Genomic DNA, 72,089 nt, shown 5'->3' on the forward strand with positions numbered 1-72,089 from the left:
GGCGGACAAGTCCTCTACCTTGGCAAGGTTAGCCTTTCCTCATCTCATTTGTCACCTCTGTTATTCAGTTGGAATTGACATAGAGGGAGACATCCTCATTGATGAGGACAAGCCTATCACTAAGAAAAGGATGGAGCAAACAAGAGATCCCACTCATCATGAAATTCCTGAGATGCCTCAAGGGATGCACTTTCCTCTACAAAACTATTGGGAGCAAATCAACACCTCCCTAGGAGAATTGAGTTCCGACATGGGACAACTAAGGGTGGAGCACCAAGAACATTCCATCCTCCTCCATGAAATTAGAGAAGATCAAAGAATCATGAGAGAGGAGCAACAAAGGCAAGGAAGAGACATTGAGGAGCTCAAGCACTTCATAAGATCTTCAAGAGGAAGAACAAGCCGCCATCACTAAGGTGGACCCGTTCTTTAATTTCCTTGTTCTTTATTTTCCTGTTTTTCGAATTTTCATGCTTATGTTTATCTATGTTTGTGTCTTATGATCATTAGTGTCTTAGTGTCTAAAAGTTATGAATGTCCTATGAATCCATCATCTTTCTTAAATGAAAAATGTTCTTAAATGAAAAAGAGAAGAATTGCATGAATTTTGAATTTTATAACAGATTAATTATTTTGATGTGGAGGCAATACTTTGACTTCTGAATGTATGCTTGAACAGTGCATATGTCTTTTGAATTTGTTGTTCATGAATGTTGGCTCTTGAAAGAATGATGATAAAGGAGACATGTTACTGAGGATCTGAAAAATCATAAAAAAGATTCTTGAAGCAAGAAAAAGTTGTGAATTCAAAAAAAAAAAAGAGAAAAATGAAAAAAAAAGAGAAAAAGAAAAAGAAAAAAATAAAGTTGTGATCTAAGGCAAAAAGAGTGTGCTTAAGAACCCTGGACACCTCTAATTGGGGACTCTAGCAAAGCTGAGTCACAATCTAAAAAGGTTCACCCAGTTATGTGTCTGTGGCATGTATGTATCCGGTGGTAATACTAGAAGACAGAGTGCTTTGGGCCACGACCAAGACTCATAAAGTAGCTGTGTTCAAGAATCATCATACTTAACTAGGAGAATCAATAATATTATCTGGATTATGAGTTTCTATAGAAGCCAATCATTCTGAATTTCAAAGGATAGAGTGAGATGCCAAAACTGTTCAAAGGCAAAAAGCTAAAAGCCCCGCTCATCTAATTAATACTGATCTTCATAGATGTTTTTGGAATTCATTGCATATTCTCTTCTCTTTATCTTATTTGATTTTCAGTTGCTTGGGGACAAGCAACAATTTAAGTTTGGTGTTGTGATGAGCGGGATAATTTATATGCTTTTTGGCATTGTTTTTAGTGTGTTTTTAGTATGTTTTAGTTAGTTTTTATTATATTTTTATTAGTTTTTAGTTAAAATTCACTTTTCTGGACTTTACTATGAGTTTGTGTGTTTTTCTGTGATTTCAGGTATTTTCTGGCTGAAATTGAAGGACCTGAGCAAAAATCTGATTCAGAGGCTGAAAAGGACTGCAGATGCTGTTGGATTCTAACCTCCCTGCACTCGAAGTGGATTTTCTGGAGCTACAGAAGCCCAATTGGTGCGCTCTTAACTGCGTTGGAAAGTAGACATCCTGGGCTTTCCAGCAATATATAATAGTCCATACATTGCTCAATATTTGATGGCCCAAACCGGCGTTCCAAATCAGCTCAAAACTGCCCGGCGTTAAACGCCGGAACTGGTACAAGAATGGGAGTTAAACGCCCAAACTGGCATAAAAGCTGGCGTTTAACTCCAAGAAAAGTCTCTACACATGAAAGCTTCAATACTCAGCCCAAGTACACACCAAGTGGGCCCGGAAGTGGATTTTTATATCATTTACTCATTTCTGTAAACCCTAGGCTACTAGTTCTCTACAAATAGGACCTTTTGCTATTGTATTTTCATCTTTGGATCTTTGGATCATTTTTCGATCTTAGGATCATCTTTGGACGTCTAGTTCTTAGATCATGGGGGCTGGCCTCTCGGCCATGCCTGAACCTTGTTCTTATGTATTTTCAATGGTGGAGTTTCTACACACCATAGATTAAGGTGTGGAGCTCTGCTGTACCTCGAGTATTAATGCAATTACTATTGTTCTTCTATTCAATTCAGCTTATTCTTGTTCTAAGATATCACTTGTTCCTCAACTTGATGAATGTGATGATCCGTGACACTCATCATCATTCTCACCTATGAACGTGTGCCTGACAACCACCTCCGTTCTACCTTAGATTGAGTGGATATCTCTTGGATTCCTTAATCGGAATCTTCGTGGTATAAGCTAGAACTGATGGCGGCATTCAAGAGAATCCGGAAGGTCTAAACCTTGTCTGTGGTATTCTGAGTAAGATTCAATGATTGAATGACTATGACGAGCTTCAAACTCCTGAAGGCAGGGCGTTAGTGACAGACGCAAAAGAATCAATGGATTCTATTCCAACCTGATTGAGAACCGACAGATGATTAGCCGTGCTGTGACAGAGCGCGTTGAACATTTTCACTGAGAGGACGGGACTGTAGCCACTGACAACGGTGATGCCCAATATACAGCTTGCCATGGAAAGGAGTAAGAAGGATTGGATGAAGACAGTAGGAAAGCAGAGAGACGGAAGGGACAAAGCATCTCCATACGCTTATCTGAAATTCTCACCAATGAATTACATAAGTATCTCTATCCTTATTTTATGTTTTATTCATATATCATCCATAACCATTTGAATTTGCCTGACTTAGATTTACATGGTGACCATAGCTTGCTTCATACCAACAATCTCCGTGGGATCGACTCTTACTCGCGTAAGGTTTATTACTTGGACGACCCAGTGCACTTGCTGGTTAGTTGTGCAAAGTTGTGAAATTATGTTTAGACCATGGTATTGAGCACCAAGTTTTTGGAGCCATTACCGGGGACTGTTTGAGTTGTGAAAAGAATGAATCACAATTTCATGCACCAATAACTAATCCTAATAAATTTAAAATCTAATTATCTAAAATAAAAAATAATATCTTTTCCTAAAAATAAGATTTGAATTTAAATCAGAATAATCAGCAGGTCTTCAGTTGATGGGTACGGACCACATGTTTTGTTCATTCTGCAGCTTCTAATCTGTGTTCTCTAGGCTGAAAACTGGGTTAAAACAGCCTATAAATTGCCTCCAGCGTTTTTCTGCATTTTCTGCATATGGCGCATGTCACGCGTACGCGTCAGTCACCCGTACGCGTCCATGGTCCTTTTCGCAAGTCATGTGGACGCGGCGGTCACGCGCACGCGTCATTGAGCAAATTCTCAAATCACGTGTACGGGTCAGTTATGCGCACGCGTCCCCATGGAAAGCTCCAAATCACGCGCACGCGTCAGTCACGCGTACGCATCGCTCCTCGCTTCCATCTCTTTTTGTTCTTGTACTGCAAAAACTCTATCAAATCCAGCCGAATGCTACCTAAAATAAACAGAATTGCAAAAGACTCAAAGTAGCATCCATATTGGCTAAAAGATATTAATTCTTTATTAAACTCAACAAATTAGATGCAAATTCACTAGGAAAAGATAGGAAAGATGCTCACGCATCACAACACCAAACTTGAATTGTTGCTTGTCCTCAAGCAACCAAAATTAATATAGGCTTAGGATGTGAATTTGCATGAGAATGAGAGTTCGATTAAGCCCATGTCTCTTCTTATAGTGGGGTTTACAACTGCAATCCTGAATAGTTTTGGCATCTCACTGTCCTTTGAATCAGAAGAATGTTACTGTCATCTGGAATTAGAATCCGGATAATATTATGAATTCTCTAATCTTTTGTAGCTCAATTTAATCCTTGAACACAGCAATTTTTCTTTGGTGCTTTGCACCTTGAGCCTTGCCGTGACTTTAAATGTTTTTTCTCAAGCTTTACTTGACACAGAAACACCACAAGTACTTAACTGGGGAACTTTCTTTAAGTTCTAAATATTTTCATTATTATTAAAAAAAAATTTCAGTTACTCCCAAACAGTGATGCTCAAAGCCTTTGGCGTACTCTGCAATTGATCTCGACTCTAAATATTTTGTCTCAAGGATTACTTGACACAAGAACACCACAAGCATGTGACTGATAAACCCCAATTTGACGGTTTATCTTGTATTGAATTTAGAGTATTTTGTCGACCTTTTCTCATATTTACCCAATGAATTAGCATGGTTTTGTATATTCTCCTTTAATTGTGCTTAAGAGTGAAAACATATTTTTTAGGTCTTAAAATAAATAAATTTAATTCACCTTGATTCCATTAGATGTCTTGATATGTTTGTTAAGTGATTTAAGGTTTAGGAGGCAAAGATTGGGTCAAGGGAATGAAGAAAGAAAGCATGAAAAGTTGGAGAACTCATGAAGAAATGAAAGAACCGGAAAGCTGTCAAGCCGACCTCTTCGCACTTAAACGACCATAACTTGAGCTACAGAGGTCCAAATGATGCGGTTCTAGTTGGGTTAGAAAGCTAACATCCGGGGCTTCGAAACGATATAAGATTTGCCATAGTTGCATTGCGCATAGGGGCGTGCACGCGCACGGTACGTGAACGCACCTATGGTGGCACATGACCCACTTAATGCAACACGTGGCCAGCGATTTTAGAAGCCTTGTGGGTCCAATCCAACTCATTTCTGATGCTATTTAAGCCAAGGATTGAAGGGGAATCAAGAGACTTTTACATACTTTTCATACTTTTGATCATTAGTCATAGTTGAGTAGTTAGAGTTAGTTTCTAGAGAGAGAAGCTCTCACTTTTCTCTAGGATTAGGATTAGGATTAGGTTTAGTTCTTAGATCTAGATTTTAATTCATCTTCTTCTACTTCTATCTTCTCAATTCCTTGTAGTTACATTCATTCTTCTTCCATTCCTTTGTTGTAATTTCCTTTATGTTGTTCTTATGCTTTGTTGTAGATCTACTATTGTTCCTTCCATTTTCTTTTAATTCAATAAGAGGTAATTCATAATAATTGTTCTTCTTTGCTTTTCTATTGTTGATCTCTTACCTTTGTAGTTAGATATCTCTTTAATTCTTGCAATTTATGTTGTTTACTTTTATTGCCTTTTATGTGTTTGTTGAAATGCCTCTTCTAGATATAGTATAGATTTTGTTCCTCTTGGCCTAGGTAGAGTAATTAGTGATACTTGAGTTATCTAATTCCTTTGTTGATTGGTAATTGGAGAGATTGCTAATTGGTTTGGAGTGCACTAAAGCTAGTCTTTCCTTGGGAGTTGGCTAGGACTTGTGGCTCAAGTCAATTCATCCACTTGACTTTCCTTTGTTTAGTAAGGGTTAACTAAGTGGTAGCAATGAACAATTCTCATCACAATTGAGAAGGATAACTAGGATAGGACTTCTAATTTTCATACCTTGCCAAGAGCCTTTTTTAGTTGTTAGTTTATTTTCATTGCCATATACTTTTCATGCTTTTTATCCAAAACCCCAAAACACATTTCTAACCAATAACAAGACACTTTATTGTAAATCCTAGGGAGAACGACCCAAGGTTTAAATACTTCGGTTTATAGATTTTAGGGGTTTGTACTTGTGACAAACAAATTTTTGTATGAAAGGATTATTGTTGGTTTAGAGACTATGCTTGCAACGAGAATTCATTTGTGAAATTCTAAACCGTCAAAAATCCAATCATCAGTGACTAGGGAAACAACTCTTTGAGCTTTTAATCATGTCTGACCTCCCTAGTCATTGATACTTAGAGCCTTGGACCTTGCTTTTATTTTTCTTTTACTGTTTCTTTTGCTTCAAGGATTAAACTTTCATTAATTTCAGAGAAATCATAATAATTCTCTGAATTCCTGTTCCTTGTACATCAACATTCTTTGATTCAAATTTAAATATGCACTGTTCATGTCATGCATTCAGAATTACAATTAATACCACCACATTTAAGTAAATAAGACTACTCTTAAAATTAACTCAATTTCTCATGCAATACATCACTTCTGTATTTTTTATTTGAATTTAAGCTCAATGAGTAATACATGAGACATCTTTTCAAAATTAAAGCAATTAAGAAAAAACTAAACTAGTCCTAGGATTCTAACTAATAAAGTATCATGCAACAAACAAAGCAAAATAGCAAAAAACCAAAACATAACATAGAAAAAGAGGGGAGGAATAAAAAAAATGAAAGGAACTCAACCACCTTAGTTATCCTAGCGGTCGCTTTATTCTTCAGGTTGTGCTCCTCAGTGAAGATGATTCGCCTCTCTTTTGGTGCCATAGGAATAAACAGAAAACCCTTAAGCGAAGTGTCAACACCAAACTTAAAGGTTTGCTTGTCCTCAAGCAAAGAAGAACTGAAAATAGAAAGAGACAAATATTATGATGAAAGAAAAAGAAAAGGATAAAAGAACAAGAGAGAATTAGGATTGGGAGAGGGGGAAAGAAAATTAAAACTAGGCGGCGAACTAGTTTAATTGTACGGCGTAGGTGATGCGTACGCATATCTACGACGCGTACGTGTGGGTCGCGCAATTTTCTCAATGACGCGTGAGTGTCAAGCACGCGTCCGCGTGGCCTTGGTTTGTGCGGATCGCGCGAAGCCAGCCGTGCGCTAGCACAATTCTCTGTTCGCGTGGCTAGGGAACCAATATTTTCATACGACACGTGCGCGTCATGCACGCGCACGGGTGGATGGCCATCTGTGCAAATGACGCGCACGCGTCAGGGACGCGTACGCGTGGTCAATTTTGTGCGTCTAGCACACTTCTAGCCCCAAACCAGCACAAGTCTCTATCCAAACACTTAATTACATCGATTTTCAAGGTCACACGTACGTGTAACTGACGCGCACGCTTGGAAGGCGAAAAGTGCAAACGACGCGCACACATGGGTTACTGATGAGCAGATAATTTATACGCTTTTTGGCATTGTTTTTAGGTAGTTTTTAGTAGGATCTAGCTACTTTTTGGGATGTTTTTATTAGTTTTTATGAAAAATTCATATTTCTGGACTTTACTATGAGTTTGTGTGTTTTTCTATAATTTCAGGTATTTTCTAGCTAAAATTGAGGGACCTGAGCAAAAATCTGATTCAGAGGCTGACAAAGGACCGCTGATGCTGTTGGATTCTGACCTCCCTGCACTCGAAGTGGATTTTCTAGAGCTATAGAACTCTAAATGGCACGCTCTCAATTGCGTTGGAAAAGTAGACATCGAGAGCTTTCCAGCAATATATAATAGTCCATACTTTGCTCGATTTTTGACGACACAAACTGGCGTTCAAACACCCCTTCTCTGCCCTATTCTGAAGTGAAAATGCCAGAACTGGCATAAAAGCTGGAGTTAAAACGCCCAAACTAGCACCAAAGCAGGCGTTTAACTCCAAGAGAAGCCTCTACACGTGTAAAGCTCAATGCTCAGCCCAAGCGCACACCAAGTGGGCCCGAAAGTGGATTTCTGCATCATTCACTTAATTCTGTAAACCCTAGTAGCTTGTTTCATTATAAATAGGACCTCTTACTATTGTATTTTCATCTTGGGATCTTTTGATCATCTTTTGATCTCTTGATCACGTTTTGGGGAGGCTGACCTCACGGCCATGCCTGAACCTTGTTCTTATGTATTTTCAATGGGGAGTTTTCTACACACCATAGATTAAGGTGTGGAGCTCTGCTGTTCCTCGAGTATTAATGCAATTACTATTGTTCTTCTATTCAATTCAGCTTATTCTTATTCTAAGATATTCGCTGCACTTCAACATGATGAATGTGATGATCCGTGACACTCATCATTATTCTCACCTATGAACGCGTGCCTAACAACCACTTCCGTTCTACCTTAGATCGAGCGTGTATCTCTTAGCCTCCATTCTGAAATATCGGAGTCTTCGTGGTATAAGCTAGAATTATTGGTGGCCATTCCTAAGATCCAGAAAGTCTAAACCTTGTCTGTGGTATTCCGAGTAGGATCTGAGATGGAATAACTGCGACGAGCTTCAAACTCGCAAGTGTTTGGCCTAGTGACAGACACAAAAGAATCACTGGATTCTATTCCAACATGATCGAGAACGTACAGATGATTAGCCGTGTGGTGACAGTGCATTTGGACCATTTTCACTGAGGACGGGAGGTAGCCATTGACGCCGATGAAACCCGAACATACAGCTTGCCATGGAAAGAAGTATGAAGGATTGGATGAAGGCAGTAGAAAAGCAGAGATTCAAAAGGAGCAAAGCATCTTCATACACTTATCTGAAATTCTCACCAATGAATTACATAAGTATCTCTATCTTTACTTTATGCTTTATTTATCTTTTAATTATGAAAACTCTATCACCCATTTGAATCCGCTTGACTGAGATTCACAAGGTGACCATAGCTTGCTTCAAGCCGACAATCTCCGTGGGATCGACCCTTACTCATGTAAGGTATTACTTGGATGACCCAGTGCACTTGCTGGTTAGTTGTGCAGAATTGTGATGAAGTGTGATTCACGTCTAAGAGCACCAAGTCTATTGGCGCCATTGTGATGATCACAATTTTGTGCACCAATTACGCGTACGCGTGATGCGGCTTATGCTTCCAGCATGCTTCCAGCGCTACTCCCGCTCAACTCTCTGTCAAATTTTATTTTTCACGCACATGCATATGACGCGTATGCGTCAGCGATGCTTGCGTGTCATGTGCTCCTCTTCTTTTTTTTATTATCCGGTTCCTGTTCTAAAATAGCTGCATGATCAGAAAATTAGTAAGAACTCAATAAAAATCAAATAAGTAAGAAAACTACTACTACGAAAAACAACTAAGAATGAAAAGGAACGATCATACCACGGTGGGTTGTCTCCCACCATGCACTTTTAGTTAAAGTCCTTAAGTTGGACATGTGGTGAGCTCCTTGTCATGGTGGCTTGTGCTTATACTGATCCAGGAATCTCTACCAATGTTTGTAATTCCAATGGCCTCTGGGATTCCAAGCTAGGCGCATAACGCCTTTGAGCAAGTTGAAGCAAGTGATAAAGCCCCAAGAGTGTTGATTGTGGGAATGAATCCCAGGGTCCCAAACCCTGCTTTTACATCCGTCTTCTTTTGGATCACCATTGTTCCCACCAGGTGGCAAGCAATCTGAATTCTCACAGAGACATCCAAACAACCTTCTAGACCCATTCAATTGAGCTCTACACCAATCCTTGCACTTTAATTTGGAGCATACAACCATATTGAACCTTGCTTGATAACTCTTGCCACTAACCATCTTCCTCTTACTCTTAATGCCACAAATAGCTCTAAGTTGACCATCCGTCTCCAGTAGCCCATATTCAAGTGGGAACTTAAAGGTTAAGGATAGGAATTTTACCCACTTGAATGTCGTATTAGATGGTGATGACTTTGGAAGAGGTCTTGGAAGCTCCACTCCCTTGTCTTTTTCTTTGAATTTTTCTACCTCTTTGCAAGCTTCCTCAATTTCAACCTCTTCCTCTTGGTGCTTTCTTCTAATTCAATCTCTTCTTCATTACTTACCAAGGGCATGGGAGGTTGTGCATCTTCCTATTCTTCCATATGTGAGGGTGGAAAGTTCTCGAATTCACTGGAGTATAAACTCTTTTGATGGATTTCCTCACTTTCTTCCATAGGATCTTGCATTGTATCTTTTGGGAAGGAATTTGCTTGTTCCTCTTCCTGGTTCTTGATTAGCGACTGCACATGTTTCTCTATATTTTTTACACTTGTCTTTATATCATGTAGGAATTCTTTCATGAGAAGCTCAAGATCTGATGATATTTGAGATGAATAAGGAGATGGTGACTCTTGATATGCATAAGAAGGAGATGATGGTTCTTGATAAGTGTAAAAGATGATGGTTCTTGGTATGAATAGGGAAATGGTGGCTCTTGATATGGGTAAAAAGATGATGGTTCTTGATATGGATAGAGAGGTGGTGGTTCTTGGTATGAATATGGAGATGGTGGTTCTTGATAGTTGGAACATGGAGCATTGAAATTTCTTTGGTTTTGACTTTGCCAACCAAAATTTGGATAGTTCCTCCATCCACCATAATATGAATCACTACTTAGGTGTGAGTAGTAACCCATGTAATCTCTCTCCATTATTTTTTTTTAGCACAAAACACCAAAAAGGATTAAACGCACCATGTGGTAAACAGGAAAGCAAAGAAGAAAGAACAGAATTCTAAGAATAAAAATAAAACTAACTAGGAAACACCAAACTTAATTTTAGAAATTAAGAAAATTATTGGTGCTATTTATTTATTTAAATTTTTTTCGAAAATTTTTAAAAATAGATTTTAATAAAATTAAAAATAAAACGCCTAATCTAAGCAATCAAACAACTAATAGTTGTTAATCACTATCAATCCCCGGCAACGGCGCCAAAAACTTGGTGCGGTGATTTAACAATCACAGACTAACCAGCAAGTGCACCGGGTCGTACTAAGTAATACCTCAGGTGAGTGAGGGTCGATCCCATGAGGATTGATGGATCAAGCAACAATGATTGAGTGATTGGCTTAGTTAGGCAAGCAGAAAATGGTTTTGAGATGTTCAAAAGGTTTAAGTTGACAACATCAGAAGGCAGGCACGCAAGTAAATAAGTTGAAAATAAAATATTGGAGAGAAAACAGTTAAGGCTTCAGAGTTATCTATTTTCTGGATTGACTTTTCTTGCTAACTATTTTAATTATGCTAGATTTAATTCATGGCAAACTATATGTGGCTAGACCCTAATTCCTTAGACCTTCCTAGTCTCCTCTAAAATTCATTAACTGCCAATTCCTTGGTCAATTAAATCCAATTAGAAGCTGCATGATCAAATTCCAGTTTATATGCCACAAAAATCCTAATTATCCAAAAATAAGGGGATTATATGTCACGTATCCCGTTAAATACAAACAATTAGAAATTTAGGATAATATATTTTCAAGCTGTTGTTCAAGTAAAGAGCTTTTCCAAGTTATACAAGAACTCAATTAGAACATGGGTCTTTTTTGCAAGTCACGCGGACGCGTCGATCACGCGCACGCGTCGCTGAGCAAATTCTCAAATCACGCATTCGCGTCAGTCACGCGCACGCGTTGCCATGGAATGCTCCAAATCACGTGCACGCGTCAGTCACGTCTACGCGTCGCTCCTCGCTGCCATCTCCTTTTGTTCTTGTGCTACAAAAACTCCATCAAATCCATCCGAATGCTACCTAAAATAAACAGAATTGCAAAAGACTCAAAGTAGGATCCATATTGGCTAAAAGATAATTAATTCTTTATTAAATTCAAAAAATTAGATGCAAATTCTTTATTAAAAGTAACACTGAGAGTCGATAAGGATGAGTTCACATTCAATGCAGTCAAGGCCATCCAACATCCTTACCCCCCAGAGGAGTGCATGAAGATTGATGTCATAAAACCCCTGGTTGAAGAAGTACATGAGATTGAAAGGCTTGAGGAAGACCTGGAGAAAATCCTTGAAGATGCCATACCTGACGTGCATGCACCAGAAGAACAAGAGGAGGCACTGACCATTCCTATGGTGGAAGATAGACCCCCCAAACAGGAGCTTAAGCCACTGCTACCATCCTTGAAATACGTATTCTTAGGAGAGGGTGGCATATATCCGATTATCATAAGCTCTGCCTTAAAGCAGTAGCAAGAAGTGTCACTGCTTCAGGTGCTCAAGACCCACAAGACAGCTATCGGATGGACTACAAGTGACCTAAAGGGATCAATCCAACTTGATGTATGCACAAAATCAGACTGGAAGATAATGCTAAACCTGTGGTCCAACCATAGAGGTGGCCAAATCCAGCTATAAAGGAAGTGGTACAAAAGGAGGTTACAAAGTTGTAGGAGGTTGGAATCATATATCCTATTTTTGATAGCCCTTGGGTGAGCCCTGTACAAGTGGTATCCAATAAGGGCGGAATGACAGTACTCCACAATGAAAGGAATGAGCTGATCTCCACAAGAACTATCACAGGTTGGTGCATGTGCATCGACTATAGGAGACTCAACAATGCCACCAGAAAGGACCACTTTCCCTTACCTTTCATAGACCAGATGCTGGAGAGGCTGGTGGCCATGTATTCTACTGCTTCTTAGATGGCTACTCTGGCTACAGTCAGATTGTAGTAGATCTTCAGTACCAAAAAAAGACAGCGTTCACATGCCCATATGGAGTGTTCGCCTGTAGGAGGATGTCTTTTGGCCTCTGCAACGCACCAGTAACCTTTCAAAGGTGTATGCTTTCCATTTTCTCAAATATGGTGGAAAAGTTCTTTGAGGTATTCATGGATGATTGGTGCACGAAATTGTAAATCACACTTTCCACAACTCGTACAACTAACCAGCAAGTGCACTGGGTCATCCAAGTAATACCTTACGTGAGTAAGGGTCGATCCCACGGAGATTGCCGGCTTGAAGCAAGCTATGGTTATCTTATTATTCTTAGTCAGGATATCAAAAATGGTTCTTAGTTTTAATTGCAAAAAATAAAAGAACATGAAATACTTGTTATGCAGTAATGGATAATGGGTTGGAGTTTTGGAGATGCTCTGTCTTCTGAATCTCTGCTTTCCTACTGTCTTCTTCTTCACGCACGCAAGGCTCCTTCCATGGCAAGCTGTATGTTGGTGGATCACCATTGTCAATGGATACCATCCGTCCTTTCAGTGAAAAAGGTCCATATACATGGCTAATCATCTGTCGGTTCTCACTTGTGCTGGAATAGGATCCAGTGATCCTTTTGCGTCTGTCACTACGCCCAACATTCGTGAGTTTGAAGCTCTTCACAGCCATCCCATCCCAGATCCTACTCGGAATACCACAGACAAAGTTTAGACTTTTCAGATCTCAAGAATACTGCAATTGATTTTAGCTTATACCACGAAGACTCTGGTCTCACGGATTGAACGCTCTATTTTCAGGAGATGTAGTCAAACTCGTGAACCAGGAACCCAACACTCAATCTAAGATAGAACGGAAGTGGTTGTCAGGCATGCGTGCATAGGTTAAGAATGGTGATGAGTGTCACGGATTATCATATTCATCATGTTTAAGTGCGAGTGAATATCTTAGAATAGAATCAAGCGTGATTGAATAGAAAACAGAAGTAATTGTATTAATCCATCGAGACACAGCTCCTCACCCCCAACCATGGGGTTTAGAGATTCATCCTATAGAAGATATAAATTCAAATGTAAAATGTCATGAGGTACTGAATGAATCTCTAAAAGTAGTTTTTATACTCAACTAGTAACCTAGGTTTACAGAAAATGAGTAAACTAAGATAGATAGTGCAGAAATCAACTTCCGGGGCCCACTTGGTGTGTGTTTGGGCTGAGCATTAAAGCTTCCATGTGTAGAGACTATTCATGGTGTTTTACTCCAGCTTTTGTGCCAGTTTGGGCGTTTAACTCCAGCTTTTAGCCCAATTTTGGCGTTTAACGCCAGAATAGGGTAAAAAGTTGGCGTTAAACGCCAGTTTGCGTCATCAAAACTCAGGCAAAGTATAGACTATTATATATTGCTGGAAAGCCCAGGATGTCTAGTTTTCAACGCAATCGAGAGCGCATCAATTGGGCTTCTGTAGCTCAAGAAAATCCATTTCAAGTGTAGGGAGGTCAGAATCCAACAGCATCTGCAGTCCTTTTTCAGCCTCTGAATCAGATTTTTGCTCAGGTCCGTCAATTTCAGCCAGAAAATACCTGAAATCATAGAAAAACACACAAACTCATAGTAAAGTCCAGAAATGTGATTTTTGCATAAAAGCTAGTAAAAGTATAATAAAAAGTAGCTAGATCATACTAAAAACTATATGAAAATACCCCCAAAAAGCGTATAAAATATCCGCTCATCACAACACCAAACTTAAACTGTTGCTTGTCCTCAAGCAACTAGATAAATAAAATAGGATAGAAAGAAAATCAAGAGGCAATAACATCTCAGAGTTTTATATGAAGCTCAAATTCTAATTAGATGAGCGGGACTAGTAGCTTTTTGCTTCTGAATAGTTTTGGCATCTCCATTTATCCTTTGAAGTTCTGAATGACTGGCATCTATAGGAACTCTGAATTCAAATAGTATTATTGATTCTCCTAGTTTAGCGTGTTGATTCTTGAACACAACTGCTTTATGAGTCTTGGCTGTGGCCTTAAGCATTATGTTTTCCAGTATTACCACCGGATACATAAATGCCACAGACACATAACTGAGTGAACCTTTTCAGATTGTGACTCAGCTTTGCTAAAGTCCCCAGTCAGAGGTGCCCAGAGTTCTTAAGCACACTCTTTTTGTGTTGGATCATGACTTTAACCACTCAGTCTCAAGTTTTTCACTTGGACCTGCATGCCACAAGCACATGGTTAGAGACAGCTTGATTCAGCTGCTTAGGCCAAGATTTTATGCTTGTAGGCCCTCCTATCCATTAATGCTCAAAGCCTTGGATCCTCTTCACCCTTGCCTTTTGGTTTAAAGGGTTATTGGCTTTTTCTGCTTGCTTTCTTCTTTTTTTTATTTGTTCTTCACTGCTTGCTCTTGCTTCAAGAATCAATTCTATGATTTTTCATATTATCAACAACATTTCTCTTTTTTCATCATTCTTTCAAGAGCCAATAATTTTAACATTCAGAAACTTCACTATCAAACTTTATGCACTGTTCAAGCATTCATTCAGAGAACAAAGAGTATTGTTTGAATTTTTCTTATTAAGAACTCAAAAATAAAATTGCTTCCTTATTCTAAAAATATGCTATTTTATTCATGTTTAATGATGATGAGAAAAATAAATTATAACTTACTTGGGGATAAAATTAAAAAAACGAAAAATAAGGACACTAATTACTACTATTCCTATGACTCTAAAAATAGATTTCTAATAGCAGAGTTATCACAAAGTTAAGATTAGGACTCAACAACCTTTATTTTGGAAGGTGGATGCTCTTTCATTCTATGGGGTGTCTGGCCCTTCAAGAGGTAGCTTCTGGCGCTTCAGCTCCTGCAGTTCACGCCCTTGCTTCTCCTGTTCCTTAAGCAGCTTGCATAGCATGCTATTTTGATTTTGCTGTTCTTCTTTCATTTGATCCATAGCTTCTTGCAGCTTGGTAATAGATCCTTCTAAGCGGTTCCAGTAGTCAATCTGTGGGATTTCTGGGAGGAACTCTTGCGCCCTCCTTTTGATGGGAATGTCTTGCACTTGTTGCCCTTCTATTGACTTTTTTTTTATTGGGAGATCAACTGAGATATACTCATCTACTCCCATTCTTACTCCAGCATTTTTATATAGCAGAAAAATCAAGCTTGGGTAGGCCAATTTGGCTTTAGTGGAGTTCTTGTTTGCAATTGTATAAAGCTCACAAGCAATCAGATGATGAACTTCCACTTGGTTTCCCATCATAATGCAATGGATCATCACTACTCTTTTAATAGTGACCTCAGAGCGGTTGCTGGTGGGTAGTATAGAACGCCCAATAAAATCCAGCCAGCCTCTAGCAACTGGTTTGAGATCCCCTCTCTTGAGTTGAATTGGGACATTCTTTGTGTTGGTTACCCACTTAGCTCCAGGGATGCATATGTCCTCTAGAATTTGGTCCAAGTGCTTATCTTGATTCACAATTCTCCTGTTAAAGGATTCTGAGTCATCTTGTAGTTGAGGCAGCTTGAAAATCTCTCTTATATTGTCATGGTGGAAGTAGATAATCCTCCCTCTGACCATAGTTCGAAAGGTATAGAAGGCGGTTCCAGACATTCTATGTTTATCTGTTTGCCACAGATTTGAGTAGAATTCCTGAACCATGTTTCTTCCCACCTTTGTCTCAGGATTAGCTAGGATTTTTCAGCCTCTGTTTCGAATTTGCTCTTGGATCTCCAGATATTCATCTTCTTTTAGATCAAATTTAACTTATGGGATCACTAACCTCAGATCCATTATTTTATAATAATGGTCTGCATATTCTTTGGTTAAGAACCTCTCTTTCTTCCAAAGTGGTTTTGGAATATTCTCTTTCTTGCCTCTTGAGGTGGTTTGTTTTTCCTTGGGGGCCATGTTCTTGGTGAGTCTTGGCTCAGTGATCATGAAAAGCACACTAAACTTAGAGGTTTTCTTGTCCTCAAGCAAAAGAAAGGAAAGGAGAGGAAGAGAGGGAGAGACAATTTCGAATGGGGGAGGAAAGGGAATGGCCGAATGGGAATTTAAAGGGGAGAAGGGTGGGTTTGAAAATTTTGAAAAAGATATGATAGAAGATATGATTTGTAAAAAAGATAGTTATGATATGCAAAAGATGTATTTTTAAAATTGAAAAGATAAGAAAGAAATTTGAAAAAGATAAATCTAATTTTGAAAAGATAGTGTGATGGGTTGAAAAAGATTTGGAGCAAATTTAAAAAGATATATGCGTTTTTGGAAAAGATTTGAAAAGAAATTAAAAAGATATATGAGTTTTGACAAAGATTTTGAAAGAAATAGAAAAAGATTTTTAGGATTAAGAAATTTTTGAAATTGAAATTGAAAGATGAGAATTTGTAACATGTTCATGCAAGAAATGTGGAAAGAAATATTAAAATTTGAAAAAAAATCTGAGTTGGGAATAAGAACCTCCTCCCCTCCATGTTCCTGGCATTAAACGCCCAGGAGTAGCATGTTTTGGGCGTTTAACGCCCAATTGCTGCCTATTTTGGGTGTTTAAACGCCTAGCCAGGTACCCTGGCTGGCGTTTAAACGCCAGTTTTCCTTTGTCACTGGGCATTTTTCTAAACGCCCAGGATGCTGCAAGTTTGGCGTTAAACGCTCAGAATGGCACTCATTCTGGCGTTTAACGCCCAAAAATGCTCCTTACTGGCATTTTTCTGCTAGTGAGCATCTTTTCTCTATTTTCTGCTCTGAATTCTTCTGTAACTCTGTGAACTCCTGTAATGGAAGATAAATTTTGTATCAAACTCTTGTAATTACTAAAAAAATAGATATGCTTAACCAATGGATGGGTTGCCTCCTAGCAAACGCTTCTTTATTGTCTTTAGCTGGACCTCACTGAATGTTATTCTAGTCTCAGTTTTGAGCACTCTTGCTCAATATTGCTTTCAAGATAGTGTTTGACTCTTTGTCCATTAACAATGAATCTTTTATCAGAGTTAGTATCTTGAAGCTCCACATATCCATATGGTGACACACTTGTAATCACATATGGTCCCCTCCACCGGAATTTTAATTTCCCAGGGAATAATCTGAGTCTAGAGTTAAATAGCAGGACCTTTTGTCCTGGTTCAAAGACTCTGGATGACAATTTCTTGTCATGCCATCTTTTTGCTTTCTCCTTGTAAATTTTTGCATTTTCGAAAGCATTGAGTCTGAACTCCTCTAGCTAATTCAACTGGAGCAATCTTTTCTCTCCAGCTAATTTAGCATCAAGGTTTATGAATCTGGTTGCCCAGTAGGCCTTGTGTTCCAATTCCACTGGCAAATGACAGGCCTTACCATACACAAGTTGGTAAGGAGAAGTTCCTATAGGAGTCTTGAATGCTGTTATGTATGCCCACAGAGCATCATCCAAGCTTTTTGCCCAATCCTTCTACAGGCCATTACGGTCCATTCCAGGATCCTCTTTAGTTCTTTATTAGAGACCTCAGCTTGCCCATTTATCTGTGGATGATACGGAGTTGCCACCTTGTGGCTAATTCCATACCGGACCATGGCAGAGTAAAGCTGTTTATTGCAGAAATGAGTGCCTCCATCACTGATTAATACTCTAGGGACACCAAATCTACTGAAGATGTATTTCTGGAGGAACTTTATTACTGTTTTAGTATCATTAGTGGGTGTTGCAATTGCCTCTACCCATTTAGATACATAGTCCACTGCCACCAGAATATAAGTGTTTGAGTATGAAGGTAGGAACAGTCCCATGAAGTCAATACCCCATACGTCAAACAATTCAATCTCTAAGATCCCTTGCTGAGGCATGGCGTAACCATGAGGCAGATTACCAGCTCTCTGGCAACTGTCACAGTTCCGTACAAACTCTCGGGAGTCTTTATAGAGAGTAGGCCAGTAGAAGCCGCATTGGATGACTTTTATGGCTGTTCGCTAACTTCCGAAATGTCCTCCATACTGTGATCCATGGCAATGCCAAAGGATCCTTTGCGCTTCTTCTCTAGGCACACATCTACGGATTATTCCGTCTGCGCATCTCTTAAAGGGATATGGTTCATCCCACAAGTAGTACCTTGCTTCAGAAATTAGTTTTTTTGTTTGTTGCTTGCTGTACTCCTTGGGTATGAACCTTGCAGCCTTATAGTTTGCAATGTCTGCAAACCATGGTACTTCTTGAATGGCAAAGAGTTGCTCATCAGGAAAGGTTTCAAAGATCTCAGTAATAGGGAGGGACGCCCCTTCTATTGGTTATATCCGGGATAGGTGATCCGCTACTTGGTTTTCTGTCCCTTTTCTGTCTCTTATTTCTATATCAAACTCTTGCAGAAGCAATACCCAGCTTATGAGCCTGGGTTTTGAATCCTACTTTGTGAGTAGATATTTAAGAGTAGTATGGTCAGTGTACACAATCACCTTTGATCCTACTAGATAGGATCTGAACTTGTCAATAGCATAAACCACTGCAAGCAATTCCTTTTCTGTGGTTGTGTAATTCTTCTGTGCATCATTTAGAACACGGCTGGCATAGTAGATGACATGCAGAAGTTTGTCATGCCTCTGTCCCAATTCTGCACCAATGGCATGGTCACTGGTATCACACATCAGTTCAAATGGTAATGTCCAGTTTGGTGCAGAAATGACTGGTGCTGTAACCAGCTTGGCTTTCAGGGTCTCAAACGACTTCAGACACTCTATGTCAAATATAAATGGCGTGTTAGCAGCTAGCAGATTACGTAGAGATTTTGTGATTTTTGAAAAATCCTTTATAAACCTCCTATAGAATCCTGCATGCCCCAGAAAGCTTCTGATTGCCTTAACATTGGCAGATGGTGGTAATTTTTCAATTACCTCTACCTTAGCTTGATCCACCTCTATTCCTCTGTTCGAAATATTGTGCCCAAGGACGATCCCTTTAGTCACAATAAAGTGACATTTTTCCCAGTTTAAAACCAAGTTAGTCTCTTGGCACCTTTTTAGAACAAGTGTCAGGTGATCAAGATAGGAGCTGAATGAGTCTCCATATACTGAGAAGTCATCCATGAAGACTTCCAAAAATTTCTCCACCATATCAGAGAAAATAGAAAGCATGTATCTCTGAAAGGTTGCAGGTGCATTACACAGCCCAAATGGCATCCTTCTGTAGGCAAATACTCCAGATGGACATGTGAATATTGTTTTCTCTTGATTCTGGGGATCTACGGCAATTTGGTTGTAGCCTGAATAGCCATCCAAAAAGTAGTAATAATCATGACCTGCTAGTCTTTCTAGCATCTGATTTATGAATGGTAAAGGAAAATGATCCTTTCTGGTGGCTGTATTGAGTCTTATGTAGTCAATACACATGCGCCACCCTGTAACTGTTCTTGTGGGAACCAGTTCACTTTTCTCATTATTAACTACTGTCATGCCTCTTTTCTTGGGGACGACTTGGACAGGGCTCACCCAGGGGCTATTAGAAATTGGATAAATAATCCCAGCCTCTAGTAATTTAGTGACTTCTTTCTGCACCATTTCCTTCATGGCTGGATTCAGCCGCCTTTGTGGTTGAACTACTGGCTTAGTATTATCCTCCAAGAGAATCTTGTGCATGCATCTGGCTGGGCTAATGCCCTTAAGATCACTTATGGACCACCCAAGAGCTGTCTCGTGTGTCCTTAGCACTTGAATCAACGCTTTCTCTTCCTGTGACATTAAGGTAGAGCTTATGATCATAGGAAAAGTGTTGTCTTCTCCCAGAAATGCATATTTCAGGGATGGTGGTAGTGGTTTAAGCTCTGGTTTGGGGGGCTTTTCATCTAGTTGAGGAGTTTTTAGATGTTCTTCTATTTCCTCTGGCTCCTCCAGATCAGGCTGAACATCTTTAAATATATCCTCTAGCTCTGATTCGAGACTTTCAGTCATACTGACTTCTTCTACAAGAGAGTCAATAAGATCAACTTTCATGCAGTCTTTTGGTGTGTCTGGATGCTGCATAGCTTTAACAGCATTCAACTTAAACTCATCCTCATTGACTCTTAGGGTCACTTCCCCCTTTTGGACATCAATGAGAGTGCGTCCAGTTGCTAGGAAAGGTCTTCTTAGAATGAGAGTTGCACTCTTGTGCTCTTCCATTTCCAGCACTACAAAGTCAGTAGGAAAGGCAAATAGCCCAACCTTGACAATCATGTCCTTAATTATGCCTAATGGGTATTTAATGGAGCCATCAGCAAGTTGAAGACAGATCCGGGTTGGTTTGATCTCTTCAGTCAAACCAAGCTTTCTGATAGTGGATGCAGGGATTAGGTTGATACTTGCCCCAAGATCACATAGAGCTGTCTTGGTGCAAATTCCCTCTAATGTGCATGGTATCATAAAGCTTTCGGGATCCTTAAGCTTCTCTGGTAAGCTTTTTAGAATGATCGCACTGCATTCCTCAGTAAGAAAAACTTTTTCAATTTCTCTCCAATCCTTCTTATAGCTTAAGATCTATTTCATGAACTTAGCATAGCAAGGTATTTGCTCAAGTGCTTCTGCAAACGGAATCTTTATTTCAAGAGTCCTGGGATAGTCTGCAAAGCGGGAAAATTGCTTATCCTGTTTCGCTTGGCAGAGTTTCTGAGGATAAGGTATTTTGGCTTTATATTCTTCAACCTTAGTTGCTGCAGGTTTATTTCCTACAGAAGTAGGCTGAGACGCCTTCTTGAGGGAGTTATTATCAGCACTTGCAGGTGTCTGATCCCTTACAGGCATTTGAACGCCAGGATTAGGTGCTGGACTGGCGTTTAACGCCAGATTCCTACCCTATTCTGGCGTTTGAACGCCAGAATTGAACATGGAATTGGCGTTTAACGCCAACTTTTCACCCTTTTCTGGCGTTTGAACGCCAGAATCCTTCCTCCTTGGGCTCTTACTGTCCTCAGATGGATTTTGGGTAGCATACTATTCGTCCTCTGTCAGCTGTTCTTTCCTTGGCTTTCTGCTGCTTTGAGTCGATGTATTTAATGTTTTTCCACTCCTTAATTGAACAGCTTGACATTCTTCTGTTATCTGTTTAGACAACTATTGTCTTATTTGGTCAAGTTGTGCTTCCATATTCTTATTAGCATCATGAGTATCTTGTAACATTTCTTTAAATTCTGCTAACTATTTTGTCAGAGTAAGTAATTGCTGGTTGAGTTCAGCAACTTTTTCTGGAGAACTAAGGTCAGTAGATACTGCTTTAGCCTCTTCCTTCATGGAGGACTCACTGCTCAAGTACAGATGCTGATTTCTAGCAACAGTATCTATAAGCTCTTGAGCCTCTTCAATCGTCTTTCTCATGTGTATAGATCCACCAGCTGAGTGGTCTAGAGATATCTGAGTTTTTTTTGTAAGCCTATAGTAGAAGATGTCTAACTGCACCCATTTTGAGAACATTTCAGAGGGGCATTTCCTCAGCATCTCTCTGTACCTCTCTGATGAGCGGATAATTTGTATGCTTTTTGGCATTGTTTTTAGTATGTTTTTAGTATCTTTTAGTTAGTTTTTAGTATATTTTTATTAGTTTTTAATTAAAATTCACTTTTCTGGACTTTACTATGAGTTTGTGTGTTTTTCTGTGATTTCAGGTATTTTCTGACTGAAATTGAGGGTCCTGAGCAAAAATCTGATCCAGAAACTGAAAAGGACTGCAGATGCTGTTGGATTCTGACCTCCCTGAACTCAAAGAGGATTTTCTGGAGCTACAGAAGCCCAATTGGCGCGCTCTCAACGGCATTGGAAAGTAGACATCCTGGGCTTTCCAGCAATATATAATAGTCCATACTTTACCCAAGATTTGATGGCCCAAACCGGCGCTCAAAGTCACCTACAGAAATTCCAGCGTTAAACGCCGGAACTGGCATAAAATTTGGAGTTAAACGCCCAAACTGGCATGAAAGCTGGCGTTTAACTCCAGAAAAGGTCTCTACACGAAATTCCTTCATTGCTCAGCCCAAGCACACACCAAGTGGGCCCGAAAGTGGATTTTTCTGTCATTTACTCATTTCTGTAAACCTTAGGATACTAGCTTTTACTACTTATAGGATCTTTTGACATTGTATCCGTACCTTATGACCTCATAACATTTTGTACACGTTTCTTTCCACAGTATGAGCCTCTAAACCCCATGGTTGGGGGTGAGGAGCTCTGCTGTGTCTTGATGGATTAATGCAATTACTACTGTTTCTTATTCAATCATGCTTGCTTCAATTCTAAGATAACACTTGTTCTTAATCCGGATGAATGTGATGATCCGTGACAATCATCACCATTCTCAACCATGAACACGTGCCTGACAACCACCTCTGTTCTATCTTAGATTGAGTAGTTATCTCTTGGGTTCTTTAATCGGAATCTTCGTGGTATAGGCAGGACCTGATGGCAGCATTCAAGAGAATCCGGAAGGTCTAAACCTTGTCTGTGGTATTCTGAGTAGGATTCAATGACTGAATGACTGTGACGTGCTTCAAACCTGTAACCTACTGGGCGTTAGTGACAGACGCAAAAGAGGGATTCTATTCCGGTAGGGGAGGGAACCAAACCGGTGATTGGCAGTACTGTGACAGAGTGCGTGCATTAGCTTTCACTGCGAGGATGGGAGGTAGCCATTGACAACGGTGAAACCCTACATGAGCTTGCCATGGAAGGAGACTTGCGTGTTTGATGAAGAAGACAGTAGGAAAGCAGAGATTCAGAAGATGGAGCATCTCCAAACCTCAACCTATTCTCCATTACTGCAATACAAGTAACCATTTCATGTTCTTTTACTTTTTACAATCAATCCTGATAATTTCTGATATCCTGACTAAGATTTACAAGATAACCATAGCTTGCTTCAAGCCGACAATCTCCGTGGGATCGACCCTTGCTCACGCAAGGTATTACTTGGACGACCCAGTGCACTTGCTGGTTAGTTGTGCGGAGTTGCAAAAGTGTGATTGCAATTTCGTGCACCAAGTTTTTGGCGCCGTTGCCGGGGATTGTTCGAGTTTGGACAACTGACGGCTTATCTTGTTGCTTAGATTAGGACTGTTTATTTTTGTTGGTTTAGAGTCTTTTAAGTTGAGTCTAGTTTCATATTCTAAGTTTGGTGTCAATTGCATGCTTTTATTTTTCTTTTAAAATTTTCGTTTTTGCATAGTCTTAGTCCCTTTTTGATTCATAAAAATTCTAAGTTTGGTGTCCTCTTTGTGTTTTTCCTTTAAAATTTTCGAAAATTTAGTGTTTGATTTCTAAAAATTTTAAGTTTGGTGTCTTTTTGTGTTTTTCTCTTTCCTCTTTTTAAAAATCAAATCTTTCTTTCATAAAAATTTTTCAATCATATCTTCTTAATTGCTGTTTTCAAAATCTTTTTTTTTCACTAATTGATTCAGTTCTCAATTTGCTTTGATCTTATTTTATTTTTAATTCTCGAATTTTATTTTATTTTCCTTTTATTTTATTTTATTGTATTTTATTTTTTTTCGGTTATTTCAAAAAAAAAAAATATAAACAAAATTTATCTCTTTGCAATCATTCTCATTTCCCTTTTGTCCATTATGGACTTAAGTGGAATTAATCAGTCCAAGAGGACTCTGGGGTCTTATGCTAACCCCATTACAGCTGCATATGGGAGTAGCATCTGTATACCTCCCATCAAAGCAAGCAGCTTTGAGCTAAATCCTCAACTCATTATCATAGTACAGCAAAATTGCCAGTATTCCGGTCTTCCACAGGAAGAACCTACTGAGTTTCTGGCACAGTTTTTACAAATTGCTGACACAGTACATGATAAAGAGGTAGATCAGGATGTCTATAGACTATTACTGTTTCCATTTGCTGTAAAAGATCAAGCTAAAAGGTGGTTAAATAACCAACCTACAGCAAGCATAAAGACATGGAAACAGTTATCAGACAAATTCCTGAATCATTTTTACCCTCCAAAGAGGATGACACAGCTAAGGCTGGACATCCAAGGCTTTAAACAAGAGGATCATGAATCCCTTTATAATGCCTGGGAGAGGTATAGAGGTATGCTAAGAAAATGTCCCTCTGAAATGTTTTCAGAGTGGGTACAGTTAGACATTTTCTACTATGGGCTTACAGAAAAAGCTCAGATGTCTTTAGACCACTCAGCTGGTGGATCTATACACATGAGGAAGACAATTGAAGAAGCTCAAGAGCTTATAGACACTGTTGCTAGAAACCAATATTTGTACTCTAGCAATGAGTTCTCTTCAGAAGAGGAAGTTATGACAATAGTCACTGACTCTAATCCTCAAGAACAGATAATGGAGCTTAATCAACAACTACTCCTGATGACTGAACAGCTAGCAGAATTTAAAGAGATGCTCCATGAAACTAAAGTTGCTAATAAAAGCATAGAACTACAGTTGAATCAAGCAAAACAGCAAATATCTAAACAGATAACAGAGGAGTGTCAAGCAGTTCAATTGAGGAGTGGGAAAACCTTGAATAACACTGCTCAAAAGAGCAAAAAGTCAAACAAGGAACAATTGACAGAGGACAACCAAACCACTGTTCAAAATCCCTCTGAGGACAGTGAGAGCCCAGAGAGGAATATTGGCGTTCAAACGCCAGAAAGGAAAGGAAAGCTGGCGTTAAACGCCCATTCCTTGCCCAGTTCTGGCGTTCAAACGCCAGAAAAGGGGGAAAAGCTGGCGTTAAACGCCCATTTTCCACCCAATTCTGGCGTCCAAACGCCAAGGGAGGATCAGACACCTGAGAGTGCTGACAGTAATCCCTCTAACAAGGCTTCTTCAACTACTTCTGTACGGAATAAACCTGCATCATCTAAGGTTGAAGAATATCAAGCCAAGATGCCTTATCCTCAGAAACTCCGCAAAGCGGAACAGGATAAGCAATTTGCCCGCTTTGCAGACTATTTAAGGACTCTTGAAATAAAGATTCCTTTTGCAGAGGCACTTGAGCAAATACCTTCTTATGCTAAGTTCATGAAAGAGATCTTAAGTCATAAGAAGGATTGGAGAGAAACTGAAAAAGTGTTTCTCACTGAAGAATGCAGTGCAGTCATTCTAAAAAGCTTACCAGAAAAGCTTCAAGATCCTGGAAGCTTTCTGATACCATGCACATTGGAAGGCACTTACACCAAGACAGCCTTATGTGATCTTGGAGCAAGTATCAATTTAATACATGCATCCACTATTAGAAAGCTTGGGTTGATTGGAGAAGTCAAACCAACCAGGATATGCCTCCAACTTGCTGATGGCTCCATTAAACACCCATCAGGCATAATAGAGGACATGATTGTCAAGGTTGGGCCATTTGCCTTCCCAACTGACTTTGTGGTACTGGAAATGGAGGAGCACAAGAGTGCAACCCTCATTCTAGGAAGACCATTCCTAGCAACTGGACGAACTCTCATTGATGTACAAAAAGGGGAAGTAACCTTGAGAGTCAATGAGGATGAGTTCAAGTTGAATGCTGTAAAAGCAATGCAGCATCCAGACACACCAGAGGACTGCATGGGCGCTGACATTATTGACTCTCTGGTAGAAGAGATCAATATGGCTGAAAGCCTAGAATCAGAGCTTGAGGACATCTTCAAAGATGCTCAAACTGATCAGGAAGAGCCAGAGGAGGCAAAGGAATTTTCGAAAATTCCTCAGGAGGAGGATAAGCCTCCTAAGCCTGAACTCAAACCACTACCATCATCCTTGAAATATGCATTTCTGGGAGAGGGTGACACTTTTCCAGTGATTATAAGCTCTGCTTTAAATTCACAGGAAGAGGAAGCACTAATTAAAGTGCTAAGGACACACAAGACAGCTCTTGGGTGGTCCATAAGTGATCTTAAGGGCATTAGCCCAGCTAGATGCATGCACAAGATCCTGTTGGAGGATAATGCCAAACCAGTGGTTCAACCACAGAGGAGGCTAAATCCTGCCATGAAGGAGGTGGTGCAGAAAGAGGTCACTAAATTACTGGAGGCTGGGATTATTTATCCTATTTCTGATAGCCCCTGGGTGAGCCCTGTCCAAGTTGTTCCCAAAAAGGGAGGCATGACAGTGGTTCATAATGAAAAAAATGAACTGGTTCCTACAAGAACAGTCACAGGGTGGCGCATGTGTATTGACTACAGAAGGCTCAATACAGCCACCAGAAAGGATCATTTTCCTTTACCATTCATAGACCAAATGCTAGAAAGACTAGCTGGTCATGATTATTACTGCTTTTTGGATGGCTACTCAGGCTACAACCAAATTGCAGTAGATCCTCAAGACCAAGAGAAAACAGCATTCACATGCCCTTCTGGCGTGTTTGCCTATAGGAGAATGCCTTTTGGTCTGTGCAATGCACCTGCAACCTTTCAAAGATGCATGCTCTCTATCTTCTCAGATATGGTAGAGAAATTTCTGGAAGTCTTCATGGATGACTTTTCAGTATATGGAGACTCATTTAGCTCCTGTCTTAACCACCTATCACTTGTCCTGAAAAGATGCCAAGAAACTAACCTGGTTTTAAACTGGAAGAAATGTCACTTTATGGTGACTGAAGGAATTGTCCTTGGGCACAAAATTTCAAGCAGGGGAATAGAGGTGGATAAGGCAAAGGTAGAGGTAATTGAAAAATTACCACCACCTGCCAATGTTAAGGCAATCAGAAGCTTTCTGGGGCATGCAGGATTCTATAGAAGGTTTATTAAGGATTTTTCGAAAATTGCAAAACCTTTAAGTAACCTGCTAGCTGCTGACACGCCATTTGTGTTTGACACACAGTGTTTGCAGGCATTTGAGACCCTGAAAGCTAAGCTGGTCACAGCACCAGTCATCTCTGCACCAGATTGGGCATTACCATTTGAATTAATGTGTGATGCCAGTGATCATACCATTGGTGCAGTGTTGGGACAGAGGCATAACAAACTTTTGCATGTCATTTATTATGCTAGCCGTGTTCTAAATGATGCACAGAAGAATTACACAACCACAGAAAAAGAGTTGCTTGCAGTGGTCTATGCCATTGACAAGTTTAGATCCTACTTAGTGGGATCAAAGGTGATTGTGTACACTGACCATGCTGCTCTTAAATACTTACTCACAAAGCAGGATTCAAAACCCAGGCTTATAAGATGGGTGTTGCTTCTGCAAGAGTTTGATATAGAAATAAGAGACAGAAAAGGGACAGAGAACCAAGTAGCTGATCATCTGTCCAGAATAGAACCAGTAGCTGGGGCGTCCCTCCCTTCTACTGAGATCTCTGAGACTTTCCCAGATGAGCAACTCTTTGCCATTCAGGAAGCTCCATGGTTTGCAGATATTGCAAACTATAAAGCTGTGAGGTTCATACCCAAAGAGTACAGTTATGTGCAGAGAAAGAAATTAATTTCAGATGCCAAATACTACCTTTGGGATGAACCATATCTCTTTAAGAGATGTGCTGACGGAGTGATCCGCAGGTGTGTACCCAGAGAGGAAGCACGAAGGATCCTATGGCACTGCCATGGATCACAGTATGGAGGACATTTTGGAAGTGAGCGAACAGCCACTAAAGTTCTCCAGTGCGGCTTCTACTGGCCTACTCTCTATAAAGATTCCCGAGAGTTTGTGCGTAACTGTGACAGTTGCCAAAGAGCTGGTAACCTGCCTCACGGATATGCCATGCCTCAACAAGGAATATTAGAGATAGAATTGTTTGATGTATGGGGAATTGATTTCATGGGACCATTCCCACCATCATACTCAAACACTTACATTCTGGTGGCAGTGGACTATGTATCTAAATGGGTAGAAGCAATTGCTACACCCACTAATGATACCAAGACTGTGCTGAAATTCCTCCAGAAAAACATTTTCAGCAGGTTTGGCGTCCCCAGAGTGCTAATCAGTGATGGGGGCACTCATTTCTGCAATAAACAGCTATACTCTGCTATGGTTAGATATGGAATCAGCCATAAAGTGGCAACTCCGTATCATCCACAGACAAATGGGCAAGCTGAAGTCTCTAACAGAGAGCTGAAAAGAATCCTAGAACGGACTGTAATGGCCCGAAGAAAGGATTGGGCAAAGAGCTTGGATGATGCTCTGTGGGCATACAGAACAGCATTCAAGACTCCTATAGGAACCTCTCCATACCAATTGGTGTATGGGAAGGCCTGTCATTTGCCTGTGGAACTGGAACATAAAGCCTACTGGGCAACCAGATTCCTAAACATGGATGCACAGTTAGCTGGTGAGAAAAGACTGCTCCAGCTAAATGAGCTAGAGGAGTTCAGACTCAATGCCTTTGAAAATGCAAAAATTTATAAGGAAAAGGCAAAGAAGTGGCATGACAAGAGATTGTCAACCAGAGTCTTTGAGCCAGGACAGAAAGTTCTGCTCTTCAACTCCAGGCTCAAATTGTTTCCAGGAAAACTCAAATCCCGGTGGAGGGGTCCGTATGTGATTACAGGAGTATCACCATATGGATATGTTGAGCTTCAGGATATTGATTCTGACAAGAAGTTCATTGTTAATGGACAGAGGATCAAGCACTATCTTGAAGGAAATTTTGAGCAGGAATGCTCAAAACTGAGACTTGAGTGATTCTCAGTGAAAGTCCAGCTAAAGACAGTAAAGAAGCGCTTGCTGGGAGGCAACCCAGTCATTAGGAAGGTGTATGATTAGTTCTTACAGAGGCAAATATCAAAAATGAAGGAATTCACAGAGTTACAGAAAGATTCAGCTCAAAAAGCAGAGAAAATGAGCTTACTGGCGAAAAAACGCCAGTAAGGGGCATTTTGGGCGTTAAACGCCAGAATGGGTACCATTCTGGGCGTTTAACGCCAGTAATGGTACCATTTTGGGCGTTAAACGCCAGAATGGGCACCATTCTGGGCGTTTAACGCCAGGTGTGCAGCATCCTGGGCGTTTTGGAAAAACGCCCAGTGAGGAAGAATTTCTGGCGTTTAACGCCAGCCAGGGTACCTGGCTGGGCGTTAAACGCCCAAGTGGGGCAACAGATGGGCGTTAAACGCCAGCTTGGTGGGGGACCACAATTTTGTTTTCAAATCAGATTTTTTTTTTCAAACTTTCCTTTTCTCACCCATACTTTTCTACAAAATCACACTTCAATCATTCATCATTCACTTCCAAATCTTCAAAAATCAAAACCTTTTTTTTCAAATTTATTTCAAATCAATTACAAACATTGTTCAAAAATTTCACCCTTTTCTCAATTTCTTCTCAAATCTTCTCAAATCTCCTTTCAAATTCCTCTTTGTTTTCGAAAAACTCCCCTCCCCACCTTATAAATACACGTTTGTTCCACTCTTCCAACCACACCATTCGAATTTTCTCTTCCTCCCCCTCTCTTCTCTCTTCTCTTTTGCTTGAGGACAAGCAAACCTCTAAGTTTGGTGTGCTTTTCCGTGATCACTAAGCCAAGATTCATCAATATCATGGCTCCTAAGGGAAAACAAACCAATTTAAGAGGCAAGAAAGAGAATAATCCAAAGAATCTTTGGAATGAAGAGAAGTTCTTAACCAAAGAACATGAAGACCATTATCATAAAATAATGGGTCTGAGGTCAGTGATCCCGGAAGTTAAATTTGATCTGAAAGAAGATGAATATCCGGGGATCCAAGAGCAAATTCGAAACAGAGGATGGGAAGTTCTAACCAATCCTGAGACAAAGGTTGGAAGGAACATGGTTCAGGAATTCTACTCAAATCTGTGGCTAACAGATAAGCAGAGAATGACTGGAACTGCTTACCATACCCATAGAACCATGGTCAGAGGGAAAGTTATATACTTCCATCTGGACAAAATAAGAGAAATATTCAAGTTGCCTCAACTGCAAGATGATCCTGATTCCTTTAATAGGAGGATGGTGAGAGTAGATAAGGGGTTGGATCAGGTTCTAGAGGACATATGCCTCCCTGGAACTAAGTGGATAACCAATTCTAAGGGTGTCCCAAACCAACTCAAGAGGGGAGACCTCAAACCAATTGCAAGAGGTTGGCTAGACTTTATTGGGCATTCCATATTGCCCACTAGCAACCGTTCTGAGGTCACCATCAAGAGAGCAGTGATGATTCATTGCATTATGCTTGGAAAAGAGGTGGAGGTCCATCATGTGATTGCTTGTGAGATTTACACAATTGCAAATAAGAATTCCACTGAAGCCAAATTGGCTTATCCAAGCTTGATTTCCTTGCTCTGCAAAGAGGCTGGGGTGAAGATGGGAGTAGATGAGTTCATACCCATTGAACACCCAATCACCAAGAAGTCAATGGAAGGACAAGTGCAAGACAACTCCATCAAAAGGAGGGCGCATGAGTTCCTCCCTGAACTCCCTGAAATTGGCTACTGGGCCAACCTAGAAGCATCTATTAACAAGTTGCAAGAGACTATGGAGCAACTGAAGGAAGAACAGCAGAATCAAAACTGCATGCTCTGCAAATTGCTGAAGGAACAAGAGAAGCAGGGGCGTGAAATCCAAGAGATGAAACGCCAAAAGCTCTCCTCTCAAGCTGAGGGAGCATCCACTTCTCAAAATCAAGGTTGTTGAGTCCTAACTCTGTGAAAACCTCTATCATTAGGAGCCTATCTTTTTTCGTTTTTCTTGTCTTATTTTATATTTTTTTGTCTCATCTTATATCTATATTTGAGTCTTGTTCTTAGTTCATAATTAATAAAATTTAAGTTTATGCCTTAAAGCTATGAATGTCCTATGAATCCATCACCTCTCTTAAAAGAAAAATGCTTTAATCACAAAAGAACAAGAAATACAGGGTTTCGAAATTTATCTCTGAAACTAGTTGAATTAGTTTGATGTGGTGACAATACTTTTTGTTTTCTGAATGAATGCTTGAACAGTGCATATGTCTTTTGAATTTGTTGTTTTAAGAATGTTAAAATTGTTGGCTCTTGAAAGAATGAGGAGAAAGAGAACTGTTATTGAGGATCTGAAAAATCACCAAATTGATTCTTGAAGCAAGAAAAGTAGTGAAAAAAAAAATTCGAAAAAAAAAGAAAGAAAAAGAAAAAAGAGAAAAAAAAAGAGAAGGAAATAAAGTTGTGATCCAAGGCAACAAGAGTGTGCTTAAGAACCCTGGACACCTCTAATTGGGGACTTTAGCAAAGCTGAGTCACAATCCAAGAAGGTTCACCCAATTATGTGTCTGTGGCATGTATGTATCCGGTGGTAATACTGGAAGACAGAGTGCTTTGGGCCACAGCCAAGACTCATACACTAGCTATGTTCAAGAATCATCATACTTAACTAGGAGAATCAATAACACTATCTGAGTTCTGAGTTCTTATAGATGCCAATCATTCTGAACTTCAAAGGATAGGGTGAGATGCCAAAACTGTTCGGAGGCAAAAAGCAACTAGTCCCGCTCATCTAATTGGAGCTATGTTTCTTTGATATTTTGGAGTCTATAGTATATTCTCTTATTTTTATCCTATTTTGATTTTCAGTTGCTTGGGGACAAGCAACAATTAAGTTTGGTGTTGTGATGAGCGGATAATTTGTATGCTTTTTGGCATTGTTTTTAGTATGTTTTTAGTATCTTTTAGTTAGTTTTTAGTATATTTTTATTAGTTTTTAATTAAAATTCACTTTTCTGGACTTTACTATGAGTTTGTGTGTTTTTCTGTGATTTCAGGTATTTTCTGACTGAAATTGAGGGTCCTGAGCAAAAATCTGATCCAGAGACTGAAAAGGACTGCAGATGCTGTTGGATTCTGACCTCCCTGCACTCAAAGAGGATTTTCTGGAGCTACAGAAGCCCAATTGGCGCGCTCTCAATGGCATTGGAAAGTAGACATCCTGGGCTTTCCAGAAATATATAATAGTCCATACTTTGCCCAAGATTTGATGGCCCAAACCGGCACTCAAAGTCACCTACAGAAATTCCAGCGTTAAACGCCGGAACTGGCATAAAATTTGGAGTTAAACGCCCAAACTGGCATGAAAGCTGGCGTTTAACTCCAGAAAAGGTCTCTACACGAAATTCCTTCATTGCTCAGCCCAAGCACACACCAAGTGGGCCCGGAAGTGGATTTTTCTGTCATTTACTCATTTCTGTAAACCTTAGGATACTAGCTTTTACTACTTATAGGATCTTTTGACATTGTATCCGTACCTTATGACCTCATAACATTTTGTACACGTTTCTTTCCACAGTATGAGCCTCTAAACCCCATGGTTGGGGGTGAGGAGCTCTGCTGTGTCTTGATGGATTAATGCAATTACTACTGTTTCTTATTCAATCATGCTTGCTTCAATTCTAAGATAACACTTGTTCTTAATCCGGATGAATGTGATGATCCGTGGCAATCATCACCATTCTCAACCATGAACACGTGCCTGACAACCACCTCTGTTCTATCTTAGATTGAGTAGTTATCTCTTGGGTTCTTTAATCGGAATCTTCGTGGTATAGGCAGGACCTGATGGCAGCATTCAAGAGAATCCGGAAGGTCTAAACCTTGTCTGTGGTATTCTGAGTAGGATTCAATGACTGAATGACTGTGACGTGCTTCAAACCTGTAACCTACTGGGCGTTAGTGACAGACGCAAAAGAGGGATTCTATTCCGGTAGGGGAGGGAACCAAACCGGTGATTGGCAGTACTGTGACAGAGTGCGTGCATTAGCTTTCACTGCGAGGATGGGAGGTAGCCATTGACAACGGTGAAACCCTACATGAGCTTGCCATGGAAGGAGACTTGCGTGTTTGATGAAGAAGACAGTAGGAAAGCAGAGATTCAGAAGATGGAGCATCTCCAAACCTCAACCTATTCTCCATTACTGCAATACAAGTAACCATTTCATGTTCTTTTACTTTTTACAATCAATCCTGATAATTTCTGATATCCTGACTAAGATTTACAAGATAACCATAGCTTGCTTCAAGCCGACAATCTCCGTGGGATCGACCCTTGCTCACGCAAGGTATTACTTGGACGACCCAGTGCACTTGCTGGTTAGTTGTGCGGAGTTGCAAAAGTGTGATTGCAATTTCGTGCACCACTCTCCCAGGCATTGTAAAGGGATTCATTATCCTCTTGCTTAAAGCCTTGGATGTCCAGCCTTAGCTGTGTCATCCTCTTGGGAGGGAAATATTGATTCAGAATTTTTTCTGACAGCTGTTTCCAGATCCTTATGCTGGCCTTAGGTTGGTTATTTAACCACCTCTTAGCTTGGTCTTTTACAGCAAATGGAAACAGCAATAATCTGTAGACATCCTGGTCTACTTCCTTATCATGTACTGTATCAGCAATTTGTAAGAACTGTGCCGGAAACTCAGTAGGTTCTTTCTGTGGAAGACCAGAATATTGGCAATTTTGCTGCACCATGATAATGAGCTGAGGATTCAACTCAAAATTACTGACTATGATGGAGGGTATACAGATACTACTCCCATATGAAGCAGTAGCGGGGTTAACATATAACCCCAGAGTCCTTCTGGACTGTTCATTTTCACTTAGTTCCATGATGGAGAAAGAGAGATGATGTGGATTTATTTTATTTATTTTAATATATATTTTTTTAAATCCGAAATTAAAAATAAAATAATCAAAAAAAGTGAGGATTTTCGAAAAGGTGAGGAGAGAAAAAGAGTGGTTAGTAAGTTTTGAAAAAGATATGATTTTTAGAAAGAAAAAGTTTTGAAAAGATATGATTGAAGAACAATTTAAAAATATTTGATTTTTAAAATTGATGACTAATTTAATGCAAAATTTTCGAAAATTTGGAGGAAAAACACCAAGGAACACTAAACTTAAAAATTTTAAGATCAAAACACAAGAAGAACTCAAGAACACTTTGAAGATTCACAAGAACACAGCGAATAAAAATTCAAAGACTCAAAGGATTCAAGAACATAAAAAGAACACCAAACTTAAAATTTTTAGAAAACCAAAAATAAATTTTCAAAAATTAAATAAAAACTAACAAGAAAACACCAAACTTAAAACATGCAACTAAACTCAAACAGAAAAATCTAAAAGAAAAATAATAAATTTTTTTGAAAAATTTTGAAAAGAAGATAAAAGACTCTGACCCAAAAGACAAAATTTTCCTAATCTAAGCAACAAGATAAACCGTCAGTTGTTCAAACTCAAACAATCCCCGGCCATGGCGCCAAAAACTTGGTGCACGAAATTGCAATCACACTTGTAATTTCGCACAACTAACCAGCAAGTGCACTGGGTCGTCCAAGTAATACCTTACGTAAGTAAGGGTCGATCCCACGGAGATTGTCGGCTTGAAGCAAGCTATGGTTACCTTGTAACTCTTAGTCAGGAGATTAATAATGAAAAGGGTTTTTGTTTGCAATATCATAGAAGAGCATGAAATAAGAGGTACTTGTGGTTCAATAATAAAGAATAGGTTGGAGTTTTGGAGATGCTCTGTCATTTGAATCTCTGCTTTCCTACTATCTTCTTCTTCACGCACGCAAGCCTCCTTTCATGGCAAGCTGTGTGTAGGGTGTCACCGTTGTCAATGGCTACTTCCCATCCTCTCAGTGAAAATGATCCATGTGCGCTGATGACAAGTCATCTTAGCCTAGTTTCACTAGTCTTTTTCTTTTGTTTTCACTTGAATTATGCACTTTCTTGAGGTCTAAGCAAGCCAATTTGGGTAGATTTTCATACTTCCTTTGATTTAATCAACCATAGATGAATTAATGCAATTTCATGAGGTTTTATGCTATAATTGTTGCATATTATGATAGATTGAATATCTCATGATCTTGAGCATAGCTTTGATGTGTTTGGTTGATTAATGATAGGTGAAGAAAGCTTGGAGAAAGGTTGAAGCAAGAAGGAATGGCTAGGAGCAAAGAGAGGGCAATGGAATAAGTGAAAATGAACCAGGAAGCAAAAAGCTGGACCAAAAGTTAGCCTCAAACTTTTGCACAAACTTTTGGGTGAAAAGTTAGCCCCAACGTTAGCCTCCAACTTTTGGGCTAACGTTGGCACATGAGAATTTCTCCCTGGGGCACCAAAAGTTTGCGCCAACGTTAGCCTCCAACTTTTGGGCTAACATTGGCGCATGAAAATCAATGAAGGAGGAGCAAAAGTTTGCGCCAACGTTAGCCTCTAACTTTTGGGCTAACGTTGGCGCCATAAGTATACAAGAGGAGGCCAACGTTGGAGCAAAAGTTAGACCCCTAACTTTTGCCCCAACGTGGATAGCAGCAAAGCATGTCTACTGATATGAAAAGTTAGAGTAAAAGTTAGCCTCAAACTTTTACTCAAACTTTTACTCAAACTTTTGCAAAACTCCAACCCGGTTCAATTGGTTCACTTTGATTCCTCTCCAAACTCCAAGAGCAATCAACCAAGGCCTCTCTCAACCCAATTCCACCAAGAGCAAAGGCCCAATTCAAAGCTTGAAGATCATTTGAAGAAAGTGTATAAATAGGATAGAATTCAAGTTATTCAGGGAGCTTCCCTTTTTAGTTTTCATAGAGTTTTCTTTTCGGTTGGCATTGGGAGCTCACTTTTACATTCTAGCATTGTTGTTTTAATTCAAGAGAATTGGAGAGGAGAATTGATCTCTCTTCTTCCTTGTTCTTGCCAAGCACTCTTTACTTTCCTTGCTTCGGATATTAGGGAGAGAATTGAAGAAATTCTGTTTCAATCTCACCTTGGGATCTTGTTTAATTTTCTGCTTAATTAAATTTCAGTTTCGGTTCTTTGCTTCTTCATCTAATCTCTTTGCAATTTACAATTTCCTTGCAATTGTTCTTGTTGGATCTAGGAAGGCATTGAGATCTAGACTTGGTTCTCTAGTCTCTTGGGTCCTGAGATCCGGATTTCCCATTTACCACTCCCTGTTTAATGTTTCCATGCTCATTTACTTTTCTGTTTAAGATCCGGTTTGATCCAACCCATTCTCTAATTCTCTGCTTGTTGCAATTTTACTTTTCCTTGTTTAATTTCGGCAAATCCAACTCCCAATTCCCTTTACAATTCACGCCATTTACATTTCTTGCATTTTAAGATTTTGCAATTTACATTTCTTGCGTTCTAAGTTTCCGCCATTTAATTTCTTGTTCTTTAAGATTCAACACTTTAATTCCTGTTCTCTTTAATTTCATGCCAATTACCCATTCCCTTTACTTTCTATGCAATTTAAATTCTGCAAATCACAAATCACTCAACCAAATCTTGATTCGCTTGACTAAATCAACCACTAAACTAAAATTGCTCAATCCTTCAATCCCTGTGGGATCGACCTCACTCCCGTGAGTTATTATTACTTGATGCGACCCGGTGCACTTGCCGGTGAGTTTTGTGTCGGATCGTTTTCCGCACATCAAGTTTTTGGCACCGTTGCCAGGGATTGATTAGATTGACAATGATTAAGTGAGGTGGTAGTTTAGATCAAGCATTTTTTTTCTTTATTTTTGACTAACCCACTAACTGTTTGAAGTTTTGTCTCAACTAACTACACTCTATTCTCAAAAATACCAATGTATATTCCTTGTGATTGATTTATATGTCACAGGAAAGAAGAGCAGCCAGAGGGAAGGATATCATTGAAGAAGGAGTTTCTGAGAAAGAAGAACACCACGACATAAAACCGCAACTTATCACATTAATCAAGAAAAATTATTCCTATGGTGGAAACCCATTGGAAGATCCTGAACAGCATATATCCATTTTTCTAAGGACTTGTGGTGCTGTCAACCCCGATGGTGTAAATCATGACACCTGTAAGTTCTTGTTATTTCCCTTCTCACTAAGGGATGAAGCTGCACAATGGTTCGAAACCATTCCCCAGGGAAGTATTACTAGTTGGGACGATTTGGTTACCAAATTTCTGGCCAAATTCTCCTCATTCCAACAGGCCATCAAGTTGAAAGAGGGAGAACATCCATTCACACAAAGAGAAGAAGAACCACTCTTCATGGCATGGGAAAGATACAAGAAAGCAACTGACAAAGTGGGTATTCGAGCTTTCTATGAAGGATTAACCCCAGAAATAAGAAAAGCAGTGGACTACTTCTCAGATGGCCTACTCAAAGCAACATCAATTGCCCAAAGAACTGCAGATTTTAAGGACAAAGAAGTCAACAATCAACAATCGTTTGAAAAACAAGAAAATGCAATTTTAGAAAAGGAATTAATGAATCGTGAAGGAGTGAAGACAATCATGAATCAAAACAAGCATCTGCACGATCAAACTCAACAACAATTGGAGTCAATATCTAGACAAATTGATTTTCTGCATTCGGCTACAGTGAAGGCACAATTTCCACCATGGAAGCCACATTCTTATCTAAGAATGAGGGCATCTCAACATCAGGAACAAAGGGACTTCAACTACAACAACCCCAATTTCCCAACCCTGCAAAAACACCACTATACCAGCAACAATCAATACATACCACCACACTACCCACCCTTCCAACCCCCAACTCCCAACAATCAGCCAATCTCACAAGACTCTCAGAGGATCACTAATCTGAACATCATAGTAGAGAGAATGATGAAACATCAAGAGATGATAAGCAAGAACCATGAGGCCTCATTCGGGAGAATTGAGAGGCAAATAGAACAATTAGCTAAGAACTTCACAGAAGTAAGTGAGAAGAAGGCTAAAGGAAAAGAATCACTCATCCAGGATGAACATCATAAGGCAAAATCTCACTTAGAAGGACAAGGGGACAAGGAGAAGGAAGCACAGAATCTGAGTTGAACAAGCACAGAGGATGTCAAGCTAGTGACAATAAAAGAGCGCTTGTTGGGAGGCAACCCAACCAGAGGTAACCATCTTTTCATATCCAATTCAATAAAACTGTAAATTAGTTTTATCTAGATTGCAAGAAGCTAAGTTTGGTGTTGCACACTAAAACAACCTAAGGGGGAATGAAGAATTCTAAGTTTGGTGTTCCACCAAAATCCCATTATGACACACATTCTCACCTTATGCATAATATGGGCTTCAAGCATACTGGATGAATTAGTTAACTCTTTTGCTGTTTTCTAGTATTCAGCCTTATTACTTTTGAGAAAAAGAATTTTGCACATGGTTAATGAAAACCTTTGGCAAGGTACTAAGTTTGGTGTTCCCACGCCAAAGTAAGTTCAAAAAGCCCACAAATAAATCATGCAGACTAACCACTGTTTCTAAGTGCTTGGGGAACAAGCAACTTCCAATATCACTGCAGAATATCATACAAACTTTTGGAGATTTTTAGCATCATCAACCAAAGAGGAGAAAGATGAACATGAAAGTCAGCATTGATGATGATGAGAAGAAGGAAAGCAAGTGAACTCCAACAGGTTGTATTGTTAAGTGATTATTGTACATCAAATATTGCTGTAATTGAAAGTTGGATTGTATCCTTATTTGTCCTGCCTGTCTGCATAGTATAGTTTTCTTTATATATCCCTGCCTACTTGCATAGCATAGTCTTTCTTTATAATTCCATAAGCAAGATGCTTGATTAATTACAACATTCTTATCTTCAAAACTTGTTTGCACTCAATTTTCAAGAATGTATCACATGAAAGTTCTTTGAAACGAAGGATTGAGGAATTAAACAATTTTGAGGTAAGCAAAAGATTAGGATAAGTGGTGGTTCTAGTTGTATGATTATGTATTGAGGTTGCATGCTTGTGAAAACTTGCATGGGAGCTCATAGGCAGGATATGAAGTTCAAAGAAGTATTGTGGAGATTCTCAAAAATCAATTGATCCGAGAAGCAGCAAACGAAACAAAAAGAAAAGTAAAGAGAATACAAAAACAAAAAGAACATGGCCCAAGGTTCTGAGCATCAATTACTAGGCAGAAAAAGAAAGAAAGAAACAAAAACTCAAAGAGTTGTTATTCTAGTAAATGCTTGTGGTTGAAGTGTGTCAAGGAAAGAGGCTTGAGCAAGTAAATCCTTAGGGGTGCTTTAACACCTAATACCTTAAAACCAACTGGTTTAGGAGTATTGATTGAAAACTTATTTAAAGAGCCGCCTTGAGACATGACACTTAGAGTCGAGGCCAAAGCACAGAAACTATAAGCTGCTTCAAGGTGATTACATATAAAGAGATCTCTATAGTACCATTCGGATGAAAATCCTAAGACCTACGACTCCCAATATGTAAGGACTAGTGAGCACTGAAATCCTTGCATGAGCATATAATTTAGAGTTCACCCCACTGTTACTTAATCACTTCACTCACTGTACTTTACAAATGTTCTTCAATCCATCTTAGTTGAAAGAACCTCTGAGCATAGTTCATTTCTTGCTTGGGGACAAGCAAGCTTTAAGTTTGGTGTTGAGATGACAAGTCATCTTAGCCTAGTTTCACTAGTCTTTTTCTTTTGTTTTCACTTGAATTATGCACTTTCTTGAGGTCTAAGCAAGCCAATTTGGGTAGATTTTCATACTTCCTTTGATTTAATCAACCATAGATGAATTAATGCAATTTCATGAGGTTTTATGCTATAATTGTTGCATATTATGATAGATTGAATATCTCATGATCTTGAGCATAGCTTTGATGTGTTTGGTTGATTAATGATAGGTGAAGAAAGCTTGGAGAAAGGTTGAAGCAAGAAGGAATGGCTAGGAGCAAAGAGAGGGCAATGGAATAAGTGAAAATGAACCAGGAAGCAAAAAGCTGGACCAAAAGTTAGCCTCAAACTTTTGCACAAACTCTTGGGTGAAAAGTTAGCCCCAACGTTAGCCTCCAACTTTTGGGCTAACGTTGGCACATGAGAATTTCTCCCTGGGGCACCAAAAGTTTGCGCCAACGTTAGCCTCCAACTTTTGGGCTAACATTGGCGCATGAAAATCAATGAAGGAGGAGCAAAAGTTTGCGCCAACGTTAGCCTCTAACTTTTGGGCTAACGTTGGCGCCATAAGTATACAAGAGGAGGCCAACGTTGGAGCAAAAGTTAGACCCCTAACTTTTGCCCCAACGTGGATAGCAGCAAAGCATGTCTACTGATATGAAAAGTTAGAGTAAAAGTTAGCCTCAAACTTTTACTCAAACTTTTACTCAAACTTTTGCAAAACTCCAACCCGGTTCAATTGGTTCACTTTGATTCCTCTCCAAACTCCAAGAGCAATCAACCAAGGCCTCTCTCAACCCAATTCCACCAAGAGCAAAGGCCCAATTCAAAGCTTGAAGATCATTTGAAGAAAGTGTATAAATAGGATAGAATTCAAGTTATTCAGGGAGCTTCCCTTTTTAGTTTTCATAGAGTTTTCTTTTCGGTTGGCATTGGGAGCTCACTTTTACATTCTAGCATTGTTGTTTTAATTCAAGAGAATTGGGGAGGAGAATTGATCTCTCTTCTTCCTTGTTCTTGCCAAGCACTCTTTACTTTCCTTGCTTCGGATCTTAGGGAGAGAATTGAAGAAATTCTGTTTCAATCTCACCTTGGGATCTTGTTTAATTTTCTGCTGAATTAAATTTCAGTTTCGGTTCTTTGCTTCTTCATCTAATCTCTTTGCAATTTACAATTTCCTTGCAATTGTTCTTGTTGGATCTAGGAAGGCATTGAGATCTAGACTTGGTTCTCTAGTCTCTTGGGTCCTGAGATCCGGATTTCCCATTTACCACTCCCTGTTTAATGTTTCCATGCTCATTTACTTTTCTGTTTAAGATCCGGTTTGATCCAACCCATTCTCTAATTCTCTGCTTGTTGCAATTTTACTTTTCCTTGTTTAATTTCGGCAAATCCAACTCCCAATTCCCTTTACAATTCACGCCATTTACATTTCTTGCATTTTAAGATTTTGCAATTTACATTTCTTGCGTTCTAAGTTTCCGCCATTTAATTTCTTGTTCTTTAAGATTCAACACTTTAATTCCTGTTCTCTTTAATTTCATGCCAATTACCCATTCCCTTTACTTTCTATGCAATTTAAATTCTGCAAATCACAAATCACTCAACCAAATCTTGATTCGCTTGACTAAATCAACCACTAAACTAAAATTGCTCAATCCTTCAATCCCTGTGGGATCGACCTCACTCCCGTGAGTTATTATTACTTGATGCGACCCGGTGCACTTGCCGGTAAGTTTTGTGTCGGATCGTTTTCCGCACATCATGCGCTGTCACCGCACGGCTAATCATCTGTCGATTCTCGATCATGTTGGAATAGAATCCAGTGATCCTTTTGCGTCTGTCACTACGCCCAACACTCGCGAGTTTGAAGCTCGTCACAGTCATTCCTTCCCAGATCCTACTCAGAATACCACAGACAAGGTTTAGACTTTTCGGATCTCAGGAATAGCCACCAATAATCCTAGCTTATACCACAAAGACTCTGGATGCACGAATTCGAACACTCTGTTGTCAGGAGAGGTAATCAAATTCGTGAACCAGGAACCCAAGAAATACACATTCAATCTAAGATAGAACAGAGGTGGTTGTCAGGCACACATTCATAAGTTGAGAATGGTGATGAGTGTCACGGATCATCACATTCATCATGTTTAAGTGTGATTGAATATCTTAGAATGGAGACAAGCGTGATTGAATAGAAAATAGTGGTAATTGCATTAATCCATCGAGACACAGCAGAGCTCCTCACCCCCAACAATGGAGTTTAAAGACTCATGCCGTGGAGATACAATGTAAAACGTGAAAATGTCATGATGTACAAAATAAATCTCTAAAAGTAGTTTTTATACTAAACTAGTAACCTAGGTTTACAGAAAATGAGTAAACTAAGATAGGTAGTGCAGAAATCCACTTCTGTGGCCCACTTGGTGTGTGCTTGGACTGAGCATTGGAACTTTCACGTGCATAAGCTATTCCTAGAGTTAAACGCCAGCTTTAATGCCAGTTTGGGTGTTTAACTCCAACTTTTATGCCAGTTCTGGCATTTTGACACCAGAAAAGGCCGGAGAGCTGGAGTTTTGACGCCAATTTATGTCGTAAAAACTCGCTTAAAGTATGGACTATCATATATTTCTGAAAAGCCCTAGATGTCTACTTTCAAACACAATTGGGAGCGCGCTATTTAGAGTTCTGTAGCTCCAGAAAATCCACTTCGAGTGCAGGGAGGTCAGAATCCAACAGCATCTGCAGTCCTCTTTCAGCCTCTGAATAAGATTTTTGCTCAGGTCCCTCAATTTCAGCCAGAAAATACCTGAAATCATAGAAAAACACACAAATTCATAGTAAAGTCCAAAAATATGATTTTTGCACAAAAACTAATAAAAATATACTAAAAAGTGGCTAAATCCTACTAAAAACTATATGAAAATACCCCCAAAAAGTGTATAAAATATCCGCTCATCATTCATCCACTCCCATCTTTACCCCAACATCTTTACATAGCAGAGAGATTAAGCTTGGGTAAGCCATTTTGGCGTCAGTGGAGTTCTTATTTGCAATTGTGTAAAGCTCACAAGAAATTAGATGATGAATCTCCACTTCGTTTCCCAGCATAATGCAATAGATCATCACTGCTCTTTTGACAGTAACTTCAGAGCGGTTACTGGTGGGCAGTATAGAACACCCAATGAAGTCCAGCCAGCCCCTAGCGACTGGTTTGAGATATCCTCTCTTTAGTTGATTTAGGACCCCCTTTGTGTTGGTTATCCACTTGGTTCCAAGGATGCATATGTCCTCTAGAACTTGGTCCAAGCGCTTATCTAATCTCACCATTCTCCTATTAAAAGATTCTGGATCATCTTGTAGTTGAGGCAGCTTGGAGACCTCTCTTATTCTGTCCAGGTGGAAGTAAATAATCTTCCCTCTGACCATAGTTTGAAAGGTATAGAAGGTGGTTCCAGTCATTCTCTGCTTATCTGTTTGCCATAGATTTGAGTAGAATTCCTGAACCATGTTTCTACCCACCTTTGTCTCAGAATTAGCTAGAATTTCCCAGCCCCTGTTTCGAATCTGCTCTTGGATCTCCAGATATTCATCTTCTTTCAGATCAAATTTAACTTTTGGGATCATTGACCTTAGACCCATTATTTTGTGGTAATGGTCTGCATGTTCTTTGGTTAAGAACCTCTCTTGATTCCAAAGTGGTTTTGGAGTGTTCTCTTTCTTGCCTCTTGGAGTGGTTTGTTTTCCCTTAGGAGCCATGATTTTAGTGAATCTTTGCTCAGTGATCACAAAAAACACACCAAACTTAGAGGTTTGCTTGTCCTCAAGCAAAAGAAAGGAAGGAGAGGAATAGGAGGAGAAGCAAATTCGAGTTGTGGAGGAGAGGGGGTGGCCGAATGTGAATTTAAAAGGGAGGGGGTGGACGAAAATTTTGATAAAAGATATGCTAGAAGATATGATTTGTAAAAGATAAGTATGATATGCAAAAGATGTAATTTTTAAATTGAAAAGATATGAGAGAGTTTTGAAAAAGATAAATCTAAATTTAAAAAGATAGTTTGATGAGTTGAAAAAGATTTGAAAAGATATTAAAAAGATAGATGAGTTTTGAAAAAGATTTGAAAAGAAATTAAAAAGATATATGAATTTTGAAAAAGATTTGAAAAGAATTTGAAGATGAATGAAGAAATATTTTTAGGATTAAGAATTTTTTTTTTGAAATTGAAATTGAAAAATGAGAATTTGTAACATGTTCATGCAAGAAATTATGGATGAAAACATGAAAATTTGAAAAAAATTGAGTTGGAAACAAAACTTCCTCCCTTCCACATTCCTGGTGTTAAACGCCCATAATGGCATCCATTCTGGCGTTTAACGTCCAATTGTTGCTTGTTTTAGGCGTTTAACGCCCAGCCAGGTACCCTGGCTGGTGTTAAACGCCAGAAAGCCTTTGTCACTGGGCATTTTTCTAAACGCCTAAGATGCTATAATTCTGGCGTTTAACGCCCAAAATGGTACCCATTCTGGCGTTTAACGCCCAGAAAGTTATCTTTACTGGTGTTAAACGCCCAGAATGGTGCCCATTCTGGCGTTTAACACCCAAAGATGCCTCTTACTGGCATTTTCGTGCCAGTGAGCTCCTTTTCTCTACTTCATGCTCTGAATCCTTCTGTAACTCTATGAACTTCTGTAATTGAGAATTAATCTTGAAGATAATTTATATCAAACTCCTATAATTATTATTTAAATAACAAATAAACTATGCCAATGGCCGGGTTGCCTCCCAGCAAGCACTTCTTTATTGTCTTTAGCTAGACCTTATTGAGCTTTAATCTAGTCTCAGTTTTGAGCATTCTTGCTCAACATTGCTTTCAAAATAATGCTTGACCCTCTGTCTATTAATAATGAACTTTTTGTCAGAGTCAATATCCTGAAGCTCTACATATCCATATGGTGACACACTTGTAATCACATATGATCCTTTCCACCGGGATTTTAATTTCTCAGGGAATAGTCTGAGCCTAAAGTTAAACAGCAGAACCTTTTGTCCTGGCTCAAAGACTCTGGATGACAGATTTTTGTCATGCCACCTTTTTGCTTTCTCCATGTAAATTTTTGCATTTTCGAAAGGATTGAGTCTGAATTCCTCTAGCTCATTCAGCTGGAGCAATCTTTTCTCTCCAGCTAATTTGACATCAAGGTTTAGGAATCTGGTTGCCCAGTAAGCTTTATGCTCCAGTTCCACAGGCAGGTGACAGGCCTTCCCATACACAAGCTGTTATGGAGAAGTTCATATAGTAGTCTTGAATGCTGTTCTGTATGCCCATAGAGCATCATCCAAGCTCTTTGGTCAATCCTTTATACGGGCAATTACAGTCCGTTCCAGGATTTTTTTTTAGTTCTCTATTAGAGACTTCATCTTGCCCATTTTTTTGTGGATGATATGAAGTTGCCACCTTGTGGCTAATTCCATATCTGACCATAGCAGAGTAAAACTGTTTATTACAGAAATGAGTGCCTCCATCACTGATTAGTACTCTAGGGACACCAAATCTGCTAAAGATATATTTCTAGAGGAACTTCAGTATTGTCTTAGTATCATTAGTGGGTGTTGCAATTGCCTCTACCCATTTAGATACATAGTCTACTGCCACCAGAATATAAGTGTTCGAGTATGATGGTGGGAAAGGCCCCATGAAGTCAATACCCCATACGTCAAGCAACTCAATCTCTAAGATACCTTGTTGAGGCATGGCGTAACCATGAGGCAGATTACCAGCTCTCTGGCAACTGTCACAGTTACGTACAAACTCTCGGGAGTTTCTATAGAGGGTAGGCCAGTAGAAGCCACATTAGAGGACTTTTGTGGCTGTTCGCTCACCTCCGAAATGTCCTCCATATTATGATCCATGGCAATGCCATAGGATCTTCTGTGCCTCTTCTCTAGGCACGCATCTACAGATTATTCCGCCTGCGCATCTCTTAAAGAGATATGGTTCATCCTACAAGTAGTACTTTGCATCAGAAATTAATTTTTTCTTTTGCTGCCTGCTGTACTCCTTGGGTATGAATCTCGCAGCCTTATAGTTTACGATGTCTGCAAACCATGGTACTTCCTGAATGGCAAAGAGTTGCTCATCCGGAAAGGTTTCAGAGATCTCAATAAGGGGGAGGGCCGCCCCTTCTACTGGTTCTATCTGAAATAGGTGATCTGCTTCTTGGTTCTCTGTCCCTTTTCTGTCTCTTATCTCTATATCAAACCCTTGCAGAAGCAACACCCATCTTATGAGCCTGGTTTTTGAATCATGCTTTGTGAGTAGGTATTTAAAAGCAGCCTGGTGGTGCACGAAATTGTGATTATCAATGGCGCCATCAACATGGTACGCTCAATTGCAATCTCAACTCTTTATCACAACTTCGCACAACTAACCAGCAAGTGCACTGGGTCGTCCAAGTAATAAACCTTACGCGAGTAAGGGTCGATCCCACGGAGATTGTTGGTATGAAGCAAGCTATGGTCATCTTGTAAATCTCAGTCAGGCATATTCAAATGGTTATGGATGATTTATGAATAAAGCATAAAATAAAGATAGAGATACTTATGTAATTCATTGGTGAGAATTTCAGATAAGCGTATGGAGATGCTTTGTCCCTTCCGTCTCTCTGCTTTCCTACTGTCTTCATCCAATCCTTCTCACTCCTTTCCATGGCAAGCTGTATGTTGGGCATCACCGTTGTCAGTGGCTACGTCCCGTCCTCTCAGTGAAAATGTTCAACGCGCTCTGTCACAGCACGGCTAATTATCTGTCGGTTCTCAATCAGGTTGGAATAGAATCCATTGATTCTTTTGCGTCTGTCACTAACGCCCAGCCTTCAGGAGTTTGAAGCTCGTCATAGTCATTCAATCATTGAATCATACTCAGAATACCACAGACAAGGTTTAGACCTTCCGGATTCTCTTGAATGCCGCCATCAATTCTAGCTTATACCACGAAGATTCCAATTAAGGAATCCAAGAGATAAACATTCAAGCCTTGTTTGCTTGTAGAACGGGAGTGGTTGTCAGGCACGCGCTCATAAGTGAGAATGATGATGAGCGTCACATAATCATCACATTCATCAAGTTCTTGAGTGCGAATGAATATCTTGGAACAAGAATAAGCTGAATTGAATAGAAGAACAATAGTAATTGCATTAATACTCGAGGTACAGCAGAGCTCCACACCTTAATCTATGGTGTGTAGAAACTCCACCGTTAAAAATACATAAGAACAAGGTCTAGGCATGGCCGTGAGGCCAGCCCCCAAAACGTGATCAAAAGATTCAAAGATCTCAAGATCTGATCTAAGAACTAGATGTCCAAAGACGAAAATACAATAGCAAAAGGTCCTATTTGTAGAGAACTAGTAGCTTAGGGTTTACAAAGATGAGTAAATGACATAAAAATCTACTTCCGGGCCCACTTGGTGTGTGCTTGGGCTGAGCATTGAAGCTTCTATGTGTAGAGACTTTTCTTGGAGTTAAACGCCAGCTTTTGTGCCAGTTTGAGCGTTTAACTCCCATTCTTGTGCCAGTTCCGGCGTTTAACGCCAGGCAGTTTTGAGCTGATTTGGAACGCCGGTTTGGGCCATTAAATCTCGAGAAAAGTATAGACTATTATACATTGCTGGAAAGCCCAAGATGTCTACTTTCCAACGCAGTTGAGAGCGCGCTAATTGGGCTTCTGTAGCTCCATAAAATCCACTTCGAGTGCAGGGAGGTCAGAATCCAACAGCATCTACAGTCCTTTTCAGCCTCTGAATCAGATTTTTGCTCAGGTCCCTCAATTTCAGCCAGAAAATACCTGAAATCATAGAAAAACACACAAACTCATACTAAAGTCCAGAAAAGTGAATTTTAACTAAAAAATAATAAAAATATAATAAAAACTAACTAAAACAAACTAAAAACATACTAAAAACAATGCCAAAAAGCGTATAAATTATTCGCTCATCACAACACGAAACTTAAATTGTTGCTTGTCCTCAAGCAACTGAAAATCAAATAAGATAAAAAGAAGAGAATATGCAATGAATTCCAAAAATATCTATGAAGATCAGTATTAATTAGATGAGCGGGATCTTTAGCTTTTTGCCTCTAAACAGTTTTGGCATCTCACTCTATCCTTTGAAATTCAGAATGATTGGCTTCTATAGGAACTCAGAATCCAAATAGTGTTATTGATTCTCCTAGTTAAGTATGATGATTCTTAAACACAGCTACTTTATGAGTCTTGGCCATGGCCCAAAGCACTCTGTCTTCCAGTATTACCACCGGATACATACATGCAACAGACACATAACTGGGTGAACCTTTTCAGATTGTGACTCAGCTTTGCTAGAGTCCCCAATTAGAGGTGTCCAGGATTCTTAAGCACACTCTTTTTGCCTTGGATCACAACTTCATTATTTCTTTTTCTTTTTTTTTTGTTTTTTTTTAATATTCACTACTTTTTCTTGCTTCAAGAATCATTTTTATGATCTTTCAGATCCTCAGTAACATGTCTCCTTTTTCATCATTCTTTCAAGAGCCAACATTCATGAACAACAAATTCAAAAGACATATGCACTGTTCAGGCATACATTCAGAAACCAAAATATTGCCACCACATCAAAATAATTAATCTGTTATAAAATTCAAAATTCATGCAATTCTTCTCTTTTTCAATTAAGAACATTTTTCATTTAAGAAAGGTGATGGATTCATAGGACATTCATAACTTTAAGGCATAGACACTAAGACACTAATGATCATGTAATAAGACACAAACATAGATAAACATAAGCATAAAATATTCGAAAAACAGGAAAATAAGGAACAAGAAAATTAAAGAACGGGTCCACCTTAGTGATGGCAGCTTGTTCTTCCTCTTGAAGATCTTATGGAGTGCTTGAGCTCCTCAATGTCTCTTCCTTGCCTTTGTTGCTCCTCTCTCATGATTCTTTGATCTTCTCTAATTTCATGGAGGAGGATGGAATGTTCTTGGTGCTCCACCCTTAGTTGTCCCATGTTGGAACTCAATTCTCCTAGGGAGGTGTTGATTTGCTCCCAATAGTTTTGTGGAGGAAAGTGCATCCCTTGAGGCATCTCAGGGATTTCATGATGAGTTGGATCTCTTGTTTGCTCCATCCTTTTCTTAGTGATGGGCTTGTCCTCATCAATGAGGATGTCTCCCTCTATGTTAATTCCAACTGAATAACAGAGGTGACAAATGAGATGAGGAAAGGCTAACCTTGCCAAGGTAGAGGACTTGTCTGCCACCTTATAAAGTTCTTGGGCTATAACCTCATGAACTTCTACTTCCTCTCCAATCATGATGCTATGAATCATGATAGCCCGGTCTATAGTAACTTCAGACCGGTTGCTAGTGGAAATGATTGAGCGTTGGATAATCTCCAACCATCCCCTACCCACGGGCTTGAGGTCATGCCTTCTCAGTTGAACCGGCTTCCCTCTTGAATCTCTCTTCCATTGAGCGCCCTCTTCACAAATGTCTATGAGGACTTGGTCCAACCTTTGATCAAAGTTGACCCTTCTTGAGTTTGAAAGGGACCTCGGGGATCACCTTCTTCATGGCCACACCTTCATAGAAGTGGTCTTGGTGCACCCTTGAGATGAATCTCTCTATCTTCCATTACTCGGAGGTGGAAGCTTTTGCCTTCCCTTTCCTCTTTCTAGAGGTTTCTCCGGCCTTAGGTGCCATAAATGGTTATGGAAAAACAAAAAGTAATGCTTTTACCACACCAAACTTAGAAGGTTTGTTCGTCCTCGAGCAAATGAAGAAAGAAGAGAGTAGAAGAATAAGAAATAGAGGAGATGGAGGTGGCTTTGTGGTTCGGCCAAAGGGAGAGAAGTAGTGTTTAGGTTGTGTGAAAATGAGGTGGTGAAGATGGGTTTATATAGGAGTCGAGATAGGGGTAGGGTTCGGCTATTATGGGTGGGTTTGGGAGGGAAAGTGGTTTGAATTTGAATGGTGAGGTAGGTGGGGTTTTATGAAGGATGGATGTGAGTGGTGAAGAGAATAGTGGGATTTGATAGGTGAGGGGTTTTTGGGAAGAGGTGTTGAGGTGATTGGTGAATGGGTGAAGAAGAGAGAGAGTGGTGGGGTAGGTGGGGATCCTGTGGGGTCCACAGATCCTGAGGTGTCAAGGAAAATTCATCCCTGCACCAAGTGGCGAGCGAAAACGCTCTCTATGCCAATTCTGGCGTTTAACGCTGGGCTGGTGCCCATTTCTGGCGTTTAACGCCAGCTTCTTGCCCTTTCCTGCGTTTAACGCCAATCTGGTGCCCCTTTCTGGCGTTAAACGCCCAGAATGGTGCCAGACTGGGCGTTAAACGCCCATTTGCTGCCCTTACTGGCGTTTAAACGCCAGCAAGGTTTTCCCCCAGGGTGTGCTGTTTTTCTTTCTATTTTTCATTCTGTTTTTGCTTTTTCAATTGATTTTGTGACTTCCCATGATCATCAACCTACAGAAAACACAAAATAACAAAGGAAATAGATAAATATAACATTGGGTTGCCTCCCAACAAGTGCTTCTTTAATGTCAGTAGCTTGACAGTGGGCTCTCATGGAGCCTCACAGATAATCAGAGCAATGTTGGAACCTCCCAACACCAAACTTAGAGTTTGAATGTGGGGGTTCAACACCAAACTTATAAGTTGGTTGTGGCCTCCCAATACCAAACTTAGGGTTTGACTGTGGGGGCTCTGTTTGACTCTGTTTTGAGGGAAGCTCTTCATGCTTCCTCTCCATGGTAACAGAGGGATATCCTTGAGCCTTAAACACAAAGGATTCTTCATTCACTTGAATGATCAATTCTCCTCTGTCAACATCAATCACAGCCTTTGCTGTGGCTAGGAAGGGTCTGCCAAGGATGATGGATTCATCCATGCACTTCCCAGTCTCTAGGACTATGAAATCAGCAGGGATGTACTGGTCTTCAACTTTCACCAAAACATCCTCTACAAGTCCATAAGCTTGTTTTCTTGAATTGTATGCCATCTCTAGTGAGATTCTTGCATTGTACCTCAAAGATCCCTAGCTTCTCCATTACAGAGAGAGGCATGAGGTTTATACTTGACCCTAAGTCACACAGAGCCTTCTTAAAGGTCATGGTGCCTATGGTACAAGGTATTGAAAACTTCCCAGGATCCTGTCTCTTTTGAGGTAATCTCTGCCCAGTCAAGTCATCTAGTTCTTTGGTGAGCAAAGGGGGTTCATCCTCCCATGTCTCATTACCAAATAACTTGTCATTTAGCTTCATGATTGCTCCAAGGTATTTAGTAACTTGCTCTTCAGTTACATATTCGTCCTCTTCAGAGGAAGAATACTCATCAGAGCTCATGAATGGCAGAAGTAAATTCAATGGAATCTCTATGGTCTCATTATGAGCCTCAGATTCCCATGGTTCCTCATTAGGGAACTCATTGGAGGCCAGTGGACGTCCATTGAGGTCTTCCTCAGTGGCGATCCCTGCCTCTTCCTCCTCTCCAAGTTTGGCCATGTGGGTCATGTTAATGGCTTTGCATTCTCCTTTTGGATTCTCTTCTGTATTGCTTGGAAGAGTACTAGGAGGGAGTTCAGTAATTTTCTTGCTCAACTGTCCCACTTGTACCTCCAGGTTTCTAATGGAAGACCTTGTTTCATTCATGAAACTTTGAGTGGTTTTGATTAGATCAGAGACCATGGTTGCTAAGTCAGAGTGGCTCTGCTTAGAATTCTCTGTCTGTTGCTGAGAAGATGATGAAAAAGGCTTGCCATTGCTAAACCTGTTTCTTCCACCATTATTGTTGTTGAAACCTTGTTGAGCTCTCTGTTGATCCTTCCATGAGAGATTTGGATGATTTCTCCATGAAGGATTATAGGTGTTTCCATAGGGTTCTCCCATGTAATTCACCTCTTCCATTGAAGGGTTCTCAGGATCATAAGCTTTTTCTTCAGATGAAGCATCCTTAGTACTGCCTGGTGCAGCTTGTATTCCAGACAGACTTTGAGAGATCATATTGACTTGCTGAGTCAATATTTTGTTCTGAGCCAACATGGCATTCAGAGTATCAATTTCAAGAACTCCTTTTTTCTGATTCGTCCCATTGTTCACAGGATTCCTTTCAAAAGTGTACATGAATTGGTTATTTGCAACCATTTCAATGAGTTCTTGAGCTTCTGTAGGCGTCTTCTTCAGATGAAGAGATCCTCCAGCAGAGCTATCCAATGACATCTTGGACAGTTCAGACAGACCATCATAGAAGATACCTATGATGCTCCATTCAGAAAGCATATCAGAAGGACACTTTCTGATTAATTGTTTTTATCTTTCCCAAGCTTCATAGAAGGATTCACCTTCCTTCTGTCTGAAGGTTTGGACTTCCACTCTAAGCTTACTCAATTTTTGAGGTGGAAAGAACTTTGCCAAGAAGGCATTGACTAGCTTTTCCCAATTGTTCAGGCTTTCTTTAGGTTGTGAGTCCAACCATATCCTAGCTCTGTCTCTTACAGCAAAAGGGAATAGAATAAGTCTGTAGACCTCAGGGTCAACCCCCTTAGTCTTGATAGTGTCACAGATTTGCAGGAACTCAGCTAAAAACTGATGAGGATCTTCCAATGGAAGTCCATGGAACTTGCAATTCTGTTGCATTAGAGAAACTAATTGAGGCTTTAGCTCAAAGTTGTTTGCTCCAATGGCAGGGATAGAGATGTTTCTCCCATAGAAGTTGATAGTAGGTGCAGTAAAGTCACCCAGCACCTTCCTTGCATTGTTGGCATTGTTGTTATTTTCGGTTGCCATGGGTTCTTCTTCTTTGAAGATTTCTGTTAGGTCCTCTACAGAGAGTTGTGCTTTAGCTTCTCTTAGCTTTCGCTTCAAGTTCCTTTCAGGTTCAGGGTCAACCTCAACAAGAATGCTTTTGTCTTTGCTCCTGCTCATATGAAAGAGAAGAAAACAAGAAAATATGGAATCCTCTATGTCACAGTATAGAGATTTCTTTGAGGTGTCAGAGGAAAAGAAAAATAGAAGGAAGAGGTAGAAAATTCGAACTTATCAAGGAAAGATAGAGTTCGAATTGTGCATTGAGGAGGAGTGTTAGTCCATAAATAGAAGGATGTGAGAATAAGGGAAGAAATTTTTGAAAATAAATTTTAAAAACATTTTGAAAAATAGTAATTGATTTTCGAAAACTAAGAGTGGAAAAGAAATCAAGTGATTTTTGAAAAAGATTTTGAAATTAGAAATCAAAAAGATATGATTGAAAACTATTTTGAAAAATATGTGATTAAGAAGATATGATTGAAAAGTTATGGTTTTAAAAAGATGTGATTGAGAAGATATGATTTGAAAAACAATTTAAAAAGATTTGATTTTGAAAATTAATGACTTGGCTAACAAGGAAAGATATGATTCAAACATTAAACCTTTCTCAACAGAAAAGGCAACATACTTGAAATGTTGAATCAAATCATTAATTGTTAGCAAGTATTTTTGAAAATGGAAAGAAATTGATTTTGAAAACATATGATTGAAAAGATATAATTTGAAAAAGATTTGATTTTGAAAAATTTTGAAAACTTGAAAAAAAATTTGAATTAAAAACAAAATCTTCCCTCTAGTGCCATCCTGGCATTAAACACCCAGAATGGTATCCATTTTGGCGTTTAACGCCCAAAACACTACCCTTTTGGGCATTAAACGCCTAGCCAGGTACCCTGGCTGGCGTTTAAACGCCAGTTTTCCTTCCTCACTGGGCGTTTTGAATGCCCAGCTTTTTCTGTGTAATTCCTCTGCTGAATGTTCTGAATCTTCAATTCTCTGTATTATTGACTTGAAAAGACACAAATTAAGATTTTTTTATTTTTAATAATGAGGAATAATCAAAATGCAACTAAAATAAAATAAACAATGCATGCAAGACACTAAACTTAGAAGTTTGTATACTACTGACACTAACAAATTGAGAATGCATATGAGACACAACAAAAAACTCAAGACAAGAGAATTTAAAGATCAGAGCAAGGAAATCCTCAAGAACAACTTGAAGATCAATGAAGACACATGAATGAATTCGAAAAATGCAAGAAGAAAAGAAACATGTAATTGACACCAAACTTAAAATGAGACACTAGACTCAACAAGAAACATAAAAATATTTTTTATTTTAAGATTTTTATAATTTTTTTTGGATTTTTCGAAAATTAAGTGGAAAAGAAAATAAAGATATCAAAATTCTTAATGAGAATTCCAGGAATCATGCAATGTTAGTCTAAAGCTTTAGTCTAAAGGAATTAGACATGGCTAGCCAAGCTTTAGCAGGACATTACATTCAAGAGCTAAATTGATTAGAATCAATCAGCTTTGGTGATGATAAGAACATCACCTTGAAACACTAGAATTCATTCTTAAGAACTCTGAAAAAAAATACCTAATCTAAGAAACAAGATGAACCGTCAGTTGTCCAAACTTGAACAATCCCCGGCAACGGCGCCAAAAACTTGGTGCACGAAATTGTGATCATCAATGGCGCCATCAACATGGTACGCTCAATTGCAATCTCAACTCTTTATCACAACTTCGCACAACTAACCAGAAAGTGCACTAGGTCGTCCAAGTAATAAACCTTACGCGAGTAAGGGTCGATCCCACGGAGATTGTTGGTATGAAGCAAGCTATGGTCATTGATGAGCGGATAATTTATATGCTTTTTGGCATTGTTTTTAGATAGTTTTTAGTAAGTTCAAGCTACTTTTAGGGATGTTTTCATTAGTTTTTATGTTAAATTCACATTTCTGGACTTTACTATGAGTTTGTGTGTTTTTCTGTGATTTCAGGTAAATTCTGGCTGAAATTGAGGGACTTGAGCAAAACTCTGAAAAAGGCTGACAAAAGGACTGCTGATGCTGTTGGAATCTGACCTCCCTGCACTCGAAATGGGTTTTCTGGAGCTACAGAACTCCAATTTGAGCGCTCTTAACGGCGTTGGAAAGTAGACATCCAGAGCGTTCCAGCAATATATAATAGTCCATACTTTATTCGGAAATTGACGACGTAACTTGGCGTTGAACGCCAAGTACATGCTGCTGTCTGGAGTTAAACGCCAGAAAAACGTCATGATCTGGAGTTGAACGCCCAAAACACGTCATAACTTGGAGTTCAACTCCAAGAAAAGCCTCAGCTCGTGGATTAATCAAGCTCAGCCCAAGCATACACCAAGTGGGCCCCGGAAGTGGATTTATGCATCAATTACTTACTCATGTAAACCCTAGTAGCTAGTCTAGTATAAATAGGATAGTTTACTATTGTATTAGACATCTTTGGTCTCAGTTTTGTTTTATTCCTCATCTTAAGAGGCTATTGATCACACTCAGGGGGCTGGCCATTCGGCCATGCCTGAACCTTTCACTTATGTATTTTCAACGGTGGAGTTTCTGCACACCATAGATTAAGGGTGTGGAGCTCTGCTGTACCTCAAGTTTCAATACAATTACTATTACTTTCTATTCAATTCTCTTTTATTCTTATTCCAAGATATACGTTGCACTTCACCTTGATGAATGTGATGATCCGTGACACTCATCATCATTCTCACCTATGAACGCGCGTGATTGACAACCACTTCCGTTCTACCTTAGGCCGGACGCATATCTCTTAGATTCCCCAACAGAATCTTCGTGGTATAAGCTAGATAGATGGCGGCATTCATGAGGATCTGGAAAGTCTAACCTTGTCTGTGGTATTCCGAGTAGGATCCTGGGAATCCGGAAAGTCTAACCTTGTCTGTGGTATTCCGAGTAGGATTCCGGTATTGAATGACTGTGACGAGCTTTAAACTCCTGAAGGCTGGGCGTGATGACAAACGCAAAAGAATCAATGGATTCTATTCCAACCTGATTGAGAACCGACAGATGATTAGCCGTGCTGTGACAGAGCATTTGGACCATTTTCACTGAGAGGATGGGATGTAGCTATCAACCAAGGGTGATGCCTCCAGACGATTAGCCGTGCAGTGACAGCGCATAGGACCATTTTCCCGAGAGGATTAAAAGTAGCCATTGATGATAGTGATGCCCTACATACAGCTTGCCATGGAAAGGAGTAAGAAGGATTGAAGGAAGAGTGAGTAGTGAAGTAGAGTTTCAAGAGGAGCACAGCATCTCCATATGCCTATCTAAAATTTCCACTATTAATTTACATAAGTATTTCTATCCCTTTTATTTTTTTTATTATTAATTTTCGAAACCATAAACCAATTTAATCTGCCTAACTGAGATTTACAAGGTGACCATAGCTTGCTTCATACCAACAATCTCTGTGGGATCGACCCTTACTCACGTAAGGTTTATTACTTGGACGACCCAGTACACTTGCTGGTTAGTTGAACGGAGTTGTGTCCACACATAGCAGAGAGCCACAAGAATAATTCCATATAAATTAAAGAATACAATATTGTGAGTATCACAATTTCGTCCACCAAGCATCTTGTAAATCTCAGTCAGGCAGATTCAAATGGTTATGGATGATTTATGAATAAAGCATAAAATAAAGATAGAGATACTTATGTAATTCATTGGTGAGAATTTCAGATAAGTGTGTGGAGATGCTTTGTCCCTTCCGTCTCTCTGCTTTCCTACTGTCTTCATCCAATCCTTCTTACTCCTTTCCATGGCAAGCTGTATGTTGGGCATCACCGTTGTCAGTGGCTACAGTCCCATCCTCTCAGTGAAAATGTTCAACGCGCTCTATCACAGCACGGCTAATCATCTGTCGATTCTCAATCAGGTTGGAATAGAATCTATTAATTCTTTTGCGTCTGTCACTAACGCCCAGCCTTCAGGAGTTTGAAGCTCGTCACAGTCATTCAATCATTGAATCCTACTCAGAATACCACAGACAAGGTTTAGACCTTCCGGATTCTCTTGAATGCCGCCATCAATTCTAGCTTATACCACGAAGATTCCGATTAAGGGATCCAAGAGATATCCACTCAATCTAAGGTAGAACGGAGGTGGTTGTCAGGCACACGTTCATAGGTGAGAATGATGATGAGTGTCACGTAATCATCACATTCATCAAGTTCTTGAGTGCGAATGAATATCTTGGAATAAGAATAAGCTGAATTGAATAGAAGAACAATAGTAATTGCATTAATACTCGAGGTACAGTAGAGCTCCACACCTTAATCTATGGTGTGTAGAAACTCCACCGTTGAAAATACATAAGTGATAATAGTGATAATTGGCTTCGGCCCCAGAGAGGGAACCAGAAGAACCAAGATGATCTAAGAACTAGACGTCCAAAGATAAAAATACAATAGCAAAAGGTCTTATTTGTAGAGAACTAGTAGCTTAGGGTTTACAAAGATGAGTAAATGACATAAAAATCCACTTCCGGGCCCACTTGGTGTGTTCTTGGGCTGAGCATTGAAGCTTCTATGTGTAGAGACTTTTCTTGGAGTTAAACGCCACCTTTTGTGCCAGTTTGGGCGTTTAACTCCCATTCTTGTGCCAGTTCCGGCGTTTAACGCCGGGCAGTTTTGAGTTGATTTGGAACGCCGGTTTGGGCCATCAAATCTCGGGCAAAGTATGGACTATTAACATTACTAGAAAGCCCAGGATGTCTACTTTCCAACGCAGTTGAGAGCGCGCCAATTGGGCTTCTGTAGCTCCATAAAATCCACTTTGAGTGTAGGGAGGTCAGAATCCAACAACATCTGCAGTCCTTTTCAGCCTCTGAATCAGATTTTTGCTCAGGTCCCTCAATTTCAGCCAGAAAATACCTGAAATCACAGAAAAACACACAAACTCATAGTAAAGTCCAGAAAAGTGAATTTTAACTAAAAACTAATAAAAATATAATAAAAACTAACTAAAACAAACTAAAAACATACTAAAAACAATGCCAAAAAGCGTATAAATTATCCGCTCATGACATGGTTAGTGTACACAATCACTTTTGATCCTACTAGATAGGATCTAAACTTGTCAATGGCATAAACTACAGCAAGCAACTCTTTTTCTGTGGTTGTGTAGTTTTTCTGTGCATCATTTAGAACACGGCTGGCATAGTAAATGACGTGCAGAAGCTTGTTACACCTCTGTCCTAATACTGCACCAATAGCATGGTCACTGGCATCACACATTAATTCGAATGGTAATATCCAGTCTGGTGTAGAAATGACAGGTGTTGTGACCAACTTAGCCTTCAGAGTCTCAAAGGCCTGCAAACATTCCATATCAAAGATAAATGGCGTGTCAAGAGCTAGGAGATTGCTCAGAAGTTTTGCAATTTTTGAAAAATCCTTTATAAACCTCCTATAGAATCCTGCATGCCTCAGAAAACTTCTGATTGCCTTAATATTGGTAGGTGGTGGTAATTTTTCAATTACCTCTACCTTAGCTTGATCCACTTCTATTCCCTTGTTCGAAATTTTGTGCCCAAGGACAATTCCTTCAGTCACCATAAAGTAAATTTTTTCCCAGTTTAAAATAGGTTAGTCTCTTGGCACCTTTCAGAACACGTGTTAGATGATCAAGACAGGAGTTGAATGAGTCTCCAAATACTGAGAAGTCATCCATGAAGACTTCCAAAAATTTTTCCACCATATCAGGGAAAATAGAAAGTATGCATCTCTGAAAGGTTGCAGGTGCATTGCACAGACCAAATGGCATCCTTCTGTAGGAAATTACTCCAGATGGACATGTGAATGCTGTCTTTTCTTGATCTTGGGGATCTACTACAATTTGGTTACAACCTGAATAACCATCCAAAAAGCAGTAATAGTCATTACCTGCTAGTCTTTCTAGAATTTGGTCTATGAATGGTAAAGGAAAATGATACTTTCTGGTGGCTGTATTGAGCCTTCTGTAGTCAATACACTTACGCCACCCTGTAACTGTTCTCGTAGGAACCAGTTCATTCTTTTTATTATGAACCACTGTCATGCCTCCCTTTTTGGGTACAACTTGGACAGGGCTCACCCAGGGGCTATCAAAAATTGGATAAATAATCCCAGCCTCTAGTAATTTATTGACCTCTTTCTCCACCACCTTCTTCATGGCTGGATTCAGCCGCCTTTGTAGTTGATCCACTGGCTTGGCATTATCCTCCAGTAGGATCTTGTGCATGCATCTGGCTGGGCTAATGCCCTTAACATCACTAATGGACCACCCAAGAGCTGTCTTGTGTGTTCTTAGCACCTGAATTAGTGCTTTCTCTTCCTGTGGCTCTAAAGTAGAGCTTATGATTACAGGAAAAGTGTCACCTTCTCCCAAAAATACATATTTCAGGGATGGTGGTAGTGGTTTGAGTTCGGGTTTAGGAGGTTTCTCCTCTTCCTGAGGAGTTTTTAGAGGTTCTTTTATTTTCTCTGGTTCCTCTAGATCAGGCTGAACATCTTTAAAGATGTCATCTAGCTCTGATTCGAGACTCTCAGCCATACTGATCTCCTTTACCAGGGAGTCAATAATATCAACACTCATGCAGTCCTTTGATGTGTCTGGATGCTTCATTGCTTCAACAACATTCAGCCTAAACTCATCCTCATTAACTCTCAGGGTCACTTCCCCTTTTTGGATGTCAATGAGGGTTCGTCTAGTTGCTAGGAAAGGTCTTCCTAGAATGAGGGTTGCACTCTTGTGCTCCTCCATCTCTAGCACTACAAAGTCCGTGGGAAAGGCAAATGGCCCAACTGTGACAATCATGTCCTCAATTACGCCTGATGGATATTTAATGGAGCCATCAGCAAGTTGAAGACAAATCCAGGTTGGTTTGACCTCATCAGTCAAGCCAAGCTTTCTGATAGTGGATGCAAGGATTAGGTTGATACTTGCCCCAAGATCACATAGAGCTGTCTTGGTACAAGTACCCTCCAATGTGCATGGTATCATAAAGCTCCCAGGATCCTTAAGCTTCTCTGGTAAGCTCTTTAAGATGACTGCACTGTATTCTTCAGTGAGAAAGACTTTTTCAGTTTCTTTCCAATCCTTCTTATGACTTAAGATCTCTTTCATGAACTTAGCATAAGAAGGTATTTGCTCAAGTGCCTCTGCAAACAGGATCTTGATTTCAAGAGTCCTGAGATAGTCTGCAAAATAAGCAAATTATTTATCCTGTTCTGCTTGGCGGAGTTTCTGAGGATAAGGCATTTTAGCTTTGTATTCTTCAACCTTGGCTGCTGCAGGTTTATTTCCTACAGAGGCAGGTTGAGAAGCCTTCTTGAGGGAGTTATTATCAGCACTTGTAGGTGTCTGATCCCTCATTGGCGTTTGAACGCCAAGATAGGAGGAGGAATGGGTGTTTAACGCCAAATTCTACCTTTTCTGGCATTTGAACGCCAGAACTGGACATGGGTTGGGCGTTTAACGCCAATTTTTCACCCTTTTCTGGCGTTTGAACGCCAGAACTGGGCGTTCAACGCCAGTTTTCACCCTTTTCTGGCGTTTGAACGCCAGAATTAATCCTCTCTGGGCTTTTAATGTCCTCAAAGGGACTTTGGGTGGCAATTTGCTCATCCTCTGTTAGTTGTTCTTTTCTTGGCTTTCTGCTGCTTTGAGTTGAGGTATTTAATATTTTTTCACTTCTTAATTGAACTGCTTGGCACTCTTCTGTTATCTGTTTTAATAACTACTGTTTTGTCTAATTCAATTGTTATTCCATATCCTTATTAGCATTTTTGGTTTCTTGTAGCATCTCCTTAAATTCTGCTAACTATTTTGTTATAGAAGATAGTTGCTGATTGAGTTTAACAACTTGTTCCTGAGGACTAAAGTCAGTTGATACTGCCTTAGCTTCTTCTTTTATGGAGGACTCACTATTTAAGTACAGATGCTGATTTCTAGCAACCGTATCTATAAGCTCTTGAGCCTTTTCAATCGTCTTTCTCATGTGTATAGATCCACCAGCTGAGTGGTCTAGAGATATCTGAGTTTTTTTTGTAAGCCCATAGTAGAAGATGTCTAACTGCACCCACTCTAAAAATATTTCAGAGGAATATTTCCTTAGCATCTCTCTATACCTCTCCCAGGCATCATAAAGAGATTCATGATCCTCTTGGTTAAAGCCTTGGATATCCAGCCTTAGCTGTGTCATCCTTTTTAGAGGGAAATATTGATTCAGGAATTTGTCTGATAACTATTTACATGTTCTTATGCTGGCTTTGGATTGGTTATTTAACCACCCCTTAGCTTGGTCTTTTACAGCAAATGGGAACAACAATAATCTATAGACATCCTGATCCACTTCCTTATCACGTACTGTGTCAGCAATTTGTAAGAGTTATGCCAGAAACTCAGTAGGCTCTTCCTATGGAAGACCGAAATACTAGCAGTTTTACTGCACCATGGTAATGAGCTGAGGATTTAGCTCAAAAGTGTTAGCTCTTATGGGGGGTATACAGATACTACTCCCATATGAAGCAGTAGTGGGGTTAGCATATGACCCCAGAGTCCTTCTGGACTGTTCATTTCCACTTAGGTCCATGATGGAGAAAGGGAGATGATGTGTGTTCCGAGGGTTACCTGAAACTGTAGGTCAATCTCGGTCGAGATCTTTTGTGTTGGTCGGAGCCGACGTGTCCGGCAGGTATATAGCCGCTGGAGCTGGTGTGTCCGACTGGTGGGACTGAAAGTGCTACTGATCCTTCGTCCCCGGAGGGTGGGGGTACCTGCAAGGGACTCCGATGCTTAAGTTAGCAAGGGTATTAAGCAGGTATTGAGTAGAATCAGAGTAGGAGTTATACCTGGGTGCTCCAGTGTATTTATAATGGTGAGATGTGACCTTCTGTGGATAAGATAAGTTAGTTATCTTATCTTATCTTTAAATGAGGTCATCTTATCTTCAAGGGAACCGCCCTTCTCTCTATAGGCTTGGGCCGCCTTAGGATTTGGGGCGTGTTCCTCTATTTGGGCCCTTCTCTGGGCTTTCCTGGGGACTTGACCGAGCTCTTTGGGAAGAGGTCGGGTTGTCCTGACCTGAAGAGGTCAGTCGCTTTATCTGTCGAACATCCCGGGTCAGACACCTCGACCCAGGGTATGAACAGTGCCCCTGCTTGAGCTCGGTCTTCCTTTTGAGGTCGAGTCCTTGACTTCGGTCCTTTTTTGGTGAAGCCGAACTCAAGCATTTTGTAGATTCCTTTGTAGCAGCTTTTGAATGTAGAACGTTTCCTCTAACAAGCGCACTCTTTTATATCAGCGCTTTGGGAATGTGCGAGGGTTTAATGCTTTCCTTAATTTTAGCATTTAATTGCCCCGTTTCCCTTTGGCTCTTTATTTCGATTTTGAAAGCCCAGAAATGGTTTTTCTCCTTTTGCCCTTTTCATAACTTTTCTTCTCCGCTCTCTCTGCTCTTCTATTTTTGTTTTGCGCTTCTCCTTTTTCTGTGTTTGCGGCATCGTTTGGCGTTTCTGGGGCTTCTGTTTTTGCCTGGAGTTTCGCGTTTCTTCCTGTGACACTGCTCTTTGTTCGCGTTCTTTCCTTTGCTTGTGAGGAGGCTTTCCCAGATTCCGTCTTTCCATCTTCAGTTTTCTTTGAAGCTTACTGCTTTTTCCAGGTTGGTATTAGCTTTCTTGCTTCTTTCGTAGCTTTGTCTTCAGTTTTTTGGTGAAGTTTTGATTTTGCACGTTTGGAAGTTTGAATCTTTTCGAGGTCCTGTATTTGCTTGTCATTGTAACATGCTTTTCCTGTCTTTCTTTTATGCATTCTTTTTGGCTTTTTCGTTAAGGCTTTCTAGGGTTTTATTGTCGCTTGTGGTTTTTTCCTGCCTGATACTTGATAAAACATCTGTGCCTATTCCTTGCTTTGTTTGGAGATTTGCTTTTTGTCTGATCTTTGAGAAAAGGTTGCATCTTTAATGGTCTCTGCTTGGCGTGTTTGGTAAAATGTAACGATTTTTGTATTTCTCCTTGAAGAAAGGTGTTTGCTGTTTTTTCGGATTTCTTTTTGAGACATGCTGGGATGTAAGCTTGTAGATTGATTTCCGGAAACCTTGCTTTGTTACTGCCTCCAAAGGATGCCCCAAGACTTTGGTTTGAGTCTTGGGGTTTTCCTTTTCTTTGTTCCATCGCCTGAGAAGTATTGACCGAGTTGTTTTTTCCCTTTGTCCGAGATGTTTGTGGTAACCCCATCTTCTTTTCTTACTTTGTAGGGTTAGTTGGCCTCATGTCTTCTCGCAATAACATTGTAGAGATGTCTTTCAGAGTTCCCGAGGGGATGTCCGATTGGCTGGACTCCCTTGTTTTGTTGTGTGTTTCTGTTGTGGACGCTGAGTTTTGCACAGAGCTGAGGAAGCGCCATAGGATTTATGGTAACAATGCCTGTGAGGAGGATTACGAGCTTGTTGCTCCTGATTCTGATGATAGAGTTTGTTTTCCGACTTGTATTGAGAGGGAGCGTCCCTTCTTCTATGCCTATGAATACTTCTTCAGCCAGTTGAACGTTACCTTTCCTTTTTCTGCTTTTGAGACTGACCTGTTGTGGTCGTGTAATATTGCTCCATCCCAGCTTCACCCCAATTCCTAGGGTTTTATTAAAATTTTTCAAATTCTCTGCCGTGAATTAGATGTAACACCTTCCCAGACTCTTTTCCTTTATTTGTTTGTTTCCGCCAAGCCTGGCGGTTCTTCAAAAAAGAAAGCTTCTTGGGTTTCCTTCAGGTCTGCCCAGGGCCACAAAGTTTTTGCTATGTATGATGAGTCCTTCAAGGACTTCAAGAATTACTTCTTTAAGGTTCGTGCTGTCGAGGGGGCCCGCCCCTTTTTTTCTTAATGAAAATGATGAGCCTTCTTTCCCTCTAGAGTGGCAGAGGGATGTGAGAGTGTCTCGCTATACCTGGGAGATGCTTGATGATATTGAGCGTGCTTTTGTTGTTGTTCTTGAGGATTTGTGGGGGAAACCACCCCATCTTGATACAAAAAGGTTTTTGAATGACCCGTCCTTAGTTCGGACTGTTTTGGGTACTTGTCTGACTTGTCTTTTATATTTGTTTCTTAATTTTTTCCTTCTCTTGTTTCTCACCGTAACTCTTTGCTGTGGCTAATTCTGTATTTTTAGAGATGTCAAAGAACAACGACTCCATGAAGGCCTTTAAAAGGGGAAAGAAGGCAACTGCTGCTCTGAACATCTCGGCCAAGGTGGCCGGCGAGGGATCTTCACAGGTCCCAGTGAAGCCTCCTGTGCCGAGGTCCCTTAGGCCGAGGAAAGTAATTCCTACTCCTCGGTTCCATCAGGTCGATCCTCCTCAGACTTCTGTCATTGCTTCTGGTGTCCCTCCCTTAAAAAAGCAAAAGACATCTGATGAGCGGATAATTTATACGCTTTTTGGCATTGTTTTTAGTATGTTTTTAGTATGTTTTAGTTAGTTTTTATTATATTTTTATTAGTTTTTAGTTAAAATTCATGTTTCTGGACTTTACTATGAGTTTGTGTGTTTTTCTGTGATTTCAGGTATTTTCTGGCTAAAATTAAGGGACCTGAGCAAAAATCTTATTCAGAGGCTGAAAAGGACTGCAAATGATGTTGGATTCTGACCTCCCTGCACTCGAAATGAATTTTCTGGAGCTACAGATACCCAATTGGCGCGCTCTTAACTGCGTTGGAAAGTAGACATCCTGGGCTTTCCAGAAATGTATAATAGTTCATACTTTGCCCAAGATTTGATGGCCCAAACCGGCGTTCTAAATCAGCTCAAGAATGCCCAGCGTTAAGCACCGGAACTGGCACAAGAATGGGAGTTAAACGCCCAAACTGGCACAAAAGCTGGCGTTTAACTCCAAGAAAAGTCTCTACACATAGAAGCTTCAATGCTCAGCCCAAGCACACACCAAGTGGGCCCGAAAGTGGATTTTTATGTCATTTACTCATCTTTGTAAACCCTAAGCTACTAGTTCTCTACAAATAGGACCTTTTGCTATTGTATTTTCATCTTTGGACGTCTAGTTCTTAGATCATCTTGGTTTTTCTAGTTCCCTCTCTGGGGCCGAAGCCAATGATCACTATTATCACTTATGTATTTTCAACGGTGGAGTTTCTACACACCATAGATTAAGGTGTGGAGCTCTACTGTACCTCGAGTATTAATGCAATTACTATTGTTCTTCTATTCAATTCAGCTTATTCTTATTCCAAGATATTCATTCGCACTCAAGAACTTGATGAATGTGATGATTACGTGACACTCATCATCATTCTCACCTATGAACGTGTGCCTGACAACCACCTCCGTTCTACCTTAGATTGAGTGGATATCTCTTGGATCCCTTAATCGGAATCTTCGTGGTATAAGCTAGAATTGATGGCGGCATTCAAGAGAATTCAGAAGGTCTAAACCTTGTCTGTGGTATTCTGAGTAGGATTTAAGGATTGAATGACTGTGATGAGCTTCAAACTCCTGAAGGCTGGGCATTAGTGACAGACGCAAAAGAATCAATGGATTCTATTTCAACCTGATTGAGAACCGACAGATGATTAGCCGTACTGTGACAGAGCGCGTTGAACATTTTCACTGAGAGGACGGGACTGTAGCCACTGACAACGGTGATGCCCAACATACAGCTTGCCATGGAAAGGAGTAAAAAGGATTGGATGAAGACAGTAGGAAAGCAGAGAGACGAAAGGGACAAAGCATCTCCATACGCTTATCTGAAATTCTCACCAATGAATTACATAAGTATCTCTATCTTTATTTTATGCTTTATTCATAAATCATCCATAACCATTTGAATCTGCCTGACTGACATTTACAAGATGACCATAGCTTGCTTCATACCAACAATCTCCGTGGGATCGACCCTTACTCGCGTAAGTTTTTTTTCAGAGTTCTTAAGAATGAATTCTAGTGTTTCAAGGTGATGTTCTTATCATCACCAAAGCTGATTGATTTTCATCAATTTAGCACTTGAATACAACGTCCTGCTGAAGCTGGGCTAGCCATGTCTAATTTCTTTAGACTGAAGCTTTAGACTAACATTGCATGATTCCTGGAATTCTCATTAAGAATTTTGATATCTTTATTTTCTGTTCCACTTAATTTTTGAAAAAACCAAAAAAAAATTTTACAAAATCATAAAAACCAAAAATATTTTGTGTTGCTTGTTGAGTCTAGTGTCTCATTTTAAGTTTGGTGTCAATTGCGTGTTTCCTTTCTTCTTGCATTTTTCGAATTCATTCATGTGTCTTCAGTGATCTTCAAGTTGTTCTTGATGATTTCCTTGCTCTGATTTTTAAATTCTCTTGACTTGAGTGTTTTGTTGTTTCTCATATGCATTCTCATTTTGTTAGTGTCAGTAGTGTACAAACTTCTAAGTTTGGTGTCTTGCATGCATTGTTTATTTGATTTTAGTTGCATTTTGATTATTCCTCATTATTAAAAATCCAAAAAATTTTTAATTTGTGCCTTTTCAAGTCAATAATACAGAGAATTAAAGATTCAGAACATTCAGCAGAGGAATTACACAGAAAAAGCTGGGCGTTCAAAATGCCCAGTGAGGAAGAAAAACTGGCGTTTAAACGCCAGCCAGGGTGCCTGGTTGGGCGTTTAATGCCCAAAAGGGTAGAGCTTTGGGCGTTAAACGCCAAAATGGACACCATTCTGGGCGTTTAACGCCAGGATGGCACAAGAGGGAAGATTTTGTTTTTAATTCAAATTTTTTTTTCAAGTTTTCAAAATTTTTCAAAATCAAATCTTTTTCAAATCAAATCTTTTCAATCATATATTTTCAAAATCAATTTCTTTCTTTTTCAAAGATACTTACTAACAATTGATGATTTGATTCAACATTTCAAGTATGTTGCCTTTTCTGTTGAGAAAGGTTTAATGTCTGAATCATATCTTTCTTGTTAGGCAGGTTATTAATTTTTAAAATCAAATCTTTTTAAATTGTTTTTCAAATCATATCTTCTCAATCACATCTTTTTAAAACCATAACTTTTCAATCATGCCTTCTTAATCACATCTTTTTCAAAATAGTTTCCAATCATATCTTTTTAATTTCTAATTTCAAAATCTTTTTCAAAAATTACTTGATTTCTTTTCCACTCTTAGTTTTCGAAAATCAATTAGTATTTTTTCAAAATGTTTTTAAAATGTTTTTAATTTATTTTCAAAAATTTCTTCCCCTCTTCTCACATCCTTCTATTTATGGACTAACACTACTCCTCAATGCACAATTCAAACTCTATCTTGATTAGTTCGAATTATCTACCTCTTCCTTCTATTTTTCTTTTCCTCTGACACCTCAAGGAATCTCTATACTGTGACATAGAGGATTCCATATTTTCTTGTTTTCTTCTCTTTCATATAAGCAGGAGCAAAGACAAAAGCATTCTTGTTAAGGCTGACCCTGAACCTGAAAGGACCTTGAAGCGAAAGCTAAGAGAAGCTAAAGCACAACTCTCTGTAGAGGACCTAACAGAAATCTTCAAACAAGAAGAAGACATGGCAGCCAAAAACAACAACAATGCCAACAATGCAAGGAAGGTGCTGGGTGACTTTACTGCACCTACTCCCGACTTCTATGGGAGAAGCATCTCTATCCCTGCCATTGGAGCAAACAACTTTGAGCTTAAGCCTCAATTAGTTTCTCTAATGCAACAGAATTGCAAGTTCCATGGACTTCCATTGGAAGATCCTCATCAGTTTTTAGCTGAGTTCTTGCAAATCTGTGACACTTTCAAGACCAATGGGATTGACCCTGAGGTCTACAGACTTATGCTATTCCCTTTTGCTATAAGAGACAAAGCTAGGATTTGGTTGGACTCACGACCTAAAGAAAGCCTGAACTCTTGGGAAAAGCTAGTCAATGCCTTCTTGGCAAAGTTCTTTCCACTTCAAAAATGATTAAGCTTAGAGTGAAAGTCCAAACCTTCAGACAGAAGGAAGGAGAATCCCTCTATGAAGCTTGGGAAAGATACAAACAATTAATTAGAAAGTGTCCCTCTGACATGCTTTCTGAATGGAGCATCATAGGTATTTTCTATGATGGTCTATCTGAACTGTCCAAGATGTCATTGGATAGCTCTACTGGAGGATCTCTTCATCTGAAGAAGACGCCTATAGAAGCTCAAGAGCTCATTAAAATGGTTGCAAATAACCAATTCATGTACACTTCTGAAAGGAATCCTGTGAACAATGGGACAAATCAGAAGAAAGGAGTACTTGAGATTGATACTCTGAATGCCATATTGGCTCAGAACAAAATATTGACTCAGCAAGTCAATTTGATTTCTCAAAGTCTGTCTGGAATGCAAAATGCACCAGGCAGTACTAAGGATGCTTCATCTGAAGAAGAAGCTTATGATCCTGAGAACCCTTCAATGGAAGAGGTGAATTACATAAGAGAACCCTATGGAAACACCTATAATTATTCATGGAGAAATCATCCAAATCTCTCATGGAAGGATCAACAGAGACCTCAACAAGGTTTCAACAACAATAATGGTGGAAGAAACAGGTTTAGCAATGGCAAGCCTTTTCCATCATCTTCTCAGCAACAGACAGAGAATTCTAAGCAGAACCACTCTGACTTAGCAACCATGGTCTCTGATCTAATCAAAACCACTCAAAGTTTCATGACTAAAACAAGGTCCTCCATTAGAAACTTGGAGGCACAAGTGGGTCAGCTGAGTAAGAAAGTTACTGAACTTCCTCCTAGTACTCTTCCAAGCAATATAGAAGAGAATCCAAAAGGAGAATGCAAGGCCATCAACATGGCCGAATTTGGAGAGGAGGAAAAGGCAGTGATCGCCACTGAGGAAGACTTCAATGGACGTCCACTGGCCTCCAATGAGTTCCCTAATGAGGAACCATGGGAATCTGAGGCTCATAATGAGACCATAGAGATTCCATTGGATTTACTTCTGCCATTCATGAGCTCTGATGAGTATTCTTCCTCTGAAGAGGATGAAGATGTCACTGAAGAGCAAGTTGCTAAATACCTTGGAGCAATCATGAAGCTAAATGACAAGTTATTTGGTAATGAGACTTGGGAGGATGAACCCCCTTTGCTCACCAAAGAACTGGATGACTTGACTGGGCAGAGATTACCTCAAAAGAGACAGGACCCTGGAAAGTTCTCAATACCTTGTACCATAGGCACTATGACCTTTAAGAAGGCTCTGTGTGACCTAGGGTCAAGCATAAACCTCATGCCTCTCTCTGTAATGGAGAAGCTAGGGATCTTTGAGGTGCAAGCTGCAAGAATCTCACTAGAGATGGCAGACAATTCAAGAAAACAAGCTTATGGACTTGTTGAGGATGTTCTGGTGAAAGTTGAAGGTCATTACATCCCTTCTGATTTCATAGTCCTAGAGACTGGGAAGTGCATGGATGAATCCATCATCCTTGGCAGACCCTTCCTAGCCACAGCAAAGGCTGTGATTGATGTGGACAAAGGAGAATTGATCATTCAAGTGAATGAAGAATCCTTTGTGTTTAAGGCTCAAGGATATCCCTCTGTTACCATGGAGAGGAAGCATAAAGAGCTTCTCTCAAAACAGAGCCAAACAGAGCCCCCACAGCCAAACTCTAAATTTGGTGTTGGGAGGCCATAACCAACTTCTAAGTTTGGTGTTGAACCCCCACATTCAAACTCTAAGTTTGGTGTTGGGAGGTTCCAACATTGCTCTGAGTATCTGTAAGGCTCTATGAGAGCCCTCTGTCAAGCTACTGACATTAAAGAAGCACTTGTTGGGAGGCAACCCAATGTTATATTTATCTACTTTCCTTTGTTATTTTATGTTTTCTGTAGGTTGATGATCATGGGAAGTAACAAAATCAATTGAAAAAGCAAAAACAAAATGAAAAACAGAAAGAAAAACAGCACACCCTGGAGGAAAACCCTGCTGGCGTTTAAACGCCAGTAAGGGCAGCAAATGGGCGTTTAACGCCTAGTCTGGCACCATTCTGGGCGTTTAACGCCAGAAAGGGGCACCAGACTGGCGTTAAATGCCAGGAAGGGGTAAGAAGCCGGTGTTAAATGCCAGAAATGGGCACCAGCCCGGCGTTTAACGCCAGAATTGGCATGAAGAGCATTTTTGCTCGCCACTTGGTGCAGGGATGAATTTTCCTTGACACCTCAGGATCTGTGGACCCCACAGGATCCCCACCTACCCCACCACCCTCTCTCTTCTTCACCCATTCACCAATCACCTCAACACCTCTTCCCTAAAAACCCCTCACCTATCAAATCCCACTATTCTCTTCACCACTCACATCCATCCTTCATAAAACCCCACCTACCTTACCATTCAAATTCAAACCACTTTCCCTCCCAAACCCACCCATACATCACCGAATCCTACCCCTCTCTCCACCCCTATATGAACCCATCTTCACCACCTCATTTTCACACAACCTAAACACTACTTCTCCCCCTTTGGCCGAACCACAAAGCCATCTCCATCTCCTCTATTTCTTCTTCTTCTACTCTGTTCTTTCTTCTTTTGCTCGAGGACGAGCAAATTTTTAAGTTTGGTATGGTAAAAGCATTGCTTTTTATTTTTCCATAACCATTTATGGCATCTAAGGCCGGAGAAACCTCTAGAAAGAGGAAAGGGAAGGCAAAAGCTTCCACCTCCGAGTCATGGGAGATGGAGAAATTCATCTCAAGGGTGCATCAAGACCACTTCTATGAAGTTGTGGCCATGAAGAAGGTGATCCCCGAGGTCCCTTTCAAACTCAAAAAGGGTCAACTTTGATCAAAGGTTGGACCAAATCCTCATGGATACCACTAAGAAAAGGATGGAGCAAACAAGAGATTCCACTCATCATGAAATCCCTGAGATACCTTAAGGGATGCACTTTCCTCCACAAAACTATTGGGAGCAAATCAACACCTCCCTAGGAGAATTGAGTTCCAACATGGGACAACTAAGGGTGGAGCACCAAGAACATTCCATCCTCCTCCATGAAATTAGAGACGATCAAAAAAATCATGAGAGAGGAGCAACAAAGGCAAGGAAGAGACATTGAGGAGCTCAAGCACTCCATAAGATCTTCAAGAGAAAGAACAAGCCGCCATCACTAAGGTAGACCCGTTCTTTAATTTCCTTGTCCTTTATTTTCCTGTTTTTTTTGAATTTTCATGCTTATGTTTATCTATGTTTGTGTCTTATGATCATTAGTGTCTTAGTGTCTATGCCTTAAAGTTATGAATGTCCTATGAATCCATCACCTTTCTTAAATGAAAAATGTTCTTAAATGAAAAAGAGAAGAATTGCATGAATTTTGAATTTTATAACAGATTAATTATTTTGATGTGGTGGCAATACTTTGACTTCTGAATGTATGCTTGAACAGTGCATATATCTTTTGAATTTGTTGTTCATGAATGTTGGCTCTTGAAAGAATGATGAAAAAGGAGACATGTTACTGAGGATCTGAAAAATCTTAAAAAATGATTCTTGAAGCAAGAAAAAGCAGTGAATACAAAAAAAAAGAGAGAAAAACGAAAGAAAAAACGAAAAGAAAAAAAAGAAAGAAATAAAGTTGTGATCCAAGGCAAAAAGAGTGTGCTTAAGAACCCTGGACACCTCTAATTGGGGACTCTAGCAAAGCTGAGTCACAATCTGAAAAGGTTCACCCAATTATGTGTCTGTGGCATGTATGTATCCGGTGGTAATACTGGAAGACAGAGTGCTTTGGGCCACGGCCAAGACTCATAAAGTAGCTGTGTTCAAGAATCATCATACTTAACTAAGAGAATCAATAACACTATCTGGATTCTAAGTTCCCATAGAAGCTAATCATTCTGAATTTCAAAGGATAGAGTGAGATGCCAAAACTATTCAGAGGCAAAAAGCTAAAAGCCCCGCTCATCTAATTAATACTGATCTTCATAGATGTTTTTGGAATTCATTGCATATTCTCTTCTTTTTATCTTATTTGATTTTCAGTTGCTTGGGGACAAGCAACAATTTAAGTTTGGTGTTGTGATGAGCGGATAATTTATACGCTTTTTGGCATTGTTTTTAGTATGTTTTTTGTATGTTTTAGTTAGTTTTTATTATATTTTTATTAGTTTTTAGTTAAAATTCACTTTTCTGGACTTTACTATGAGTTTGTATGTTTTTCTGTGATTTCAGGTATTTTCTGGCTGAAATTGAGGGACCTGAGCAAAAATCTGATTCAGAGGCTGAAAAGGACTACAGATGCTGTTGGATTCTGACCTCCCTGCACTCGAAGTGGATTTTCTGGAGCTACAGAAGCCTAATTGGCGCGCTCTCAAATGCGTTGGAAACTAAACATCCTGGGCTTTCCAGCAATGTATAATAGTTCATACTTTGCCCAAGATTTGATGGCCCAAACTGGCGTTTCAAATCAGCTCAAAACTGCCCGGCGTTAAACGCCGGAACTGGCACAAGAATGGGAGTTAAACGCCCAAACTGGCATAAAAGCTGGCGTTTAACTCCAAGAAAAGTATCTACACATGAAAGCTTCAATGCTCAGCCCAAGCACACACCAAGTGGGCCCGGAAGTGGATTTTTATGTCATTTACTCATTTCTGTAAACCCTAGGCTACTAGTTCTCTACAAATAGGACCTTTTGCTATTGTATTTTCATCTTTGGATCATTTTTCGATCTTATGATCATCTTTGGACGTCTAGTTCTTAGATCATTGGTGCTGGCCTCTCGGCCATGCCTGAACCTTGTTCTTA

General features: G+C 39.8%; 1 protein-coding gene and 1 non-coding gene across 2 annotated transcripts; both read left to right on the forward strand.

Moving 5' to 3' along the window:
• Window positions 1–11,405: 11,405 nt before the first annotated feature.
• On the forward strand, window positions 11,406–37,819 carry LOC130966707 (uncharacterized). The gene is made up of 5 exons (XM_057891525.1): window positions 11,406–11,606; window positions 25,799–26,077; window positions 26,174–27,439; window positions 36,626–36,833; window positions 37,362–37,819. The coding sequence occupies exons 1-5, from the start codon at window positions 11,406–11,408 to the stop codon at window positions 37,817–37,819; spliced, it is 2,412 nt and encodes an 803-aa protein (XP_057747508.1).
• A 13,910-nt stretch (window positions 37,820–51,729) lies between these two features.
• Window positions 51,730–51,837, forward strand: LOC130972421 (small nucleolar RNA R71). The gene has a single exon (XR_009083590.1). It is a non-coding gene; the product is annotated as a small nucleolar RNA R71 (small nucleolar RNA).
• The last annotated feature ends 20,252 nt before the right edge of the window (window positions 51,838–72,089 follow it).

This window comes from Arachis stenosperma, chromosome 3 (assembly GCF_014773155.1).
Source record: "Arachis stenosperma cultivar V10309 chromosome 3, arast.V10309.gnm1.PFL2, whole genome shotgun sequence".
Classification (NCBI taxonomy): Eukaryota; Viridiplantae; Streptophyta; class Magnoliopsida; order Fabales; family Fabaceae; genus Arachis; species Arachis stenosperma.

What these genes read in the sequence shown, in the direction of transcription:
- LOC130966707 (XM_057891525.1), top strand. Translation starts at nt 11,406, where the DNA reads ATGAAGATTGATGTCATAAAACCCCTGGTTGAAGAAGTACATGAGATT. An exon ending in ATCCTGCCATGAAGGAGGTG is followed by an intron (nt 26,078 to 26,173) that starts GTGCAGAAAGAG and finishes GTTCCCAAAAAG; the next exon opens with GGAGGCATGACAGTGGTTCA. An exon ending in TGGTGTAAATCATGACACCT is followed by an intron (nt 36,834 to 37,361) that starts GTAAGTTCTTGT and finishes ATTCGGCTACAG; the next exon opens with TGAAGGCACAATTTCCACCA.